General features: G+C 40.5%; 4 protein-coding genes and 1 long non-coding RNA gene across 6 annotated transcripts in view; 4 read left to right on the forward strand and 1 right to left on the reverse strand.

Annotated features, from left to right (window-relative positions):
- The first annotated feature begins 2,965 nt into the window (after positions 1 to 2,965).
- Positions 2,966 to 4,883, forward strand: foxd3 (forkhead box D3). Its single transcript, XM_046049879.1, has one exon. The coding sequence runs from the start codon at positions 3,331 to 3,333 to the stop codon at positions 4,519 to 4,521; it is 1,191 nt and encodes a 396-aa protein (XP_045905835.1). The 5' UTR covers positions 2,966 to 3,330; the 3' UTR covers positions 4,522 to 4,883.
- Positions 4,884 to 11,548: 6,665 nt separating this feature from the next.
- alg6 (ALG6 alpha-1,3-glucosyltransferase) lies at positions 11,549 to 29,931 on the forward strand. Its single transcript, XM_046050452.1, has 14 exons — positions 11,549 to 11,717; positions 12,022 to 12,106; positions 12,385 to 12,474; positions 12,720 to 12,808; positions 13,042 to 13,124; positions 13,665 to 13,729; positions 14,366 to 14,551; positions 15,945 to 16,080; positions 19,305 to 19,390; positions 20,891 to 20,975; positions 21,245 to 21,315; positions 22,523 to 22,591; positions 24,344 to 24,536; positions 28,824 to 29,931. Exons 1-14 carry the CDS (start codon positions 11,636 to 11,638, stop codon positions 29,019 to 29,021), a joined length of 1,518 nt encoding a protein of 505 aa, XP_045906408.1. The 5' UTR covers positions 11,549 to 11,635; the 3' UTR covers positions 29,022 to 29,931.
- Positions 29,932 to 38,769: 8,838 nt separating this feature from the next.
- Positions 38,770 to 40,466, reverse strand: LOC123971723. Its single transcript, XR_006825263.1, has 3 exons — positions 40,157 to 40,466; positions 39,292 to 39,328; positions 38,770 to 39,109 (listed from the first exon to the last, which is right to left on the reverse strand). It is a non-coding gene; the product is annotated as an uncharacterized LOC123971723 (long non-coding RNA).
- Positions 40,467 to 40,621: 155 nt separating this feature from the next.
- Positions 40,622 to 54,001, forward strand: efcab7 (EF-hand calcium binding domain 7). Of its 2 annotated transcripts, none has more exons than XM_046050728.1 (13): positions 40,622 to 41,104; positions 41,793 to 42,004; positions 42,257 to 42,343; positions 44,603 to 44,825; positions 47,084 to 47,202; positions 49,778 to 49,919; positions 50,449 to 50,558; positions 50,774 to 50,937; positions 51,361 to 51,494; positions 51,605 to 51,762; positions 52,072 to 52,281; positions 53,176 to 53,283; positions 53,507 to 54,001. In XM_046050728.1, exons 1-13 carry the CDS (start codon positions 40,975 to 40,977, stop codon positions 53,585 to 53,587), a joined length of 1,878 nt encoding a protein of 625 aa, XP_045906684.1. In that variant the 5' UTR covers positions 40,622 to 40,974; the 3' UTR covers positions 53,588 to 54,001. The 2 variants fall into 2 exon arrangements, with proteins under 2 accessions (XP_045906684.1, XP_045906685.1); XM_046050729.1 differs by having other exon boundaries at positions 40,627 to 41,104; positions 51,614 to 51,762.
- A 7,939-nt stretch (positions 54,002 to 61,940) lies between these two features.
- Positions 61,941 to 71,778, forward strand: part of pgm1 (phosphoglucomutase 1) — a 12,284-nt gene continuing 2,446 nt past the window's right edge. The window contains exons 1-8 of the mRNA XM_046050360.1: positions 61,941 to 62,266; positions 63,978 to 64,140; positions 64,342 to 64,485; positions 68,706 to 68,831; positions 69,196 to 69,386; positions 70,045 to 70,199; positions 70,322 to 70,437; positions 70,549 to 70,684. Of these exons, the coding sequence (XP_045906316.1) occupies positions 62,021 to 62,266; positions 63,978 to 64,140; positions 64,342 to 64,485; positions 68,706 to 68,831; positions 69,196 to 69,386; positions 70,045 to 70,199; positions 70,322 to 70,437; positions 70,549 to 70,684 (1,277 nt within the window). The 5' untranslated portion in view covers positions 61,941 to 62,020. The remainder of the gene's footprint in view (positions 62,267 to 63,977; positions 64,141 to 64,341; positions 64,486 to 68,705; positions 68,832 to 69,195; positions 69,387 to 70,044; positions 70,200 to 70,321; positions 70,438 to 70,548; positions 70,685 to 71,778) is intronic.

The following is a 71,778-nucleotide window of genomic DNA, read 5'->3' on the forward strand; positions in this document are numbered from 1 at the left end:
TGCGCACTCTCCCAAATTTTGAAAATAAATTATTATTGTATGGAAATTGTAAAGCAGGAAGCAAATAAGGTCACACATGAAATGATCTCACCACAATTTCTGCATTTTCCCCCAAATGAAATGAATTAACAATATTTAACATCTCCATCACCTCCATTCATTCGACATGCTGAAGTGTACTTGAGCAAACAACTGACACCCTGCCATCATTTCCGCAGGTGACCCTGACCTCTGACCCCTGTGAGGGTGGAGGAGAAAAGTCTCTCCCTCTCAGGAATCACCGGAGCATCACATTATTATGATCACAATTATTTGTTCGGTGACCTTGCTGGTAGTTTGCAGTTATCACATGTGGAGCCCGTTTCCCCTCCATCACCTGTGGTGCTGCTGTTGCTGCTGCATCTGCTGCTCCGCTGTCTCTTCTGTCTGTCCCCACCTAATGGTTTCATGCCGGAGCGAGTTGGCTTATTATACTAAAAGGTTTTGTCGCGCTAAGCCGTGCATGTGTGCTTAAAACGTACATTTCATTAACAAACTGCGGAGGTATAAAAGCGGATTTATGAGGCTTCAAAAGATCACAGGAAGGACGGGTTTGAAACCCCCTCTCGGTGCTGTTTCAGTCAGGTTATATCAGCAGTTACGCCGCCTTTCACACAACACTGCGACTCTGGGGGTTTTTTAAAAGGAGGCTGGCTGCACCTGTCTCTCCACACACACATACACACGGAGAGAGAGGGAGAGAGAGAGAGAGATTGGTTAAGAAAGCAGCTCTATGACCCTCTTATTCCTTTAAAAAAAATCCTTCAAAATAAGAAAAATGGTTCATAAAGCTCTTATTTTGCTGCTTTAATATTTCTTTCAGCATTTTTAAAAGGCACCAAAAAATGAGGCTTTGGCTACATCTCAGTTGAGAGCAAAGAACCATGTATTATAAAAAAGGTCACACATATCAAAACGAGTTAATGAACTTCTGTGGCTTTGAAGAAATGTAGGAAATGTGCAAATCAGCGGTGCAACGGAGACAAAAATCTTTGATCGGATAAATGTTCGATTTGAGCAAAACCCCTCAAACAAACAACCTTGAGCAAAAAGTCATTTTGCTGATTTATGTCCCGGAAAATCCAGAAACTGAAGAGAAACAGGCTTTCCTCAATACACATGCGCCCTGCGGATAAGCAGGATAAAAGTTAATGTAGACTTTGGTTTCATCTGCTAAGCAGTCCGTATTGACGGACCTCCAGATCACACAGTTCACCGAGAGATTAACACAAGGCGAGTCTAATAGGAAGCCATGTTTCCCTCCTTTGACCCATACGCGCATTATTAATGATAGTGTTTGATTAATCCGACTTGTATCCAAAGAGCAGAGGTGTCTGAGGTGGCGCATGAAGCAGCACCTCTGTGCACTGCTAAAGGCAATTAAAGGATTAGATTCAAACTCCAAAAACTTTAAGATCCAAAATAACACCGATGGAATTTTAAAGCAAAGTAAACTGCAAAATAAATTCATGAAAATGCGCTTTTTGTTAAGATACCATAGCCTACATTCAGTTCAAGTTGCTATTAATGGTAATTGATGTCATAAATAGTTGACACACGTAATTTATTGAAATGTAACAATAATAATATTAACAAATTTTAACAATAATAATCCTATATGATACTAATTACAATGGCTACATTTTAATTAAGAAAAAAGAACATGAAGCTGTGAAATAATTGTTAATTACACCGTATCTTTATTTCTAATTTATTAGGCCCCTATATTTTAATTTACCCAAATAAAGCCTTGTCACAAATAACTGACCGGTGTTGATTATAGATGTTTTCATTAACCTGCTGAAAGACTTCCGATAAAATCAATTGAACGTTTAAATCTCGTGTGGCACATCGGAATATATCTGAGTTTAAATTCCTATAGCCTGTTAATTTAATTTACTACACATTTCTTTAGTCGCTCTGAACGTTAGCTGAAATACGAATGTCTTGTTCTGTCACTAGTCTTGTCAAATGTTCCCACACTGCGGAGGAAACCCTCTGTGTTGGATCCGACATCCACTCCCTGAGCCCAGCCTACACCGCTCACCTCCATGCTTGTGAATAAATGCTCTCTTTGCATTCACCCGCTGTCCGCATTTCCTACTTTTTTCAAATGCAAAAACATGCAATGATTGGGGTCGTTAGCACCTCTTCCAAACTCTTAAGGAAATTCTTTATTCTCTTCATTCATTGTCGCCGGTGTTGCAGCCGCTGCTGCTCAAAATTCTTCCCACCATCGGCTAATCCTGCGGGAATAAATAGACTTCAATTCATGCTTCACATTCGCAGCTTGGATCTACACGGTGGGTTGTAGAGCGGAAATATCAAGGCATGCATTTCAGCATCAAATAAACAAGGTGAAAACGTTTAATCCGTACGACAAAGTGTCCAAGTAACATGCACGAAAACCGGTTTAAATTAAATAGTAGAAAAATCAATTATTGTAAAATTTCATAATTTAAAAAACAAACGTTAAAACATAAAATAACTTAAAGGAGGATTCCGTGAACTTAGCTGTCGCCGTTTTCATTCTGCAGCTTTCAACAGAGTTTGCATTAGCAAAGTTAAAGGTTTGGATTGTTTTTACGCAGCCACGTTAATGCGCATCAGATCTTTGAATCATGCAGGCCAATTTTCTCGCACCACCCACCCCCTCCTCCTCCTCCCTCTGCCACCGCTAAACGGTCTATGACGGACGAACACAGAAATCAGCGGAAAGCAGCATTGCTGATGTCCCATTGTTGACAAATCCATGAAACAACTCCAGTTTGCATGGTTTAACAGAGGGTGGAGGGAGGGAGGAGAGAAGAGGAGAGGGGGCGTCTGTCGTCACCAAACCACGTGTCCTGCACTGATAGTATATCTTATACTGGGAAAAGTAATCTATCAGACAGTCCTTTTAAAAGCTTGGCCTTTAAAAGCAGCATGTGTCACCTCGACTTGGTTCTCCAAATATCACTCCTATAGGAAATATACGCACAGAGAAGGGACGTCGGGGCAACATCTCCAAACAACTTCGAGGCGAGAATAGACGCTTTACATAGGCCTGCTCACTTACCGAGTGGAGAAATATTTGTAGAAGTTGAAGTTTCTCTTTGGCTTGACTGGCTTGCTGCCGGTTCAGTCGCGTCTAGATTTTTGGAGACACTCGATCTCTTGACAGAAGAAGTCCAGCAGACACGTCGTGACCGCGCTGGTCTCACCCACCCATCACACCCGGTTGCTCGGTTGTTTTGGCCCCGGTAGACTTTAAAAGAAAAGAAAAAAAAACTTGCGTAAGTAAGCCGTGAGATGACCCTGTCTGGAGGCAGCGAAAGAGCCAGCGACATGTCCGGCCAAACTGTGCTCACAGCAGAGGACGTGGATATCGACGTGGTGGGCGAGGGAGACGAGGAGGGCATGGAGAGGGTGGACAGCGACTGCGACAGCCCCGGGGGAGGCATTCTGCACGACCTGCGAGGAGAAACAGGCGACGAGGAGCTGGAAGATGAGATCGAGGTAGAAAAGGAGGAGATGGGGTCCGGCGGAGGGAGCCCGTGCTGCGAGAGCTCCGGGGAGGGAGACACGGGCACCGGAAAGGGAGAGGGTCAAGACCAGAGCGCATCGGCGGGCGGTGCCATCCAGAAGCCCAAAAACAGCCTGGTAAAGCCGCCTTACTCCTACATAGCACTCATCACAATGTCCATCCTCCAGAGCCCGCAGAAAAAGCTCACCCTCAGCGGGATCTGTGAGTTCATCAGCAACCGCTTCCCGTATTACCGGGAGAAGTTCCCGGCGTGGCAAAACTCCATTCGCCACAACTTGTCCCTCAACGACTGCTTCGTGAAAATCCCCCGGGAACCTGGCAATCCCGGCAAGGGCAACTACTGGACCCTGGATCCCGCTTCGGAAGACATGTTCGACAACGGCAGCTTCCTCAGGAGGAGGAAAAGGTTCAAGAGAGTTCAGCCGGACATGCTCAGGGACCAGACTGCTCTCATGATGCAAAGTTTCGGTGCGTACAGCCTTGGGGGCCCCTACGGGAGGCACTACGGGATCCACCCGGCTGCTTATACCCACCCGGCGGCTTTGCAGTACCCGTACATCCCCCCTGTAGGTCACATGCTGCCCCCGGGGGTCCCTCTCCTGCCCTCGGCAGAGCTGAACAGAAAAGCGTTCAACTCCCAGCTCAGTCCGAGCCTTCAGCTTCAGCTCAACAGCCTTAGCACGGCGTCCATGATCAAATCAGAGCCTTCAAACAGACCCTCTTTTAGTATAGAGAACATCATCGGGGTCTCCAGCGCCTCCTCGTCCTCACCTGCTCAGGCTTTCCTGCGGCCTCCGGTGACCGTTCAGTCAGCCCTGCTGAGCGCGCAGTCCCTGTCTCTGAGCCGGACGTCAGCCGCTATCGCTCCCATCCTCAGCGTACCGTCAAATATTCTTTCTGGACACGTTTTACCGTCGGCGACGGCGGCGGCAGTGTCCAAATGGTCTTCACAGTGACTTCAAACTAAGAGAAAATAAACTCTTATTTTTATATAGAGACATTATTACTGGGGGAAGTGTGAACAGCACAAATCAATAGACAACACTGGACTCTGTAGCCATGTAAAGACTGTTGAAACAGAGAAAAAAGGAGATATTTCTGTACAGGTAATATTTGTAAATATTTGTTAAAAAAAAAGAAAAAGAAAAAAAGAAAAGAATGATTTTACCTGTTTGACTTTTACCTGTCTTTTTTTCATTTGTTCCTGTTTGAGATCTGTGATAATTATTTTACATTTTCTTTTTGTATTGGAAGCTCAACTGGAGGGCCCTTATAATGAAAGAAGTCAAATATATGTAATTCTATGTAGCTATATTGTGTTGTAAACTGAATTTATTTGTAAATAAATCTAAGAAATAATTAAAATCATTATTAACATTCTGAAATTGTTTGATAACAGATTTAATGAAAAACATATTTTTGATGTATATACATATCCCCTAACACTATCCAAACATTCAAAAAAGAAAGAAAAGGAAAAGTTACTTTGATGTGTAAATATAAAATTGTCTTGAGAAAGTTTTTTCATCTTATAAATATAATATGCTTAAATTCTCTAAGTTATTTTCAGGCTTAATAATTATTAGAATCTTCCAGTCCACGATGTTAAAAGTCAGTATTTTGAAATCTACCTTTTAATATTAATTTTAATTTGGCGTAATACCATCATAATTATATTTACCGAGTAGGCTAACGTTTGTACAGAACAGTTAAACAATCAACCATATTAACCCTTTTCAGTGAATCTGTTTTTTATAAACTTGTAATTGCAACTTTATTGTGAGATCTTAGAGAAACGCTTTTGGAATAATCTTTAAATTAAATGAGAATTCCTGCCGAAGGTAAAAAAAAAATAAAATAAAAAATAAAGTAATAAGAGTTTAATTAAGAAAAATTACCTATTTATATGGACAATAGGCTAAATTTAAAGGACAGATGAAAAGTGGTATGGAAAAATACGTGTCATGGGCTATTTAGTGCAAATCCAAACTGGTTATTTGCGGATGTTTACAGTTTTCTTGGCTTTATATATATTTTAATGACATTATTTAAGATGAAAACATAAACCAGTGTAAAATACATTAACACTTAGGGATAAATAATAAAACAGTTGAACTGCTTTTAAGCTATAGGCCTAGGCCTATTTATAGTTATTTCCCTGATAATGATCCACAGTTTAGACACATTTGAATTTACCATTACATCGCTGCTCGTATCGTTTTACAGAATATTCTGCGACTTGGCTACTATAAAGGTAACAGTTTCGCAGTTGTATCTAGCTAATCACTTTTACACAAACAGCAAATGGCGATCGGGCTGGTGAGGGGTTATAGGCGCTATATTTATCTGATCCCCATGAGAAAGAGAAAGGAGCCCCTCTCTGTCAGACACCGAAGAAGGTGCTGATGATGCAAAAGCCATCGTCAATGTCACCAAGCCATTTTATTATTATTATTATTATTATTATTATTATTATTATTACCACCAATAATAGTAGCGTAGTACTAATATATAGCCTATATATTGTTGTATAAAATTCCTTTTAATGCCAAACTAACCCTGTTTGTCACATGAAAACACATCATTAGCTTTTTCTGATAATTCTTCTAATAGAAACACGTCAGCCTAAATTGTAGGCAATTGGTTCTTGATCACTTCCGTCTTTATGTTTTTCATCTTAATTCGACTATTGATTTATAAATGAATAAAGACAGATTTTTAATACTCACTCTCACGTTCAGCAACCACCAGAGGTCACTTTCAGTCAGACAAAATGTTGTCATATCTATGTCTTTTTCGGCAGTGTATTTGACACGCGCATTCTTATAAGGAAACATCAAAGCATTTAAACATCAAAAGTCAAACCTGCACTTGGTTGATTAGTTGTTAGTTATATTAGTCACATCATTTCATCTCTGATTTGTTTCCGTCATTGCATGGTGGAGATGCAGATGCAAGTTGCTTCCACAAAGCAAGGTAACTCACATGCTCACATGCATCTCTCACTGGATAAGAGTGCCTGCAGTAAAAGTACACATACAGTCTGCGTGTGATGTCTCTGTGTGTGGCGTTGCACCGGTGATGCTGCTCCTCGGAAGAGACGAGGTTCAAGCCGCTAGGGGGCATTAACCGACACCTCTGGCTCTCTATCAGAGATAATAAAAAAAAACATTTAGGAAGACATCACGACCTGAGATGTTGGAGGACAAACCGCTCGGAACTCCCAGTTAATCTTTTTTATATTCTGTCCAATAATTTAGGTTAAATAAATATTTAGAATATGTGCAATCTAACAGAATATGCAGGATTTAGCCTACTTTAAGGAGGAGGGCTGAAATAAATGACTATGGGTCAAATGTTTGATTTTTTATTGACAACAGTTTTTTTTAATAATGATGAGCGACATCAATATGATTATTTTTTTTATCTACATGCTTCAAAAATCATAATACTTCCACAGCATACTGCGTTGCTTATATAGCCTAGGTTATGTAGCCTACTGTTTTAGCGTCTAGCCTACTATTACTTATCTAAACCATTATTCATCTTTGAGTAGGGACAATGAAATTGCTGATGCTAATTAGGTTGTAAATTAAGGTTTTAGTAGCAGATGATAGGAAAGACAACGTTGGAAGCAGAGTCCACGTGACCGCAGTTGGACAAAAACTGTTTTTGTCCAACTGCGGTCACGTGAAAGCAGCATTGAAAATATTCTAAAATTAAAAAACATATGATAATATTTTCCTCCAAAAAGTGCACTCACTGCAGTTTGTTTCAATACATAAAGGCAACTTGCTCTATTTTGCTTTTAACGCGTTATCAATTGTTGTATCGAAAACATTCTCAATTTTTGGTGTTTCGTGTCATCATGTCGCCAACAATATACTTTGCTAATTTGACTAATACCCTCATTTGAAGAGCAAACAGTCGCACTCACGCGCGCCCACACACACCCACTCCATATGACCTATGCAGCTGCACGTGCTTGTGCACAGGTGGAGAGAAGCCTGGACTGTGGTTCCCACAGCTCAACCAGCCAGTCCATATTAGACTCATATCTCATACTAGTTCACTTTGTGTGTTTGATTGTTAACTTACTTTACCATCAAGAGAACTCATGAGCCAATAGAGCTTGAATAAATTAGCCAACATTGAATTACCAGTAAAATCAAGTTAATTTAAACTTTAACTCATTTTTAGATAAACAGGAAGTATTTTAACAAGATGTAACAAAAAGTAAGGCTTTTGTTCACACTGTGGGTGTCTTTTGGGTGTTTTACACACCTGTGAATACCATGTGTGCAAGTTAACATTAACCTTGTCACAGAAGGCTGCAGACACAATGTTTCAAAGGGGCTTCAGTGTTAAAGACACTATTTTGGGTATATGGCACAGTTCATCTGTCTTTCAAACACCATGTTGTCAATGATTCTTATCCTATCCTATCAGTCCAATTAGCTGGATTTTCTTATAGATTTCACATAAATTCAAATCTGGACTTAATATGACCAGGTTTGTTTAGAACAAGTTCCAGTGTTTGTGGGGGTTTTGTTTTTTTAAGATACCAAATTTGGGAGAGTTTTGTGTACCAAGAATATAAAGAGTCACACAAATTTAGCAGCAAACTAATTTGGTAAGGTGGTCTGATGGCAGAAGGAAAATAAGATTATTATTCAGTTATGAAGCCCACATTTCTCAGTTTTGATTTGAAGATTTTCAAAGTGAAAATTATTAATAACTAAGCAAGCATATCAAATTATCAAAAACAAATGCATAGACTGCTGAAAAGGTATGCGTTTCTTTCGGAAATTGTACCCAAAGTTGACATTTTGCAATAACTAATTCATCATGATGGATGCCATGCTTGGACAGTATTTCTGTACACCTTACCCAAGACAAAAAAAACCCCTGGTAAAATCCTGCTATTTGTAACAACACATTGCATTTGCTGTTATTAAATAAAGCTTAGTTCCTCAATGTGATTAATTTACTCACAAATTAAATGATCTGAACAAACACTTTGACCAAATTTATAGTAAACTACAAGAGCTCATTACAATAGACATTTCAAAGTGTTTTACCTGAAGGCCCTAATTGGATTATGTGTTTTAATTTGATTATATGTTCAACTTAAAATAATATCAAAGAATTCTGATTTACATGCTTGAATGTTCACATGTGTCTTCCTGTATGTAATAAGTATTGCTGCCTGAACACTGAAGTACACAGTACTCTTTTCTGGCTTTTTATGAAGTTTAGCGAACAATTTATGAGTCAAACCCACACACAAGCTTGGAGGTATCGAATAATCAATTTAACTTGTACAGCAACACCAATATTGTTGTTTGAAAAACTGTCCACATGGTAAATCATAAGCATGCAACCTTGCAGTAATACTGCCTTAGCCTTACCTGCAGTGTGGCTTGTCAGAGTGACTCCAGTACAGCTGACTTATCCACAGATACTGTAAATCTCATGAACCCATGTACATTTAGCTGACCAAAATCAATAGCACAACAAAGTACACTCAGTAGCTCTCCTGGATCTTTTGATCATGTCACAGGATTTGCATCAATAATTGGTGTTTGTCCAGTTGTCATGGAAAGATAGATATTCAAATCTGCATTTCAATATCTATTCAATATTCATTCAATGTCCTGCCCATACCGAACTGGCAAGAGGTTTTTGTCAAATGCTACTTCTAAAGTCAAAATGAATTTTCTAACTCATTTAGATTTTGGTTTTGTCTGTGTAGTTCCTTCTGTCCAATAGTATCAGTGTATTTTTTTTATCTGCAAGGGAATAAATTATTGCAATGTCACCATATGAAGATGGGTGCACTCGGTGGATGAATGCTTTTATGTAGTACCTATTCACTTGTCCCATTCTGGATTTCTGCGTAATAACATTTTTCAAGAGAAGGAGTTAATGTGTTACCCTAGACCTCTGACAATCAAAGAGGGCATGTTAAGTGTCACTGAAAGACTGGATCAGAATCGCATTCTGCTTTGTAATTTAGGCTTTTAAAGCCTCAGACAGTGCTGATATTCCTGTAAATGCATACTACAAATACTGCAGGATTTTTTCTAGACAACTAATCAATGATTTTGTAAATCTAAAGGAATAGCAGGACTTCTATGTCATCAGAAGTTGTAAATTAGTTGATTTGTAAATCACCTGCAGACTTTTAAAGTAATCATAAAATAAATCATGTTTTTTAACAAAAGAGTGAGTTCTGAATTATGGGCCTTTGTTTGTTCTTACCGTTAACTGTTGAACATGTGACAAAACCACCAAAAAGATCATCTGACTTGCTGTAGCAAACTTGACTGTACATGATAGACTACAATGGCATTGGCAAGCAAGGCCCATGCCACCATAATAACTAGGTCATCTTCCACCACAAGCTATAGCCTTCTCTTGGGCGGAGATCACAGACAGTAAATGTAGGTACAGCAGTTACTGAATATTTAAAAAGGCATAGAGATGAAGCAATAAATGACAAAGTAAAGCTGGCGTGGCCAGGCATTAATAACTAATAGGTACCAGTGAGTTATAGGCTGCTGCCGTTGTAATGAAAGTGTCATTGCAAATCAGCAGTTGTCCGTGGTTATTATTATTTATGCATAATTGATGCCAGAACCACAAGGAACATGTCTCACCCAGCAAATCCCAACACCTTGGGAACAAAGACGATGGTGTCAACAGAAGAAAAGGTCACAGAAGAGAACATGCCCCTGGGCTGAGATTTACACTGTGAGGGGAGGGCAAGGGGAGGCGTGCATTGTATAACCATACACACATCTGTATATGGAAGGTTACAATAAACTACACATGAAACAAATGATCCTCTAAAGTGCTCCATACATGTAGTGGATGTTGCTAAAACAGATCATGGTAAGTTGCAACAAAGTTTTAAAATAGATGACATACATGTAGTCAAAACAAGGTGAAAGTGCAATGTCTAATATGTTTATCTTGATAAACTTACATTAAGCATTATTTCAGTGATAGCAAAGGTTTCCTTTTCTGAACTCAGAGTACATTAAATGTAAGCTACTTTGCTTCTTTAATGACCAGAGTTATCTTTTCAATATGTAGCAGCTGTATTTTTCATTCATTCATTTTACAAAATACTTGAAGTGCCAGACAGTAATAATCATAACTGTAGTTAGTTCTATTTCCCAGAAAAAGAAAACATCTGGAATCCACAAAATCTTCCGTTATGCTGACAGTGAACATTTAGGCATCTTTAGGATTTCAAAGATATCTAATACCTTTATTTATATTTATAACCTATATAATTTTAGAGATGTCCCTAGAATATAGGTGTATTATGTGTTGCCTCTATAGCTACTGTAGGTATAGTGGTTTATTATTGTTTGACCTATATTTAAACTGACATGCAGAAATGGGTAAGCTACATGACCTTGATATGATGAATGAGGAATTTGAGTGTTAACAAAAGGAGGAATTTTACTCGTCATTTAACGATTTTGTTTCACCGCCCGTATAATATTGTTGGAAATGCTTAATTGCTCCTGGATAAAAGACACTTCTTAAATTCATACTTCTCTGAATTCAACATCCACTATAGGTTATTGAGATATTAGTGGACAAATAGACCTTTAATAATGCACAATATCCATTAATTTTCCATTATCTCGTCCCAACCGAGGCTGCATTCAAAGTAAATAGGAAATGTAACACTTTCAAATTGTAACTATTAACAAAAAAATGTTGAAGTCACAAGAGATGTAACCAGGTCAGAAAAAAAAATTGTCTTTCCGTCTTGGCTAAAGTTAAAACTCGTTTGATAAAAAAATATTCTAGCCTTAACTATGCTGTGATGGCTTGATGAAAGGAAGATCTTGTCTTTCTTTAGGTGCTCGCGAACGCCTCATGTCGCTCGGCGCCTATGTCAGCGTGCAGTGTCCAATGAGAATGCGCAACGAAGTCTTTATGGATGACGTATACAGGAAATGCAAACAGATGCCAATGAAATGTCTCAATGAACTGTTTTTTTAGCTTTTATTTGTCCTCCAAAAGCTAATTTTACCGGTCGAAGTTATGCAAACGTGGAGTCTCGTATCCATTTGTGTGTTGCTCGGCGTTGTTGTGAGATGGGGTGTTTCGTTAAATTCATATTCAGGTAGGAAGTGTGTGGAACTGTACGTTAACCTGCGGCAACATTCACAGAATCAAGCCTTCTGTGCAACACTAACGTTAATGCTATTTTTTAGTGTAGCGCATTTGATCTTCTATAAGCTATTGACAGAAAGGTGTTGTTCACATACAAGTTGCTGTTAGCGGTTAGCATAATCACTGGCTCGAGAAGCTGTCATCGCCAGTCTGTTCTTTCTATGTGTGTGTGTGTGATTCCTGTCATTCGTGATGTCGTGATGTGCAGTAGTTTCCACTTTAACCAGACTAACAGCTGCAATATTTTTCTCCAGGGGCGGGGAAACCTCCCATGTTTGGCGACTATGAAGCTCAAAGGCACTGGCAAGAGGTGACCTACAACCTCCCTCTGCAGGAGTGGTCAGTCTGAAGCTTTATCTATTTACTCAGTGGAGCAAGTTTAAGAAATACAAGCTCCTGACAGTGAATTAATGTTTTGAAGCCTCCTTGTAAAATAGGGAAATGTTGTAATGATCAGAATCAAAACATTAAAGTATATCTGATTCTGAGACCAGATTCTGTGAGTCACATAGCGACAATACCACAGAATAGGGGATAAAACCTGCTGCTGTCCCTTTTAATGAGATGACATTTCAACAGTTTCAGAATAAATACATGTAACATTTGTTCTCCTCCAGGTACTTTAACACCACTGAGAATGATTTGAACTACTGGGGTCTTGACTACCCTCCTCTGACTGCCTACCACAGCCTGATCTGTGCTTATGTGTAAGTATTGTTTATTATTATTATTTAGAGAATATACTGTACGTGACATCTCTGCTTTAGTGTATGAATATTTATTAAACAAAAGAGCAGGTCCATGGAGTTTTACTACTGTATTCTACAGTATATACCCTGTGCATAGGTATTACAAAAGCAAGTCCCCTTGCCTGTCATTTAAGGGTTTTTTTTATTTATAAAACAATACAAACAAACTTCTCTCTGATTCTGCCATCTATAATTTCCTGCAGAGCCAAGCTAATAAACCCTGAATGGGTGGAGCTCCAGACATCCAGAGGTTACGAAAGTCCAGCGCACAAGTTATTCATGAGAGCTACAGGTACAGTAACCATGAGAAAACAAAGTGAAAATCTTCTGTAAACCATATATACCGCAACCTTAATGTAATAAATAATTAATGTACTTACAGTACTAACTGTAATGATTGTGCAATGATGATATAGAAAGCATTTCACCTGTTTTGATGATACATTGATAGTTCAAATCATAAGCTGCACCATTTTAAAATATAAATTAGATGTAGAAATAATATGGTTCTTTGTTCTTTTTCAGTCCTGGTGGCAGATTTGTTGATATACATCCCTGCAGTGGTTTTATACTGTTTATACCTGACTGATGGATCCTCTAAAAAAAAGGTAACACGCTCTCCCAATATGTCACAACATCTAATAGTTTTTTCATCTAAAGACCCAAACGAGACACATTTCCCCTCTTAGTCTGTGAACCCAACCATATAAAAACTGATTACAACACTGGTCACCCAAATTGGGGGAATTATGAAGTCATTATTGCAATATAATATGATGCTATTACATTTTCCTTAAATTATCAAACAGTTACAGAACCAGCTATCGCAGCATGCATTGCCCTTTGTTGAGTGCATGGTGGCACATGCTTTTCGCACCATCTGACCCGAAGTATGAATCAGCAACTACAGGAAAGGAATGAGTCAATAAAAAAAAAAAAAAAAAACTGCTTTGTTTAAATCTTTTTTTTTTATTTATTTATTTTTTTACACCACAAAGTCTGCACAAGTTCATCAGGTGTCCAAAATTTTTGATGCATGACATAACCCATAACATTTGATAGATCATTGTATACTAATAATCGGTGGACTGGTTCCAAAGATGTATAAATCATAGACTGTATAAAATGCTCTTTTTTTTTTTCTCCAGGTTTCCACTCTGTTCTGCTTCCTTCTGTACCCTGGGCTAATCCTCATTGACTATGGGCATTTCCAGTATCCTTTGTACAGATGCATTTCTACTGTGGAGTCAGATTAATATTACTATTGTAATTTGTTTGATGACTTCCTGTGGAATACTGATTTTTAAAAGCCCAATCCTAATAGAGTAGTATGTCAAGGGAAAAGTATATTATGTAAATTTTTCTCAAAGCTTTTGTAGCACTTTGTTTGTAGTAGAGTTTAATTGATTGGAATTGTGATTTTGTAAGGATTTAAAATACTTGTAATACTTGTTACTTGTTTGTTATTTTAGTTGTATACCACTAAATGAGGGCTTTCACTTCAAGATATATGTGCACACCAGGTGCCTTTGTTCTTTATTAGAGGTTAAATGGAAACAAACACCAGCTGACTTGGGACACAGTTTATACAGCACCCTGCCATTCTGTCAAATAATAGAATGATTAAACAATGAATCAAAGAGTCGTTAAATGTATACCTCTTTGCACCAGTTTTCTAAGCTGTTGTCATTCAACGAGTTGAAGATGTGTAAAGTGAGTGTTTGAACTGACCCTGGATTAGCTGCTGTCTAAGGTATTTGTCCCATACCAGCAGACTTAGTTCTTTACCTCAAATTAGACTTATTACATCGAGACACTTTTAGCACAATATTGACCTCAACTGTATCAGGTACAATGGAGTGAGTCTGGGCTTTGCCCTGTGGGGGATTCTGGCTCTGGGTCTGGGCTGGGATGCGTTGGGCTCCATGGCCTTTTGTCTGGCTCTCAACTACAAACAGATGGAGCTGTACCATGCTCTGCCCTTCTTCTGCTACCTGCTGGGGAAGTGTGTCAAACTGGGCCTGATGGGGCGAGGGTGAGTCTAGTCATTTGTGTGTTATGTTTTGTTTGTTCTGCATTTCACATTTCTTTTCTTTACATTTTTGGGGAAATTTAGTTAAGGCATGCAGTTAAGCAAATGTGAATCCATACAAGACATAGAGTTCCTGGATTGTCTAAGTTTAGGCTTTTTTTTTTTTTTTCTCAGTAGTTGGTCAAGTTCGTAGTCCTGCTAATACTATTTGGAACGGCAGAAACTGGAAGTACTTTTATCTTTTTATTGTTATTCCTAGTTTTCACACATAATTATTTGTGATTGTTATCAGACAATCAGTAATTCTGTATGTGTTTTATTTACCTCAATACAAATATGCAGATGTATATGATAAAATCATAATTCTATTTTTTGGGAATTATCTAAGCTACTCCTCAATCTTTCCATGTATCCTTGTAACTGCAGAAGCACCTCCTGGGGTAATAGTACCCTGGTTAAGAATCACTGATCAGTATCAAAATTATTTAGCTTCAGTTCCTAGAGCTCCAAAAATAGTGAGCAACCAATAGTATAGAGTCAAAGTTCATGCCATAGCGCACTGACAATACAGTGTGACCAACAGAATGAATCATGTGAGTGATGCCAAGAAAAAACCCCAAAAAGAATGAGGGCAACAAAAGAGATTTATCATATTTCCTGCTTTTTTGATAGAAAGAAAAGTGAAAACTATTTAGTATCACAACTCATGTCTCTGTAAAGCAACCGCTGGCATAGTTCTGCAAAACAAAATCAAGAGGATTTATGTTTGCGTCCGTGAAGTCATGACTATTCAACTGTTTATTGTTTTATTGTTACATTGTTTTGTCACTCTGCATAGACATGTCAGCTGAGTGCTCAAAGCAGATATGTAATGTCAATCTGTAAGAGAGCAGTGTCCTCAGGAGATCCACAGAATGACTGAGGTAATCAGATTGGATGCTGTTACTAGCGTGTCCAGTGTCTGTTTATCTAGTAACAATGTACCAAGGGCATTTAGTAGCAAATGGAGTGCTGGATTAGAAGGGTCCGGGGGGGGGGTATGTCCAGATGACACTCTCGCCATGCCCAAACTCCTCAGCTATGCTGTGTGTGCAACTTAACCAGCAGCTTCACAGTTACAGCTGACAAGATAGGCTGACCTACGCTTTCAGCTGATGCATGGCTTTCACTGCATTCCTCAACACAAGGGCCAAACCCCAAATTTAGGACTTGCAGACATTACTAATTGTTGAGGAATAAAAGTAGTCAAAGTTAAACTACAAGCTAATTTCAACATTTGTATTGTTTTTTTTTAGAAATTACAATGATAAAATAATTTCCAAATTGTGTTAAGGATTGCTCATGTTTTCATTATTTATGGTATATCTTGTCTTTCTGTATTCCCCTTTCAATGTAGGCTTTTCCTGTTGGTGAGAATTGCTTCAACGGTGTTGGTAACTTTTGCTCTTTGCTGGCTGCCCTTCCTGTCTGACCGCAGTCAGGCCATGCAGGTGGTCAGGAGAATCTTTCCCGTGGCTCGAGGTCTATTTGAGGTACAGTAGAGTTTCTTGAATGAAATGTCAGCCTGCAAACCACATCTGAGAAGCTTGATGTTGCTTTTGAAACCCAGTCTTATCAAAAGAATACCATCTGTACTCTTGTCATGCACTTACACTTCCCAATCCCAATATGTGATTTAAAGACACAAGTGGAAGAAGAGAATATCCCCTGATGGATCACAAAGATCAGTACTGCTCAACATATAGGCCAGAACATGTTACACTAATATGGCCTGGAAATTTGATGACCCATACAGGTCACATGCACATTTCACATTGATAGTTTCCATGGAAGACTTACTTGCCCTTGAGGTGGTGCAGATGGTTAACCTTCTTACAATCCCTCCTGGTGGTCTACATAAGAATGTGTATCTCAGGCTCCTGATATGATCATATCACATAATATGGGATTCTTCAATCAGTCACTTTTTGATTAATTAGCTCATTTTAATGTCACTGTGTTGTGTAAGAATCAGTGTGAATTAAATGACCATGAAGTGGTATTTTTACTTTCCTTAATTCAATGTAATTCCTGTTGAAACAGGCTGTTGCCTGTTGCAAGACACAACACAGCAAAGGATCATTCTAAATTGTAATTTGGTTAAAGAGAGAAAGGCTGTTTGATATTATAAGATTTCCTGGTGATGGCTTTATTGGTTGGAATTTATGTTTGTGCTTACTTGTCTAGGATGAGTCAAGATTCACAATTTTCTTGGAAGTGATATTTTTTCTAAGAAGCTAAAGACCTCATTCACAGGCATTTTATTGATTTACTGCACAAGGCTGTGACCAGTACTTACTAATGAAAGTCATACACAACATTTGTGGTACTCCTCATGCCTTACACACTGGTCCATACTCCCAGCATGGTGAGTACCCTTCCACCCTCAAATGCTTAGCTGATGGGAAATGGATAACCTGCAGGATCAAAGAAAACAGTGGAATAAAATGGTGAAAGGTCAGGAGATCAGTTTCACCCTATCTCTGGGTGGTGTCGGAGTTCAGGATGTACAGTAGGAGGATATAGATAAATCAAACTAATTTATGGCCTGGGTGTTTTCAGCACTTCATAGCACAGCCATGTTCTAGCCATATGGACTGATGAGTGGGGCCAACATTACACATAAAGGTGTAACAGAACACATCCGACAACTGTTGCCTGCTAGAGACTTCATCTTTAGAAAGCATATCAGTGTGTTAGACTGTTGCATAGCGCGCGCACACACACACACATGCTTGTATGATTTGGTCAGTCATTGCCTGTGAGAGAAAAGGAGCCACAGTAATATGATATTAATTAAGAAGGAAAGTGATAGTGAACAGTGAGAGAGTACTTTAGTTGGCAGTGTTGAATGCTGTCATGCTAGAAGCATAGGTAAAATAACTGTCTGTGTTTTTGTGCTTGTGTGTGCGAGTGACAGCTCAGAGGCAAAGGTTTGCAGCTCTCATTTCTGAAACCCTCTTGTCCCAGTCCCCAAGGAGGCACCCACCACAAGGTGTCATGGATGTGAGAAGTAATTGAAAATTCTACCAGGGAGCAGATGGAAGCATGCGCTGTGGCAGTATTTGTTCAACGAAATGATGCAAACATAATACACAGGGTGTGAGAGACACTATACTACCCCCCTGTGACGACAGCATGAGAGGCTGCCGGGGCGAGCCATCCTGAACTTAATGTGAAATTGTGCACGTAAGCAGAAGCTTTGGACAAGGGGACAGGGGTGAGAAGGGGTAGTGGGGAAGAAGGGCTAGTGACTGGTGGTCGTGGCAGCTTCTGGGCGGGACCAGTTGTAAGTTTACCCACTGAGCTGCATTCTGGTGTCTCACATTGCTGCCTACACACAAAAATGGTACCAAATGCTTCTCCCTGTGAAATTCCATGCTAGCTTATAGGTGAAGGAGCCGCACAGCTCTCGCCCCCTTACATTTGCCGATGAGACCCCCCCCCCTTCATTCATATGTTGCCTTCAGGCGACGTCCAGGAACATTCTCATAGCGGTTATTTGGAGCGTAGAGGGAGAGAGGGAAGGATCTGAGACAACACAACACTGGATGGCCCAGTGCTGCTGACTAGGCTGCCATTAAGAGCCACACAGCTGTGCTGTGAGCAGCTGTAGCACAGAGGAGAGAGAGGAGGCCAGAAATAGTTTTTCTAGACAGGGCCACACACTGAAACCATTCACAGTGGAATCATAAAGCAAATCTAGGCACGCTGTCTCTTTGTCGTGTGATATCATGGTACACAGTGGCAGCTTGGGCCCCAGTATCATCTGATCCCTGCACAAGTGCTTAATCACTTAAATCAACTGAATCTCACAGCAGCGCCCTCCTCCTCTCTTATAAGCTGCAAGTACTTTTAGGCTGGTATTAAGGTTGTAACATATCTTCCATATCATTCACAAACCTTGGAGATCAGATATTTAAAAAAGTATTTTATTTACAAAAACTATAAAAATGATACAGTCTAACATGAGAGAAAAAGTTATGGTGTGTTAAAATAAGCTGAAATGAGTAGACAAACAGAAAATTTATTGCCCACTGTTTTAATAATTAATAAATAATTTCAGTCAAGCAAAAATGCCAAAGATGCTCCACCTTCCCAAATGTGAGGAGTTGCTGCTTTTCTTCGTTTTATATCACTGTAAATTGAATCTCTAGGTTTTGGATCGGTGGTTAGACAAAATAAATGATTTGAAGATGCCACTTTGGGCTCAGGGAAATTGTGATTTTTCACTATTTCTGACATTTATAAGCAATTCAATTAATTAACAAAATAATTGACAGATTAATTGCTCATGAAAATTATTGTTAGATGCAACCCCAGTTTTCAGTAAAATAGTTTTTGAAAAACCTAAAAAGTTAAATAAAGAATTGTTTAACAATTTGACATTGTCTATTTTCAGCAGTGCTCTGTGGTTGGTCTGTATCTGCTGGTTATGCAGAAACTACTCACTTTGACACTTAACCTTGTTTACAAATAAGTCCCATGCATTTCTGAAAGGGGAGTAAATTTATGATGGAGGGTTACGGAATTTTTATTGCTCTTTCAGTGAGGAAATTACTTCTATCAATGCCACTTATTTGCTTTCTCTTCAAAATGGAATTCTGATTAATTTTTTTACACAGGCATGAACATATGTTTTGAATCTGAAAAAAGTTTATGTTTTCATCTTACAAAATTTCTCATTTAACCAAGTGGTGTGTATGTGTGTGGGCAGGATAAAGTGGCCAACACATGGTGCAGCTTGAACATCCTGATAAAGATCAGATCCATTCTGTCCAGTGACTCCCAGATCTACCTCAGGTAATCCCCTCTATCTAACTAACAAGCTCCTGCTTTATTCTCCTCTATCTTTCATTGTTTCCTTCTCTCTTTTGCTGTATTGTTCTGCCTTTCTTTCTTTAAGCCCACCCTCCTGTCTCTTGTTTTGACCATTGTCATTTCCTGGGAAAGAGCTTGCCCAAGGGAATGAACCGTGATCCAGCAGAGGGAAAATAAGATCATCCCATAAGGAAACATTTTGTGAGGAACTTGAAGAACATGAAATTGCAGCGGTCTTTACAAATGTGGTGACAAGAAGTTAAATTACCCAAGGAGTTATTAAAATGTGTCAAATACAGAGATGGATGCAGAGTAAATAAACTTTAAACTTAAAATTATGTGCTTGATGATGTGATATGATAACGTGTGCCAGAGACAAATGAACCATGCAATCACAGGAGATGACGTAGTAAACACTTAGCACTGGACCTGTGATATTTAAGCATCCTGGGAAGTATCAGATAAGTTATTTTGATCAAAAGCAGAGAATCTGTCTAAACAATGTGAGGAAAAGGTTGATGTTACAGTTGTTTCATAGTGGAGCCTGCTGAAATAACCCAGCACTCTAAATTTAGGAGTCGTATGTTCGCTGCATGGACACGTTTCTGCCAGACGGCTAAGTCCGGGGATCAAGTTGGACTTCTTTGACTGTAGTGCATTTGAAACAAATGAAAATCACTCTCGTCTTTTTGGCACAGGGCGTGGATTGCTAAATGCTCTGGTGTGGGTGTACTGTGTACATAGGACGAATCAGCTGTGAAAAGTGATCCATGTCCTTCCGGACCGCAAAACCCTGCCCTGCACACACATAACTCACGCGCTTTCATACACAATAAATACCCACTTACTGGTCCTTTTATTACTGTTATTTATCTACCAATATCATTTTCTCTATCTGTCTGTGTCGAAGTACAAACATATTGTTGCCCTCATGCCTTGAACTAACACAACCTCTCAGCACATTCACATTGACACATAGTCACTCTCTTCCGGTGCCTCCAGCCCTAACAGGTGACAATTGAAGGGTTCAACTAATGCCTGCTAACCCTAAGAAGGTGGATCCACTGTGGATCCACATATTGATTGTTTGCGTTTGACATCAAAATTATAGGATTGTCTAGTACCAATGACTGAAAACAAATCTTACTTAGCTGTTTGTGTGTGTTTTGTCATTCTGGCAAAATAGTAGACTGCCTTTCAGGTATGTGGTCGCTATCAGTTTTCACTTGAAGCCATGTCAACACAACAGAAAGATATATGTGTAACCCTGGAATTATTAGCAATAAAATGGAATTATTCATTTTGACTCCAAATGGATTGTTTACTCTACAAGTCTTCTGCTGTATTGTAATCTTTTGCTGTATTGTAATGTTTTGCTGCAGTTACTTTGTCTCTGACTCTGACATTTTCAGACTTTTTGTGCATGTTTTTGACAGTGTTGGTGTGAGATAATCTTAATACTCAGTTGTATTGTTTTTTCAGTTTTGCCTGCACTCTCCTGGCAGCCCTACCTTCCTCTGTCAGACTTCTGACAAAGCCCACCTTCTGGCAGTTTAAACTGGCCTTGGTGAGTGGCATCTGAAACAATAGCATGTAGGGACCCTCTCTTACAGAGAGATGAGACCTGTTTTTTAACCGATCGCTTGCAGGCTCAAATACCAGTAATTTGATCATTTTAATTAGTTTGAGAGCTTTCTGCATTTCACTGTCTTATCTAAAATAGTATTAAATAATTACAGTGTGAGCATTATTGATGCCTTCACTGTCTTTATTAAAAGGTATGGTAAATATTATTGTTATTCATAGTTATACTAATCATGTCAATGTCTATTTTAGGCTAATTCATCTCTGGCATTTTTCCTCTTCTCCTATCAAGTCCACGAGAAGTCCATCCTCTTGGCTGCCTTGTAAGTACAGAGGTAATAACAGTAACTTCTTGAGGTTTTGTCCCACTGGGTGATTTGTCAACATGCGACAGCAGCGATGGTAATTTTTCTATCTTGTAGTGATATCTCAAATATTCATGAGTATAGATTTAATTTCTGCTCACAGAGGAGCCATTTGTCTGTTCCCCACCTCAAATCTCAGTTTATGTCCTGCAGATTGTTAATGAGTTGAATGCATGTGCACTCTGTAAAAGTGACATCATCCTCATGCTGTACTCCCAGAGCTGCGGAGGAACAATCTATTTAAGAACAGACTTGCTAACAGAGGGGTTACTCACCTCTGTCATCACACTCTGTGCCACACAGACACAAAAGCTGTCCTACCAGCTTCCATTGTCATAATAATGTGCTGTGTTGTGTGTCATATTTGACAGAGAAAATGCAGTACTTGCATGTGTGAGCATAAAGACATGCATGCGTGTGTGATTCATTAGCTTTCACCTCCATATGTAAAAAGAAGTGGCGGCTATAGGTAGAGAGTGAAGTATGGCATAGATTTGACAGCAAGGGATTTGGTTCCTAGATCTAGGCTCATCTATTAATCTAGATTAGGGTAGATTGTTGCTTTATTAGCTATTGAGTTATATCTCCCACCTGTCCCCCTGAATGAATCAGTAATGAATGTCCAGGGATTAGGAAAGAATGGCAGGCAGCAGCTCAGGGCATTGTTTGCGCAGGATCAATTATTGGGCTGTAACAGGATCGCCAAAGAGCACTGGTTGTAATTATGGGCTGAGGGACCGGTGGAAAGTGCCCCCCCTCAGAGCACAGTGTACAGCTAGCACTGGCAAGCAATGATGCAGGCAACCAGGTTCAATTAACAACAGGCCTTCACAACACAGTCACACACATGTGCCATGAAGTAATACTTTTTAACCACACTTATTTAAGATTTTACAGTACCATACATGTCAGCGCAGTTACAGTAAAATTCCTTTGCTGATAAACACATACTGATGAAATAATGTGGTACAACATACACTTGACTGCCTTGTGAAGGACTGTCAATAACTGATTGGGTCAGTTGCAGTTATTATACACGCATGATATCAGGTCACAGCTGGTTGTGACCTAACATGGGCTCATTTCCCGTCTTGCTGTAAAATAATTAATGGTTCTTGTTGTAGTGTGTTTAGCAGTAAGTATGTCCAACTATGATCTTTTCTAGGCCTGTCTGCCTCCTGCTGAATGACCTCCCCTTGATGGTTATTTGGTTCCTGCAGGCCTCTACATTCAGGTAAGACTAAGTGGGAGAAACCCCATTGTCAGATTCAAACTGTGAACCAGTAACTAAACAAAGGTGGTAGGGGGTCTTAATAATTGTTTATATCAGATGTGCTATAGCTTTTTAGTGCATTGTTAAAAAAATTTTTATTGTTTAGGATCCATGCTCATGAAAACATTTTGTGCTGTTGCCATGCAGGGAAGAAATGCTAGGGGTGGTGATGGCGCAATGGATAAGACACATGCCTTTGGTGTGAGAGACCCGGGTTCAATTTCCCATTGTGACCTGTCCACCATTGTGTCCCTGAGCAAGACACTTAACCCCTAGTTGCTCCAGAAGCGTGCGACCTCTGACATGTATAGCAATTGTAAATCGCTTTGGATAAAAGCGTCAGCTAAATGAATAAATGTAAATGGATATTCACAGGTGATGTAATGTCAAGTAATAATCTATATGGCAAAACACTGTTAAAAAAAATAGTCTGGCTCTATCACAATTATTGCTTTATAATTGACTGCTGAGTCACTTTACTGGTTTTTACTGGAGTATTTTCTACATGTGCTAATGTTACATTACATTTGATCATTTACCCATATTCCATACCTGCCACTTGTGGCCAAAGTGACCATTGTTCAGCAAAAGTTACATAGTCTTGCATTAAGGAAAATGTGGACCTGTGGGATGTCCTGGTGGCTAAGTTGACACATGGTACAGGGTTCTGAATGAAATCTGGCATTTCATTGTCATGTCGCCTCTTTCTTTCTCCTAATGACATAAAAATGCCTCACCATTGTTAACTATGAAATGAGAAATGCCATAGTAATAATCCTAAAAAGCTAAACGGATCTGTGATATGGGTTGAGCTGAGGACCATGAATGGAAAGACAAGTAGTGCTGCAAATGCTCTGTCTCACTTTCACCAGCTGTTGTTAAATTCTTCCGGCAGCACTAATTGTTGTGCGTGTGGTTTAGTATAAGGATATCTGGGGATTACATGGCATAGTCTGCATGCCTGCTGTCTAAGTGTGCGTTGTGTTGGGACAGGAGGTCATTCTGTGGTTGCTTCTATGTACAGTCTAACTTGGACTTTCACATTATCTGCATCCTCTACAGACTTTGGCATTTAGAGAAATACATCTTTTGTTAGCATAATTGGCTGAATGGAGGCTCAACCATAGCAATTTTAAGAGGACAGAATGCAGCGAGTGTGTTTAAATTGACAAAGTATGTATTTCCAAATTGTTAAACATTTATCTGCTGAATGGAGCTTTTTTGTTGGAGTAAAAAGCAGAATGAGTGGTTTGTTGTGAGTGGATAGGTTTTTACAAGCAGGGTGATGTGCGATTTACTATGAGTCAACTGTTGTTCTTGTTCTTACTCCTCTGCTAAACTAAGATAAGCTTGGCATGGATGTCAGAGCCATCTCTCCCCAGGGGACAGACTGCTTGTGCAGGCCTGCTGGATAAAAGCTATGTGGTTTGCCCTTTTCTCAGCAAACATGATACTGAACTTAATAACAAACTGATGGACGTATATAAAAATCCCATCATCATCTTGCTATGTATATTTCGGTATTCTGTTGTACAAGTGTGTATCAAAGCTCCAGCTGCACATTGCATGTAAAAACTTGACATAACTTCTGCAATAGCTATATCTGTATGTTGTTCTGTTTGGGGTTATTGTGCATTGCTCCAGACAATGACAACAGCAAAAATGCCTAAACTGTAAATGCACCATTGTTTTTGTCCATGTCCCTTTGTGCAGCATGCTGCCTTTGTTTTTGAAGGACGGTCTACTGGTGCCCTACGTTGTGACCTCACTGGCCTTCCTCTACTTCAGCATCTATCTTCTGCCTGCACTGGAGCACTGTTCAGAGGAAGAACTGAGACTGGGAGCCTACCACAGGCTGTTTTTCTGCCTACCTAAACTGGACCTGGCCTGCCTTGTGAGATGGAAGGTCAGTGTGGTGCAAGCCCTGGTGCAATGACTAACAGTACAATAACCAGCAGTAATATGCAGATTTGCAGGTCAAAAGACATATATGCTTCTGTCTTACACTCAAGCTATATTTGGTTGTTTAGTAAATCAAGACGTTAAAAAACAGCATAGAACTGTTTCAGTAGCATTTTAATTCATACATTTAAACATGTTTAATTGTGTTGAAACAATTGTTAAATGTACCTACATATTGTTTATTGTTCCCCATGAGGACAATAAACAAAGAAACATATGTACAAAACTTTAACTTCAAAATTTTTATGCAAATTTACCCTGGCTTTGATCCATAGACTTTTTTTTGACGTGCAAATCTTAACTCAGTATTTGCTGAGTATGTGTGGATTCAACAAAAAAAAAATATCTGCATATAGAGACACATGTTGGACAACTGATAACCATGTCTGACTGATCAAAAAGTGCAATTTCACCAAGACTTGCGTGTCCCCAACCATGCTGCATGTGAAAGATGAAGTGAACACAATGTTGTCTTTTCGTGGGATAAGGAGTACATTAACTAAGTTCAAATGTGATTTCATGTTTTAAATCAGTTGGATGTTGTAGGTCAAACTGAAGAGGTTTGTAATCCCAGAGATTTGTATGGAAGGTGGTAACTTCTGTCATTGCAGTTGCAGCTCTAATTGGTTGCTAATAAAATAAAGGTTGTGCAGATTACTTAATATACATTAACATAAGTAGGGAAGGCAGTATTGCATGTCTTCATCTTTGTTTTCATCAACACAAACAGAGTACAGCGCATATATGATGAAGTAATTTAAAGCCAGTACAATATCATCTTCATTATAGCATCTTTCAAATTATTAAAATGCCATGATGAGTTTTTGTTTGTAGAGACACGGGATAATCCCAGTAAAAATTTCCGTGGTTTGTGTTGCTTTCAGCGCAAGGTCATTTGTGGCCAGAGTTCCTCTCTACTTTTTTGATACTACGAGTTGTAAGAATCCCAAATGTTCTGATCTTACACACAGGGGCTTTAAGGTTAAGTCCTTTAGCTTCTGATGTGGCCCATGTTCAATGAACAGTAAACAAAGTACTGCTAGTGGTTTTACTGTTTATTAGTAATTCATGTCTGCTCTTGCACACTGGAGAGGGGTGGGGATGTAAAGCCGATGCATTTGTAATTTTAAGGGTGCTGATTTCAGGATCCCAGGTGGCCTGTACTTTGAAAGTGGCACTAGACCTAAATTGCAACTGTGTGGGAAGATATACCCAACTGTATAAATAAAGATCATGTGCTGCTGTAAGCTGTGTAAGCTGTCCGGGGATGAAAGCTGCTGCCAGCCAAAGAATTATTTATCACTTATTTAAGTTTCCACAGCATCTGAAGTGGCTGCACTGCCAGACCCTTAGTGACAGGGGCACTGGTAGGGTGTCAGAGATTAAGAGAAGGTGTCTTTTTATAGAGCGTGTCATTAACACAGGTTTGTCTAGATATATTTATTTACACAAGCAGCATAAATAGCGAGCCCCAATGATGGCGATAAGGTTTCATGGGTTTGCGGTGGCGGGGAGGGTGTGGGCATGAGGTGTTTCCTCCATCTTACTCTGTGACTTATCTCTGGGTCATAAAGCCCAAATAGACACACGAATGATCTCGCTCGCACCATCAGTTCTGTTTGCAACTTAATTCAAATTGCCTGTTCTGCCGTGTGATCCTGTAAGCCTCTATCTTTTCTTTATAGCACCTCTCAAATGACCAATTTGATATAAGTCATCCAGTGATAAATATGCAATGTGATTTGAGAGCTCTTTCAAATTAAATCATTCATTGGTTTGATGTTATAGTTACACTTTTAAGGGATTAAGGGAAAAGCTAATAGTTTGTTCATAGCCTGAGGTGCCCAGGTTTATCATTGTTTTATGAGGAACAGTCTCTGGTACGGAATAGCAATTCAATCGCCAAAGAGTTGTCCACATTATAGGGCTATTTCAGCAATTTACAGAGGCTGAGATATCCTGCATTTTGATCCTTAGAATAAGTCAAACTGGATCTGGAAAAGGCTGGATCATGTGCTTTAAATAATGCAACTTTACAATATCTTTCATTCCCTGCATATGAATGCCCACAGCTCAATTTGTCAGGCAGAATTTCTGTTTCCTGTCTCCAAGCCGATGATGAAAATAATATATGTGGGGTATTTTTTTCCAACTACAGAAAGCTCCTTCCCAAGCCATAGAAGATGTCCTACAGCTTTTACAGGCTGAGTAGTACTCGTCATGAGGAGTATACTAATCTTGATGTGTAATATCGAGTGCCCCGTTAACAACCCTCGTCGGTCTCCTTCTTTTTGAGAGCTTTGTCCTCATCTGGGATGATGAGAGCTTATCAGTCATGGTCTATCACACAGGACACTTACGTCATTTGAAGTAGAACAATCTGATGACATCCCAGTTACAATTCATTCCTCTTACCAAAAAAATAAAAAATTATGTACCATTACGGAAACAACATCACTCCTGCTTTATTTTGACAATTCTTTGATATTTTGAAGGTCCTTGATCTTTGAAATAGTAATTTGACAAAATAATCTGACCTCAAGATCCACTTATTTGCGTTTAGAGAGTTTGCTCAGTTGTTGATTTTTTTTTTTTTTTATACGACCACCTGTTATCAAGTGACTGAGGTTCCATACTGTGGTTGCAAATTACAGCTGTGCCATCCCCATGATAACTGAGCAAACTTCATTTCTGATGACAATAAGATGTAGTTAAAAGCTCAAAAAAAGCCAGTAAGTCGACCTTGAGTTAAGAGCTTTTTGTCAGGCTAATATAAGAAGTTTCATCTCTCCTTTTATGTAGCTTTAAAGTAGCACCTGACCACAGCTTGGGTTTGTTAAGTCTTTTAGCATTTTATTAAGAACTCAACATATAGTGTGATGATGGGGACGCACCGAATGTTCGGCCACCAAAATTAATCGGCCGAAATTAGCACAAAAAGCACTTTCGGTATTCGGCCTAATACGTCAAAAGACCGAATAAATTTTACGAAACAATTATGTTGACATGTCGGCAGTGTGAACACATTTTTAAGTGTCTGAGAAAGATGCAAAAATTGCCGTTTGCAGACACTGTTATGCTGAATTGTCTCTTAGCACATCCATTACATCTGTGGCTGACTAGAAAAGGCAACAAACAGTCTGACCCACTTTGAGTGTTTCTGTCACTCGTTTCTGAGAAGGCGATTAAGATAGCCGCAGCTAAATTTGGAGTGCACACATATTTAAGTCTTTATGGTAAATCCACTGAAACGGACCAGTGCGAGCTGACCGGAAGGTTACTGACTTTATCCTGTCATTTTCTCTCTTTACAAAGACAAGTGTTGCAGTATGAGAGTCCTACCTGAAGAGAGGCTATGAAGTCTTCATGTTATGCGATACGAGAGCCACATTCAACATTATTTATCAAATTGGGTCGGACTTGAGGAATTTAAGTAGGTAGGTAGATTTTATTGTCACAATACAACAAGTTGTAGAGTGCAATTGAGTTTTGTAACTCCCTTCTGCTACATAGCAGACAGTAAACATTAATAAAGATTCAATTATGAAAAATGGTAACAGAAATAAACTATAATCACTGGAGCAGTGCTGAGGATGAAGTAGAGTCTGATGGCTGGGGGGAAAAACTGCTCTGCAGTCTGGTGGTGTGGCAGCAGAAACTTCTATCTCTTCCCAGAAGGCTGTGGCTGGGGTGGGTACTGTCCTTTTAGTATCCTTTGGGCTCTGCATAGGGACCTCACCTCACCGATATCACTGATGCTCGGGAGATGGATACCAACGATCTTCTGGGCAGTTTTAATCACCGGCTGCAGAGCCCTCCAGTCCTGGGTCTCTGCAGCACAAGGATACACATGTGACAACGTCCCGTTTTCAAAATAAGGTGTCTAAACAATATGGAAATAAATTCAGTTGGATTATATTCACAGAAAGTATAAAATATATGTGTACATTAAAAGTAAATGGACACATGTAATTTCCTTTACCAGACATCTTGGACTTGGACCCACCCTCCAAGTCCTGTGGGAAACACTGAGTAAAAAGCACATTTTGACTATTAAATTTATGCAATGGTTAAAAAAAAAGGCAAAATAAATGAAAAAAATGTGAATGTACTTGTTCAGTGTTCGGTAATTTTTTGTATTATATTCGGCTTCGGCCATCCCTAGTGTATGATCTAGTGTGCCTCTTTCATTTGCATCAATTGATAACCACTCCTTCTGTCTATGTTACAGTTCTACATCAGCATTGCAGTCATGGCTGGTCTGAGCATTGTGAGTGTAGCTCTGGTTCCTCCACCACATCTACCTGACTTGTTTCCTGTGTTGGTGTCTACTACTGCTTTCCTGCACTTCTGGGGAACATTTATATATTTCAACATTGTCCAGTTCAGCGAGCCACCCACCAGAAAGAGCCAGAAGAAGAACAACTGAATGGTGCCAAATGTGGTGATGTACACGGCAGGAGATTTCTAAATAATTTAGCTCCAGGAAAGCCACTGTTATACCATGGGACTCTTAATGTGCATGAAGGCTTTCACTCATGCCATCATGTCCCCAGTGCAGATAGCACAAATGGTATAGCTGCAATGATTAGTTGATCAAATGAAAATGGCAAATTTTCAAGCAATGCCACACATTTGATGGTTCCAGCTTCTCTAATAGGATAATTTTCTGCTTGTCGTCTTCTTGCATTACACGTTTTAGGTTGTTGCCCAGACAAAACGAGAGATTTGATGATAATACCTTGGTCTCTCCGAAATTGTAATAAGCTTAATTCTTATACTACAAAATGGCAATGTAGAGGAGATGTGACATCAAGAGAAAGGGCAATGATGTTTCTCCAGTTTGGACCAAATAAATTCATGAAATCAGTCCTCTCCTTTTTCAAAATCACTTTTTAGTTTAGTCTTTACTTGTACTTTATCCTTTATACTTTTTGCTTTGACCAATGATACTTCACTCTTCAAACTACACTATTGCTGGCTAATCTCAAAAGTACAAATAGGCAAGCAGGGTGCAGCCTACACACTTGACCTTAGATAGCTCTGTGCCTGTATGCTCAAGATGCATGAGGTGCCCACAATAATAGGAACCTCTGTTTCAGAGGTGTTGATTTGATTTTAACTGGTAACTTTTAAAGACATAGTTGGTGGTGATTCTAGACGTATGATATTGTAAGGTGTTCCTGTTAATTTGTCCACCTTCATTACCTCTTCTGGCAGTTGTGATTAAAACAACTACCTGATGGGACTGGATGTCAGCAGACAGCTGTCATTATCTATTCATGTGAACTTTTTTTTTTTTTTTTTTTTTTTACGATTTTCTACTGTATATTTTTTACCCATCACTGAAGTTATTTTGTACAAATTCACTTTTTGTGAAAATAAATACAATTTCTCAATGACCTAAAGTGAACATCAGTTTTATTGCCACTTTGTTAAATGATTAGATTTTGAGCAGCTTCATATAAACTGTCACCACCAACAGTCTGGCAGAGACAGACAATAATTGGACAGAAATTATATCTTTCCAAAGGTGTTACTCAACACCATTAAATATTCATTACAAGTCCTAGATACTACAACGGTCCTGCACAAGACCTGTTCATTTAAAACAAAACCAGTGACAGCACAGGCCTTAAAAAGAGATGATGGAAGGTGACATATCTGAACATAATGCTATAAAGTTGAAATACCACAGAAAAAGGTACAAGCAATTTCTTTCTCCAATCTCTGAGCTAGTTAATGACGGGCATAAAAAAATCCATTACAACTATAAATGTTATCAGGTCAGTGAGGGTTGCCAGTGCATCTGAGGCTCCAGGCTGGTAGCCAATAATGGGCCACAGGGACAAATAGGAGCTCAAGATCTGAGTTAACGGTTACTACAATGAAACATGAACACAAGGGGCCAATTAGAGGTGGTGTGAAAGGTGGTGGTTTGCCCTTTTATTACACATGTTTATATAAAGTCATGCCAATTTTGTTAGAAAGATGTGAGGGAAAATGGGAATGAAAATTCTGAAATGGGAAGATTAATTAATATTAGTAAATTATTAGTATAGCAGTGCTAAAAAATATTAGTTAAATCGATTACAAGAAAATTGCATTTCTATGACAATTGTGCAACTCGTTTAATAACTAAAAGTCATTTATCAAGCAAAAATCTCAATTCTTTGGTTCAAGCTATTTAAATGTGAGGATCTTTCACTATTTTTTGTTTTATAGACAAAGAATAACTGATTAATTGTAAAACTAATTTAAAAAAGTTGATAATGAAAATATCAAGGATTAGCTACAGTTTAAAAAAAAACAAACCTTTATATAAAGCAGACAAACAAAGGTTGTGTCTACCTTGCTCTGTTGTAACTATTTTGAGACACATTAAGTTTGCAATTGGAAACTTATATTAATGTCACATTCCATGATTTCACTCTGATAAAGGATCGAGTTCATGTGCTTCTGGCCTTTAAATAAAGTTATATAATTACACACCAGAGAGCAAACACATTTCATTTTCAAGCCACAGTGAAAATATGGTTCCTGTCGCCACCTAGTCTGACTAGTTATCCAGGATGCATATCGGCAGTTTCTGTGGTTCTAAACCATGCACTAGAGATAGGCACAGCAAGTAAGTAGATACTGTACCCTCATAGCTAAAACTTTGTGTGAATGGGAGGTGAAGAAAATCTCCCAAGGGCACCCCAGATTACTAATAGGCTACACATTGTTCACTCTTCTCACTTGGAGTAATAGCTTTAGATCCCAACCTATAGTTAAAACCACTGGTATAGGAGAATATTTGTGATATAACAGGAGTGGGAAAGGGGCATTAAAAGCCCCACAGATCCTTAAATCAATCTCCAAAGTGGCTTGTATCAAAACATTAGTTTTGTTTATGGGCTTGCTGGCTTTGTCCTTCACGTGGCCTCTAAGGGTGATAAAGTGAGAGTTACACGATCCACCTAAGGCAGAAATAGGAAATGTTGCTGTGAACACCAGCTGTTGCTTATAGGTCGACTCGGGCAGTAAGAGGCCTCGGCCTTCCCAGGCACTGCCAAATACAGAGACTACTGTGTTGTGTAAGACAGTCCCCCCCCCCCTTTTACTTTTCAAAGGTGTTAAACTGCACAGGTGCGAAGGATTGCATAGTTTTAGCCATAAAGGGGATGAGGGTTGCCATCTGAAAGAACATTATTTGCACAGCGTTGCAGCATTGTAGTTAATGTAGAATCAACATTTGTCAGCTGCCAGGCAGAGACTACGGCAGGTACGACATGTCAGAGGATTCGCTCCCACCGTTTCAGACACTTCTCTCGCAAATGAATGACAGCTTCCAACACATCTCAGCCTTACATCTGACAGCACAGACTCCACATTCATCTCCTGCCTTATCTCCGCGGGATCATACGCGCAGGAGGTGAAGAGCAATTCCATTAGCTGTCAACAGCCGAGATGCCTCGCTAACAAAAACCTGGGGAATATGGGAGAGGAAAACATGATTGTAACCCCACTGGCACCCAGTGATATTAAACACACCACACTCGCTGTCAAAATTGAATATGCACAAAAGAAGAGAGTTAACAGGAGGCATATTTTCCATAAACAAAGGTTTTCTGTTAACCCAATGGATTTCTGCCAGTCTTAAAACTACAATTTGTAATTCATTGCAAATTTAAAAAAAGTGGATTATTTTACCTCAGCCCATAATGGACTTGTAGGAGCTACCCATCTTCATAATTCCTAAAAAGAGAAATGATGAAAACACTAAGTCAAGGGTTTATTTTAAAAACAAATTCCTACTATTTAATAATCTGAACGATACTCAAAGCAACAGAGACAAAAAGTCTTAATGAGCATGCAACTGGAAGAGAAGTCACTAAATGTAAAGTCAACTACAATTTTAAATTCCAATTCGTTGATAATTCTATTTAGTGTTTCCATTCAACCCTCCACTGTATTTGCTTGGTATGTTAATATTTCAAAGGAACATGGAAATATATTTTTTGCACCCTAAGATGAAATGCAATGACATTCACTAAATCAGAAATCCCGCCTGAAAGGATTGCATACTCTGCAAACCACGTTGTCGATCGAAAGGCACCAGCTTCTCTTGGACCAAAACAGCCTAATATACAACTCCCCCCTTTAATTGCAACCGTGTGTTCAGTCAGAAAGCATAAAACTCCCGGTGGGTAGGTGGCATCTGTCCGTGAGGCCTGCTAGGATTGATGTGCTACAGTCTGGGAGCTGCCTGGGCCGGCAGCCCACGACCTGCGACACAGCCCCATCACTTTTATGACATCTTAAGGAATCTTCTTTTTAATACAGCCCATTACTGCTGACATACAAATCTTCCCCAATGTGGCCCCATCTATGGCCTGATCAATTTTTACACTGCTGAGCTGTCCCCTTTCCCCTCATTTTGTCATCTCAAAATTCATATTATATAGGATTTTCTTATGGGAAAAACTGCAATAAAAATATGTTACCACCCTGAAGATGTGCACATGTCAGTACTTGGCTGTTACCAAAAAGCTTCGGAGAAAATAAAATTTGTTTCTGTAGTAAGCAGAACTGTTTAAATGTTATTTATTTTTATGTTCCTAAGAAAATATATTGTGAAGTGCAGCATTGATTTAGAACATAACCATGTCTCGATACGGGTTGGAGGGGCTGAATTTATGAATCCTTTGCACAACTCCTTTAATTGAATTTTCCAAATCTCTCACCACACACAAATAATCAATACCTACTGCTGAGGGAAACTTGCCTCAGAATTATTAGGGCCTTTCTTTTTCAATTTTGTAGTCATCAGCACATACAGACGCAGCAGGTATTTGTAATGCTGCGACTATACCCACTGGATTTATGCTCGCCTCAAGCCTGATTGCTCACCAAGAGTGACTTCTTTAGAATGCTTACTGAAACTTTTGTTAACCTTAAAGGGCGGCCATAAGCGCTTCTTAACACTGCACTCTCACTCTGAAGAAAGAAGTAGTTTTAACACAATATAAGGTGGAAAAGGGGATGACCAGGCAGGGAGAATGGGGAGAGGAAAAGAAAGTGGCAGGGTAGAAGACTAAGGAGGAGAAGCGGCATTGGAGGATTGGCCTTTGAGGTTCAAAAGTTCTCGTGGAAGTGCTGGACACTAGGCACCTAAGAGAGGGGAGAGCCTTTGGTACAGAGTCTGGACATGCAGAAAGGGCTCTATCTGATGTGTATGGGCTGCCATGGAAGATTTGTTTTACCATACTTTTAAGTGCAAACAATATACAAGGCACCAAAGGTAAAGTGTTTAAAGTGAGACTATGTGATGAAAGATGAAATAACACATTGTTCACCTTACAATTGAAAAGTCAAATATGTAAGCATTAGAACACACCTCACTTGGACTGGTTTGACCAGTAGCTACTGTTAACAACCTTTAGACAGATTTCTGTGTAACAGACAACATTGAATCAGTTTGCAGACTTTATGACTCTTCTCTACTTATGCTACTGTTACATGTATGTTTTACCATCTACCATTATACTATTATGAATAGTCTGTATAGTTTGCCAGTCATGTGCTACTGTTGTCTGCGCATTTGCCTCCCCAATCCACACGTCCGAGGAAAAGGACAAACATGTGCTCCAAACCAGTGCATGAGTATTTCACCAGCGATATTAGTATGCTCACATCCTGATTTAAATGTGAGTGGTCTCTACATATTACTGTGACCTCAACCAATGCCATACAGTATCAGCAAGGTTCATGACTCAGTCTTGCTCAGGTAATGGAGTACTTTGCCTGGTCACTTGAAATCATGTTGCAGTCCCTCTGATGTGTCAGGGAAATTAGACAAATCTATATTCCGTATACATAGGGCTTCAATGTAGTATATCAATACGCCCATAAAAAGGTAATGATACTTTTTCAAGTAGATATAAACACATACTGCAGCTATTCTGTCAGGTGTAACAAACCCTTTTTCATTATACTTTTCTTCTTCCAACTTTCATACATAATAGTGTACATAAGTTTGTGATTTCAGCTGACGATGTCAAGATAAGGGAACGACCAGCACACTATAGTCCTACTGTACAATCTCATGAAGCACTCAGCCTTTACCAAAGAGTTTCTTATAATCCCTCCCAGCACATGGACCCACAGCCTAAATGCCATAACAGTGAATCTAAACAAACATTTTACACTAGAACAGAATCATGCTTCAAGATACCATCGACATCATCTGTCTGGATTTCATGCTCCCAGTAGATATAGGCTAGAACTCTTCAGCAGCTTTGAATAACAGTTTGTTTACTTAAAATGTGTGTCTCGATGCAATAGAGGGCCAATTCTCTCCCACAGCTATCTGCCCTGACGTTGTGAAGTCTGTTGTTGTAAGGAGGCTTATGCAAAACTGATAAATTTCACGGATCCACCATGTGACAAAAATGTGACATTCCTGTGGTGTGGATCCACAATGAATCATGTATGTTCAGCTCCCTTACTGGAACTAATTAAAATAATTTCTAACAACCTTATCGGAAAACAAGCTCGCCTCTTGACAATACCCTCTATTAATTGTACACAAGTCACCATTGTATGATTGGATCACAAGAATTGCTCTGCTGCAGGCAGAATATGTGCCTAAAATAATCAAATTAATTCTCTCCCAAGGAAATCTACTCACTGACTTGTTTGTGTAACTATAACAAAATGTTGTTTTTCTCCAAAGGTCGCAGAGCACACGATTATCTGAACTGAAACAAGCATCCATTGATGCTGTTAATGTAACACAGCAAAGAAAATGAAGGAAGAAGCAAATCAAATAGTGATGTATTAGCGGATGTGGATGTCCTTGTGTATGAAACAGCCTCGTGACTACATTTGTTTTCCTACTCATCTTCAAATCAGCCAAACAATTGTGACAAAAACGTTTTCTTACAGCCGTTTAAAGACCTAGAGATAAGGACACAGTCACAGTCTGAATGGAGTCATTTAATAAAGGATGCCATTGAAAAACAAGGTGAACAAAACCTTGATAAAGATACCAGCCTTATATCCTGCACATAATTTAAGGTGGATATCCACTATAAAAATTCCCAAACTATTGAACATTCAAGTTGTCCAACAGACCAACACACCTTGATAGGGATACCAGCTTTATATCCTGCACATAATTTAATGTGGATATCCACTATAAAAAATCCCAAACTATTGAACATTCAAGTTGTCCAACAGAACAACACAAATGTGCCCTTTGAGCAAATAGGTGTTGAATTTCTACACTTATCTTCAAACACTTTAATCTTCAGTAAATCTTGTGATATTTTTGAGCTCCCAGCTCTACTTAGCACGTGGTAATGAAGCCTCTCAGTGATCAATGTGATAAAATTCCAGTAATGTGATGTAGGTGTGTTTATCTTGATGGCATAAAAGCATAATAGCACACAAATGTTGTTTACTCTTAACAGGTTTATTACATTTATTACCAGATACATTACATTGACTGTAATGATTGGAGTCGTTATTTTCTTGACTCTACTCTGGATGCTGAACAGACACAAATGCAATCACAATTATTTTAAGAGTGGGAACAAATTATGAGCTTAACCCAAAATTTGTGCTTTCTCTTTTGATGCCATACGTAACTGCACATAAATCATAGCTTGTTTCAGGTATTTTACACCCAATCCATGTTGGGTTGCAGAAAAATGCAGCAAATACTTGTTATTAAACCTCAGTTTTTCTGACTTACAACAGTCATATTCAACAGCGTTTTGTTGATTTGCATTCTTACTCAGCTCTCTGTGTCTCTTTAGCTCCATGTTCAGGTCAGTAGGAGATCCAGTTAGTAAATGTCCTTGTTCACTGCTGCCCTCTGCTGACTAATTAAAATACAAGATGAAGGAGATAAAAGGAAAACCACAGAAAATCTAGCAATACACAGGAATGTATATTGGAAACTCACTGTATTGAAAATGAATGAACAAAGTAAAAAAGAAAACCCACCTGTATCCCGAAAGGAAATGCTATGTCAGAAGTGAATATTCAGTTGTCTATGTAATAAAAAACATCATCTTTCAATATCAAGATATGATTGAGACAGAGATATTTCCGCCTATTGTAAAGACTTAAGACCAAAGAAAAAGCCTTTCTCGTGAGTATTTCCTCTAGCTATTTCCTGGGCTTGACAAATGCATCCACTGATTGTTCTAGTTTCAGTCGCAAAAAGGCCTACAATGGCACAATGACACATTCAGAAGTCCTCGTATTTTAATTCTGACAGTGCGCTCTATTGAATAAATTATTGGCAGTAATATTCCATCCTAAAAGAGTTATCTTAAAAGACTAAACATAACTACTAATATTGACTAGATATATACGTTTTTGCTAATAGTTAGTAGGGATGAATCAAGGTAACTGGTGTAGCTTTAATGAGCCTAAAGAGACTGAAAACCACATGGAAATGCAGATTATTCAAAAGAATGGTATGTCTGAGATTCAACCCAAGACTGTCTATCCCAAATATGTCATACTTATCTCTAACTAAAGGACTGATTATCTCAAATACCCTATTGTAAACAGTTCTTTATTGAATCTCTTGTTTATCTCCATTTTCGTTGTGCTTTATTGTACTTTTGTATTTAATTGACTTGAAAGTGTAACTGTTTTTAGTCTGGCCATTTGGGGTTCCACTTTTCCCCACCAAAAATTATTACATTTATTTTGAAACTCACAATAAATTAAAACACTGCTGTGCCCCAAATGACCTGAATATGACATAACCAAGTGAGTGTTATGAATGTACTGTAAACCGAACTCATGTAACTTATTAGTGACAGCACTATAAAATTAAAAACTAATGCTTATCTTGATGGATGGGCCAGACACCAAATGTCTGCCTTGACTAAGGAAATGGTTCTTGTGTTAAGTGACTCTTATACAACTATTTTTAGTGCTATGTAAATCACTGATAATTTGGCCAGTGATGGATCCCCGTCATTCCGTGTCTCCTGTCATTAAATTCTGATATGTCATTATGACCATCAGGAAAGTGTGGCAATTGAAATATAGCAACTCATAAAAGGGAGTTCTCTGTAACCCTTTAACTCTGTGTTCTACTTTGGCTCTCTATTGACAGATTGCAGTGGAAAAAAAACATTTGTAGTCTACAAGATTGATGAAAAAATTGTCAAAAATGTGGGAAAAGCAAAAGCAACTCAAGTACAAACTTTCCCCAACTCTGTCTGTGGGACTTCATGTTCATGTGTAGTGACTTTGGAGTAGAGTACACTGGCATATATGCAAGTGAATGTTGCTTTGTGGACTGACAAGGAGACAGTATTATTTACCACACAAGGATAACAATACACGCACTATGAGTTCAATTAAAAGTCATAGTCCAAATAGTCCTAAAGAATGTCCTTTTCAGGAAGGACAACAACAGCTCTATAATCTCAAACAGACATGAGTCATTTCCAAGGATGGACAGAGAATGGAGCTTGTGGACTGAGGTAATTCTTCAGCTGGGAGTACAAATTTGCAGTCATCCTAATAGTGGAAGTTCATGGGAGGAAAACTATAGGACAATTACATCTATATATCCTAAGTCAGTCCCATCCATCCATCGTCAACCGCTTATCCTGTGTACAGGGGCTGGAGCCTATTCCAGCTGACATTGGGCGAAAGGCGGGGTACACCCTGGACAGGTCGCCAGTCCATCGCAGGGCCACACATAGACAGACAACCACTCACACTCACATTCACACCTAAGGACAATTTAGAGACACCAATTAACCTAACCTGCATGTCTTTGGATGGTGGGAGGAAGCCGGAGCACCTGGAGAGAACCCACGCGGACACGGGGAGACCATGCAAACTCCACACAGAAAGACCGGGGCAACTGGGGTTTGAACCCACAACCCACAACAGTGCTAACCACTGCACCACCGCGCCGCCCTCCTAAGTCAGTAGTCTTTTAAAATAGTAATTTATGCAGAAAAGGTCATTGACAACAAACACTTGCATGCCTGCCTCACAAAGTCACACAGAAACCGTTTCTAGCTGTCGGTCTTCATTCGCCGCCCAGATTATAAACTCCCTGTCCAAAGGAAGGAACAACTGATTTTGTAGTCAAAATCTCATTTCTTTAACTTTTAGACAACAGCAGCCCCAGACTTGTCATGGAGAGAACAAAGCACACTGAACCACATTTGAACCACTTGTAGCATGCTTGAGCATGAGTTCATTTTAAACAATCTGAACAGACTGAATGGACATTTTGGACACAAGGCATAGCTCTGACAATGACTGGTATGTGCCATTTTTGTCAAAATCAAGGACAATTTTGCACCAACATTAACGTGGCCTGAATGCATTTGTCCTGCTTCTATCTGTAGCTCATGCTTCTGGGGGGTTGGGACATATTTTCTTATGCAAATAACATTTGTCAATACACCTGCTTCAGAACCTGCAGTCACGGTCAAACATGTGGTTTCTTGCATCTACTGGTATTTTGGAAGCTGGACGCTGACAGAGAAGACAAAATTTGATAGAAACATGCTATGACAAGTAACATTTTAAACACAGACAGCCTAAAGGATACACTATAAACTTTAAAAACATTCCTTTACACTAAAATAAGAAAGCAGTATGTTAGCTACTGGTAATCCATACACAGTAAACGGTATAAAGACCATTTATTTACTTACATGATGGGCATTGTCCATGTGCAGAGCTCTTCTCGCACTGTTAAAAAATAACAATTGTCAATGATTTGCTTTATTTAATAAGATGTTATCGCAACTAAGTCATTCTTGGTTATTTGAATCTTCAGTGTACATTAAAAGTATTCCAGTGGCAATACAATTAACCTATAAAACGATGTAATGTATTATTTATATTTAACACCATGCAGTAAAATTCCCTTTAACTAGCCCCATTTTGTGCCACTTATTATCACGATAATACATGAGACAGGTTAATTAACTCTTGCACTGCATTTCCCTCTTTCATTTTAAGGCTTGTATGACATCAATTGTAGCAAAGTAACATTAACTTACAGTAGTTTTATGGAAAAACTGCAGTGACACCACAATAAGTTAAAAAAAACACAAGGCAACAACAAAATCGAATTAGTAAAAACCACAGTATTCAGTCCCTAACTTACTAAAGTAGAACGTTATTTAAGTGAGACACAAATATATACCAGAGACGTTATATAGTCCTGTGGCTTAGTCATTACTAAAATGAAGCGTACATTAACTTAAATAATACTTTTCAGAAACTTAACGTTACACCAGAAATATACAGAACTCTTTCTTTTTGGCAAATCTGTGGGTTCCCTGTCAAAGACTTACAGCCCAGTATGTAATAACCACCACTGACTACGTTACGTACAGTAGGCTATTGTTTACATTGTATGATGAAAACAGCCAGTTTAGGGGGTATTTCCTAATTCCATTGTCCTACTTGCGCTAATGCAAATGTATGTTGACCCATGTGAGCTGATGCTACCTAAACGATGTTAGCGCTATGCTGTGTTATTATGAAAACGTGCAATGACATTTCGCGCACCAAAGAGTCGGCTTGTTCCATTTTCCAACTTGTACAATGAAAATTGAAGTGTAAACCCGGAAATAGAGAAGTTTGCCTTCAAAATAAAATGTCCGCGTTTTTTAACGGTCATTTTAAGGATAGCTAAACTTAAAAAATAAACAAATAGTCTAGCCTAAATATTGAACATAATTCATTATTGTTGTATTACTGTTGTACTTCATTGCAGAGCCGATGCTGCCTAAACGATGTTAGCCCTATGCGGTACAATACAATACAACAATACTCATTTTAAGGCTGTTTTAGCAGATTTTTGTTTGTCACAAAATGTTTAAAAACCATAAATACTGGCGCCTTTGCTACACCCAAACAGTTCGTGTAAAACACAATCTGCCCCATATATAGTTCCGGATGTCCCCTTGTTGCAAAAACGACTCGATCAACAATAGTCTGAATTTTTTTTTTTTAAACTTGCTTATTTACATTATAAACATTGTGTTTATGTTATCACACTGAATATTCAAAAACGGAATTACATTAGTTTTTAACAACAACGGGAAAGGTTAACGTTTGTTTCTTCAGCGTCGTTTTTGGGGGAACACCGATGAGTTTTTGTTTACCTAGCAACAGACAGCGGATAGCAACGCTGTTTGACAAGTGTCATCGCTAACGCGCTTTTGATTAAATACAATGCATCTTACAGGCTTTCAGATGATTTTAACGGTGTGATGAAAAAGTTAAAATAACAGAGCTTTAACATTATTTGGCTGCCTACTGGTTTATCAGCTGGAGACTGCTAACTTAGCTAACGGTAACCACGGCGATCTCTTCTTCCAAAGATGTCTTTTCAAGACTCTCCTCGCCCGTCTGATGAAGAGGAGGCTTTCTACGTGCAGTGCAGAGCCGCATATCTAGCTGTGTTCAGATCGAGTTTGACAAATATCTCTTCGAAACAGCAGTTAATTCGTGGTAAGCTAACCTAAAAATATTAATTAGCATAAATAACGTTAGCTTGCTCTGTAGACAACTGTTTGTAACAAATCTCCGATGCCACTATTTGAGCTAGCCCCTGCTTCTCCTTTGACACTAGCAGTCATGAGGATATTACTGAAAAAAGCCCTGCAACTGGATGACTGTTTATTACTGTTCCATTTAAAAAGAAATGGCTACAGGCTTAGGGTCACTAATCCAGAACCAAAAAGGACAAGCTGATGACATCAAGTATTGATTTAGCGTGACAGTTATCTGTGTTTGTAAGTTAAATATTGACTTACATGTCCAAAAAGTATTTGGAAGGGGACAATGTCAGTTTTTTTAGGGTGAATAATCACGTTTAAACCTAACTGATCTGAATCAGTCATTATAAACCCATGCTGTGCAACTAAACATTTATCAAACCCATGAAGCATCTAGTTGCTAAAAATACCAAATACACACACAGACATTTCTGTCTGTCAGAATAAAAACATGTATTGAGTATGAGTATTATCATATGATTTTATTCTGACCTCTAAAGCCATGTACAAGACATTTAAAAAGGTATGTCAGAAAATCTATCAGAACCGAAAAAACAAGTAGTCCTTGCACTACATCTGTTGGTTGTCATCAGCCTTTGCTACTTGTTGATTCACCGTTATTTCCCATTTCAACTATGCAGCTCTCCAGCTTGCTGGTAGAAATCCATCCCAAGCAACTCTCAATAAATACTGGCCCCCAAGAACATCCAAACTGAACTTTGATGACTTCTGTGAGATTCTTAAGAGTGAGAAGAAAATCGAGGAAACTGAGCTGATGAGAGCCTTCAAAAAGATGGACGTGAATGGTGATGGCTATATCTCACATAGTGAACTGGAGAAGGCTCTTACCACTGTGAGTCACCTGAAACATTTTGGATTAGACAGCTCTGCAACAAAGTGTCTACTTATTGTTTTAGATTAATGTTTAGGTTTTGACTACAATTGTTACTTTTGAGTGAACTGATGTACAATTAGCCAACTGAGCTACCTCAGCAACTGTTTACAGATGTAGACTGGCTAAACATAAAATTATTCAAATCATTTAATCGTTTAAAAATCGGTTTTGGTGTTTTTTCTACTAAAGAAAATATTTTCAATCTTTCAGAGAGGAGAGAAAATGACAGCTGAAGAGGTGAATGCTATTTTCTCATTAGCTGACATCAACAAAGATGGCAAACTGGACTATGCAGAAGTAAGTTAAGACAAGTATGAAGTGACTTGTATTCTTACAGATCTTGTTACCACTTTACTGTATATACCACACTTGTTATCTTCTGTGTCTAAGCCTGTGTATTTTAAATGCATTTGTCCCATCTTTGTGTATCAGTTATTACAACATTTCATATGATTGATCAGCTTAAAGAGGTGGTATTATGCTCATTTTCAGGTTCAAAATCTTATTCAGGGGTTGTACCAGAACAGGTTTATATGTTTTAATTTTCAAAATACACCATATGTTTCTCATACTGCACATTGCTGCAGCTCCTCTTTTCACCCTGTGTGTTGTACGCTCCGCTCTTGAGCTACAGAGTGATGCCTCTTACTTGTACAAAATCTGTGTTGGGAGTTGCACGTGCGCAGTTCCCAGGTAAGGACTACTAGCCAAACAGAAGCAGAGAAGGGCGGGTCGTAAGAAACAAGGTAGTGTGATCCAGATCAAAGCCGCTTCAGACTGCGACAGTAACCTAGCAGATGGTATAAGTTACTCACAAGTCCACAACCACATCTTACCATAAACCACAACGAAGATCACCATATTTCAACTCAATTTTACATAAAAATTGGCCAAAGAATTTGAACGTTTGCTCAGTAGCTTTCACATCAGGTGTAACATTAGCATTATAGCTATAATTTTAGCTGTGTTAGCCAATGTTTACAACAACTCTGCACTTGAACAGTCTGTGAAGTTACATTGCCGTGTTTATTTTAAATATAATTCACAACCAATAAAGCATACTTACAGGTTGTGATTGTGAATTTCCAGGCCCAAACAGAGTCGGAGTTGCATCGTCTTTTAGGACTAAACGTTGAACTGTTGCCGGTGTTCTGACGATCTGTGCTGCCTTGCCGAAAAATGCTACCACAGCGCAAATCGATAGACTCGACTCTACTCGGCTCTGCTCCGTTTTCCATTGCAGACAGTACCCAGAGATAGTACGTAGCTTGTCGTCATAGCGACGGCACACACAACTGCCGCGATGTAATGTTCAATGCGACACACACACCAGCGATCCACACAGCTTTATTTTTTTTTAAGTTAAAATGTTTCAACATTACTCAGAATGTAAAGACAGATAAGCGGTATGAAAACCTTCCAGCTGTGTTTTCCTCTGCAGTTTTTGCTGCAGCGGTCGGTGTGACGGTGGGAGCAGAGGGCTCTATGAGCGGGCGGCTGGCCGACCTCACATGCTCCTCCCGCGTGTTGGCACAGGCTTCCCCCGCAGCCACTTGCGGAGCTCCTCTGAAAATATTCAAGCACATTTTTGTTCCGCCATCACTTCTCGTAAAACTGTCAATATTCGAAATCTACACAGCTGATTTCTCACTTCAAAACTTCTCAGAAGTGGATTTAGTGATGAAATTCCATATGAAAACTGTAAAATATAAAACTTTCTGTTGCTGGTCTCTGGTGCAGCAGTGATGATGCTGCGAATAGTGTATAGTCTCTCTGACCAGTCAGCAGTCTGTCGTGTTTTCACGTTAAATTTTAGTATCCCTCAGCTCGCTTGGAAACTCGATGGAGGTGAGGTGATACGAAAAAAAGTACCTGGAAGCAGGTACAGGTGCAACATTTCTACAATGGAAAACCAAACAAAGGCGAGTCGAGCCAAAGGGCCTCCGCTCAGACTAGCTTGGTTTGAGGGTGTGCCTGTCCCCGCTAGCCGCTTGGCAAGCTTTATGACGCGGTTTCATTGTGACGTCACAAGTAAAGGAAGTGAAGGGCTGGACTACAAACGAGCTGTTTTCAAGTGGTCCAGAGTAGAGCTTTCTGTGGGAGATGGGAACCCCCTTTGGGCTGGACTTTGGGCTTTTTCACTTTGCAAACCTGCTACATGCACAAAAGAGATATATAACTCAATAAAGGAGAGGCGAAAAGCCAAAAAGCATAATACCACCTGTTTAAGATAATCAATGCACCAGTGTAACCTTAGAACAAAGGCTACTATCCCGAGCAGTCAGGAGAAAAACCTTTGGAAACAGTAAAATGATACCAACAATGGCCAAAAATACCTATTCTTATGTCTCATTCTTTCAAAACATTTCTCTTTAAAGTTGAATTGAAGTTGAATTCACATAATAAACAGAAGAATCAGCAATGCAAATTGGCACAGAGGACTTTATTTAGTGTCATATGCTTACCTTCATCCAAGATATGAGCATTTTTGACCCTCTCTCTTGCCTCAGAACATCCTCATGTATCATCCCCTTATTACTGGTATCCTATTGTCAGTTCTGCAGATTGCTTGTGTCTACAGTAGAGCAATGTCAGATGGCTGTTTTGGAGAGGCTTGAGGCAAATGCCAAGCTGAAGAGACAGAACTTTGGCAGTCAGTCATACAGCCCTCCGAAGAGCTCAGTGTCATCAGCATCAGCAGCAACAGCACAAGTGGCAGTGACTCTCCCTCAGCCTCCAGAAACTCCCTGGGCAGAATCAGACACGGCACTCAAGAAAGGTACAACATGTGACTTCCCAGAATAATCTAACATGAAAGTGAAGGCCACAGATTTTTACCAGTCAGTATAATAAGAATGAATATGGAATATGTTTACCCTTTTTTATTTCAATATTTTCTCCCTCAAAAGTACTCTTCTCATCCATAACACTTACACACAAAACATAATGTCCTGATTTTTAATATCAATGTCCCAAATATGAAGAAACAAACATTAAAAAGAGGGACAGGACTACAAGTAAGATCAGGAACAATAAATCAAAGATTAATAACGTCAGTGACCTCTCATACTTACTCTTTAGTATATTCCAGAACTTGACATTCATTAGTCAAGTACAGTTTTATTCATATATCTCAAATCACAATTTGTCTCAAGGGGCTTCACAATCTGTACTGCATATAACACCCTCTTAGACCAATTACTCTACTCAGTAAACAGATATTGAGGAAATATATAGAGAATACTTTATTTTTGCATGGAAATGCTATGAGTCCAGAACATATTGGCAATTTGTGTGGCAAAATCTACAGGTCTAAAGTAACAGCCAATGGAGACTGCACATCAAGTATACTTCAGATTCCAATTTATAGTTGCACACCCATACACACTGCTTGCCCCAATACGCCTCACCGATTAGTTTTGATGAATAAATAATAGCTCTGTTATTGATCGATTTTTCACTCCCTCTGTGACAAATCACCTCATTAAGACAGGCCATACATCATAATAGCCACACAATTAGGGCAGCTTGTTTGGAGGGAGGAGACTATAGAGTGTTGTGATTTGGGTAATAATTTCTGTCATTAAGAGATTGACAAAAGCTCCATCTACACTGATGAATAATGCTGCCTTTCAGATATGGCTTTGGAGTTAGAGCTCTTGCTAAAAAGTATGTTCATAGCTTAAACAAACCAGGACTGGCATCAAGTCCAGCTTCACCCTTCTGCAACCATAGGTATTGAACCAAGTTTTTTTCTGTAAAAGACAGCACCTTCAGTCAGGGCGAAGGTGGATGTAAAAATCCACTCTTTGCACTTCAAACCCAACATTTCGAAAAAAGAGCAGAACAGAGATTCTGGATGAGCGAGCCAGGGACAGGCCCACAGTGGGAAGATAGATGGGGTTGATTTAAGTGGTCAGTACATGTTCATGTTATTGATTTGGAGGATTCCACCGCTTCTCACTGGGGAGATGATGAGGGATTAGACGGTGGTCGAGAGGAGGGCCCAGTCGACCACCACTGCAAAAACAAATGAGCTCCCACATAGTTGTCTGGATTATCACATTATTGTGCCTCTCCCACGTATCGATTTACACCTGCTACACGAGAGGCGACGTGATCGCACATGTTCAGTGGGTTATTCTTGGAGCTCACAGTTTTGTTTGCTCATTTGGTCCTACATTTGTCAGTATAAACCAGTACTACCCTGAGAAATATGTTAGAACTGTATGGGACATGGGTTGGCTAATTGTTTACAAATAACTGATGAGATACAGATTAATGATGCATCAGGTGTATTGTGTCTAACATGTTTTGGCAAACAGTAGATGAACTGTCATAGCTTTTCTCTGATAATTGGTCAATTTAGTTAAAATGCAGTTTTCCAGCACCAGCAATCCACTTGTACTGGATCAACATCGGCTATAGACTCACATTGAAGGTTTTGTTAGGCCATGTTTCAGTGCATCTTTGTCCACATTCACACAACAGCTACAATTGGTCCTCTAGATTAAAATACTGCCAATATAGAATAGATACATGACAGTGGGTCTATTTATTTTTCTGCTACGGTAATTTGCTTGTAAGCCTATCACATTGAATCTTTATTTCCCAGGTTTGGAAACAATCAGACCCCTCATTAGTGAATTGATATTTTCTGGCTTCAATTAGTGTTCAAGGAAAAAATTTGTGCGTGATAATGGATCCGAGAGCCTGCTGTTATGCCATGTGTGATTTAAAATGCCTCCATAATTAATTAAAAGGGAGTTGAGCTTGAGATCACACTTTCTCAGAACCCCAATGCAAAGTAGCCATCTTCACGTGAACTTGGGAATGGACTTCTGAGAAGACAAATTACAGTGTCAATTATTTTGCGCACCTCATCTCTCTTTAGAAAGTGTGTTTACTGTTTGGAGAGGGGAGGGCTGTACTTAATCTGTCAGTCAGTCAATTGAGCTTTCTGTTCTGTTGCAGCAGTGTTATGACTTGATTTATTTATAATAATTTTGGATGTATTTTTTTGTGTTTGTGTCTTAGACAGCCGATCTTCCTCCCGTCCTTCTTCCGCTCGCAGCAGACGATCATCCCTGTCGAACCAAATCACTATGACAAGCAGCACAAAGACCAGCAAAATACAAGAGCCTTCAGCCTTACAGGTAACCCCCCCCTTTATAGTCATAAAGAATTTAGAGCTGATGATTATCCTAATCTTGTCAACTATTTGCAATTAAAAAAAGTCAAAAACATAGTGAAAAATGCCCATCACAAGTTCTTAGAGCCCAAGTTTTCCAGTCAACACTCACAAAACCGAAACATATCCAATTTACAATGATGTAAATCAGATTAAAAAAGCAAATCTTCATATTTGAAAAGCTGGATGCAGAAAACATTTTGTATTTTTGCTTGATTAAACAACTATAATGATTGTTTGTTCATAAAAATTGTTGGGGATAAGATTTAATTTCATTAGTCAATCAACTAATCAAATAATTGATAATGTTTTTCTAAATTATATTTTTTTAAGAATAATTAAGTAGGTGTATTGATATGGACACTAATTGTATGACTTTTTAAATAATGTTTAAAAAACACTTTCTTAAAGTAAACGGATTAATAACATAAGCAGAGTTGTCACTTTTTTTTTATCCAAGTCTGCTCCCTGTCTGCTATTGTTTCTTAAATGGCATTTGATGGAAGTAAATTGAATTTAGCACAGTAATTAATAGTAATAATTCATCCACTGCATGATTTGCAGTACATGCTTATTATCTTCTATAAGCAACATGTAATGTTATGAAACTTAAAGATTAATGGTTTGTACCATCACTGACTAAACCTGGGAGACTTGTGTGTGGGCTCCAGTGAGAGACTCCATGATAACAAGGACCTTGCAGCCTGCTTTACCAGTGTCACTGTTACCGAGTGCTTTTGATGGGCAAATTTAGCCCAGGGTGGATAGACATACACTTTATTGATCCTAGCTCTTTGTTTTCACTCGTTTTGGCTTAACCTCAGCTGGTTTGCTTTACAGCAAGAAAATTAAATAAATAAAAATAACAGCCCCTGCTCCATCTCTCTGGTCCAAGCGTTGTGTTGAGATTGGAAAGGGCCAGACATCATTGAGGTTAAAGAATGTGTGTCCAGAGATTACCTCTGAGGGAAGTTCTGCCCCGTGTATATTAGCTGCTATATTGCCACAGGCTGATAATTGCGAAGTGGTAGTCGGAGGGTAGGCTGTGTTTTTGTAGCGGTGTGAATGCGCGCATGTGTGCTTGTGTGTGTGCGCCTGGGATACAAACGTGTCGTAAATACAAACAAAACCAGTAAGGACAATTCTTTACTTTTTAGGATTTGTCTTTATGTATAGGTTATTATTATAAGAATGATAAGATAAGGTAATGGGCATGGTTTAGGTGTGTGTGTGTGTGTGTGTGTGTGTGTGTGTGTGTGTGTGTGTGTGTGTGTGTGTGTGTGTGTGTGTGTGTGTGTGTGTGAGAGAGATTGTGTTCGTGGCTGGTTTGGTGTCCTGCGACCCTGTAAATCATGTGGCCGGAGCAGGTGACAGCGCCTGTATTAGTCTGCAGGCTGACCCTCTCTCTATGGGGGCATTAATTCTGATGTATTTAAGCAGTGGATGTGTGCCCATGGCAATTTCCCTCATTTAATATTGTCTGGACAAACCACAGAAGTGTTATGGTTTGATCTTTTATGCCTCTCACAGCCCAAGATAAATACTTTGAGAAAATGGCTTTTCTCTAAAGGAGTGACATGCTCCGTCTTTATGGTCCTTTCTTTGTTTAACTTGGTGATTTATTTGTCCACTAAAAGGATATATAGCCTATTCCAGACTTGCACAGCCCTCAGTGTCCTCTTACTGTGTGTCCACACCAACTGTGTTTTCATTTAATGTGTCTCCAATGAGTGGAAGGAAAACTTCCTTGTTTTGATGTTCCTGTTCAATTTCAAATTATTACCTCATTTCAGTTGTGCTGCCAGAAAAAGGAACAACATTTCAAAATGAGAGAAATATTAGGATTCATAAATATTGCCAAAGTAGGCTCTTGATAGTTTTGAATGACCACTGGCCCAAGATTGAAAAGGCTGTATTTATCAAAGTTAAATGGACTCCAATTTGCCATATCAGGTCCTAGAGGGAGATTTACTTCAACCTTCAGCAGAAACACAGTGTGACACTTCTGCCCTCCTCTGGATCAGCACGAGTATAACAAGTGTTTACATGCTGCTCAGCTGACTAAACTGTGTAATAATGAATATGCCCCCTGAAGGTTGGAATGGTAATTATCACAACAGCAGTTTCTGTTAATCAAGTGAGCAACCTTACTGTTGTGATTGACTGCTTAATTCTCTTTTTATGTAAAAAATATACTTCCCCTGTCACAAGATCAACCCCCCTTTTAATAGGACCTGCAAATTAGTTTTGATTTCTGTTGAATGAGTAAGTGCATTTTGTTGTCAAGAAGCAAAAGAGTTTGTTGGGATTGTGCCAGGACCTAAACAGAGACCACACACAAAATATATTAGAATACACAAAACATGATATACTGTATATATGATACTTCAAAGAGCTTGAAATAGCATACAGCTGGGTCTAAGTCTGATAATGCTTATGAATCCTTATTCTTCTGTTTTATTAGTCACACTACATCGGTTTGTATGAATGTGGTGGGACATTATTATTCTGTTAAGCAGAAATGTTATCAATCTTTCCAGGAGTGGCATCACAGTAATGTGAAGGGCTGTTTCTTCTTGGAGGATGATGGCAGTATCAGCTCTCTGCAGTACCAACTCCACGTCCCCCAGAGAGCCAACGTCTATGTAACCATCCAGCCACTCAGCCTCAGCCATAGACCTGGTACTGGCACTCTTTTATATTACACATAACAATCATCGAAATGGTAAACAAAAAAGTGAAAACCCTATTGACCATGGGGGCGTTATATTTTTGCTTGCTCCCCTGATTAGGAAGGGCAGAATTTAGGTTCAGTAACAGGACAGCACCTCTGGAGCTTGTAGGAATACGGAGCCCGGTCCCTCAGGATTCATTACTTGGAAGAGGATACACTTCAGTTCATAAAATTGGAGCATGCAATAGCAGATAGAGGACTGATGTAGGTGGTGGAAAATCACTCCTATATAGAGTTTGTGCTTTAGCAAAGACAAAGACAAAAAATTCCAAATAGTTTGTAAAGTTTCTTTGGTCTCTTCATATTTTTATACAGCCAGTCAGAAATACTAAGCTTATGTTTGATTCTTTTTTTGTATTATACATTATATCAAAGATTTCATATGGTAGTTTTGTATTAAATATGTTTGTTTCTGTTTTGGGCAACATGTTTTATAATAATCTATACAAAAGCCTGGCATCTTGTGTTATTTTTCAGACAAGCCCTCTTCGTGGATGACAGTGGACACAGCTCTTTTTGTCATGTCAGCTGGGGAAACCAAAGAGGACTCATCTTTAGTGTGTTTCACCGAGTCAAAAGACAAAGAAGTATGTTTGTGTGTCTTGACACTTGTACACGTACTACAACATTTGTTCATGTCCAGTCTTAATTTAAACATTCCAATAATGCTTAATTTAAAAGTTTGTGTGTTGAAATATTTATCCATGAATGCCGGATGAAAAAAGTTTGTAGGTTTGTCAGCCAAAGGGAATAGCCAATATCTGAGATGCTCACATACTTTGATATTCCGTTGTTCCTACAGAAGTATGTCTGGAAAGGAGAATTGAGTGCTGGAACTTACTACCTGCTTCCCTTCACAAGTGGCTGCAAATTAAAGAAAAAGAGCAAAAAGAGCCCTTCTAATAAATCTGTAGAGCTTGTCTACTGGACTGACACTGAAGAACTAGACCTCACCAGGGAGCTCAGGTGTGTGTGTGTGTGTGTGTGTGTGTGTGTGTGTGTGTGTGTGTGTGTGTGTGTGTGTGTGTGTGCGTGCGTGCGTGTGTGTGTGCGTGTGTGTGTTTGTTTTCCTGCTTCATTCCACCATCAGCAGTATACAAAAACACCACATAGGAAATTTTGATTCCTTAAATGTCACCAGCTTTGGCTTATGACCGAAAATTAGTATTAATGTCATCAGGGTGTCAGCATTTAAAAAGACGTTTAGTTTAGTCTTTGACTAGAAAGAAGCCCTGTGTGTGGCCTGGTTTGCTGGCTCCAAGCAGTTGAATGGATAAATGAATGTATGGATACATGAGTGGAAATTTTGACAGATGAATGAATTGAGGCTGTCTGGTCTAATGTAAGTCCTGTATGACATTTCTCTGTGTTGCTCCCTTTGTGCCACAGGGAGGTGCTGTCTGACATCTTTGAGGTGATAGACATAGATGGAAATGGTTTGCTCAGTCTGGAGGAGTACAATTTCTTTGAGCTTAGGACCAGTGGAGAGAAATGTGATAAGGATGCCTGGGCTGTCTGCAAAGGTAATCAATCTCATTATGGCACTGATACACAGCATGGCCGGTGTTACGTTCATGTACAGTGTATGTAAAATATATAGTAATATACACTATGGCTCTCATTATTTTTGTTGGGCGTGCAGAGAACTTTGACATGAGAAAGAACCAGCTGACACGGCAGGGCTTCTTGGAGCTGAACCTGATGGAGGCCACAGAGAAACATGGTGACCCTGCAGACCTGTGGGTCACCCTGGAAGCCATGGGCTACAACCGAATGCTGGAGCTAGTAGAGGTAAGTTTACACATCTGCTCTTAGCTAAAACAATCACATGTAAGTAGTATTTTAATCAGTTTTATATGTCATGATGTTATAGTCCTAACATTATGTAATTGAGGGCTTACATTTGACACTTACCACTTTGACAATAAGCCATTCTACACAACCAGTTACTGAAGAGATTCCTGAATTCCTGTTACCACTTGATTTCCATGACCAGAGTGCAAATGTGTGATACTAGCAAAAGCACTCAATATCTCATTTCTACTATCTAATCCCACTAAATAATTTAATCTAACTAATCTCTACCTCCTACTCTGTCAGGCTTGTCCATTCCAGATAGATGTACACAGTGAAGGCACTCAGCCGTCCATCCAGCCGCTCAGTATGGACTCAGGGCCCAAGCTTCTGAGCCAGGCCCTGCAGAAGTCCATCACAGCCAGGACAGGGGCCAAAGCACTGAGGGGACAAGACAACATCTTCATTTACACCTACCGAGGAGAACACAGGATCTCGTCCCTCATAGCCAACAAGGTAGACAATAAACTTTTGTGTAGGAGTGATTATCAGAAGATGCAGGTAGAGTTTAATTCTGAAATTGGGATATCCAAAATGTGACCCAAGGACAAACATTGTCATAGATGTGAAGCTGCCTACACAGTTTAGCAGTATTGTAAAGAGGCAAGTGAATGTTACTGGTTCAATGTGGTTGTCAAATTGCCATGCATCCTAATGGCCACTGGGGAGATGATAGTCCAACTTTGAATGACTGACTGAGTGAAGAATTCATGAGGGGCTTTTCATAAAAAAAACTGACAGAAATAAGTATCATTATTTACCAAATGTTAAGCAATATTACTCAAAGCACAGATCATTTGTGGATTGTATAGAGAGTTAATCTATATACAGTATATGGTAATGATAACATTTGCCAGTTAGACACTGTCTACAATGGATGAGAGACCATTCACCCTGTTTGTAATTGAAATGCAGCCATCGTATTGATTCTCATAGCAACAGGAGCTACTCAGAAAGAATGACCTGGTGATACAAAGGGACTTCTGAACCAGGGGAAATTGTTAAATTTGTGTGCAGTTTACCTATTCCTCATGAGAGCTGCCTTACAATTCAACTACAATAACAATTGCAGCTTTGAGGGTTCCTGAGTGGTGTGTAGTACTGTTTTGTGAACACATCCAATACCCACATAGCCTACAGTTTTGTCCAAACATAGCAACAGTTCGGTACATGGAGTAGTATTTTTTTCTTATATTAGCATATGGTTAGCTGTTAGTTTTATGTTGAAGTGCAGACTTTACATTTTTTACGAGTAAAAACAAAATTTGGCTGTTGTTCTAGATTTTTAGATCTTTGATTCTAAGTAAAGAAAGCTGATTAATGAAGTAATCAGTACCCTTTGTGTTGCAGACCAGCCAGAAAGTGACTGTTCATGTGAACAATGATCAGAGCAGGAACTGCTGCAGCAGCAGAGGCATGAATGTGTTTGCTGTTGAGGTGCCAGCCAGGACTAAGATGGTACGAAGTCTTCCTGGGAATGCTGTCAGGGTTATTATGACAAGAAAAAAAATCCTAAACCTGACTTTGAAAATTTTCCATTCTACTGCATTCAAATGTACAATTAAACTGTTCACTCTGAATAAGAAAATTATTTTTTATAATTGATATGATTGTACAATGGTATGAAATGACTACATGGTGTTTTGGATACTAATACAAAGATGTATGTCCTCACTTTTAGGTGTGTCAACACATCCTCCCCATCAATGAGAGACAGGATTGGACCTACAACTGTGTGGAGACCATACTACCTTGCACATAAAGCTGTACTGCTATCAAGAATTCAGTGCTTGCCTATGCTATTGATACAGAAAAGTGACAAAATCTATTCATAAACGAGTGGTTTAACATAGGATAGAAATAGAAATTGTTCCATATCCACCAGCAATATGAAAAATGTCTGTTCTGTTACCGGTCTGACCAAAAAGACGATTCATGAGAAATTTCTGGTCCAGCAAAAATAGTTGGAAAAATTAGATACAATAGATGTAACAAATAACAAGAACAGTGCCACCAGTGGTCAGGATTATTGTCCTTTAAATTATTTTAAAAATGGAGTGTCATTTGCCATATTAATATACATTAAGTTTCTGGTATTTTAATTATTAGAGGACTTTTTTACCTTTTTGTGTTACAATATACAGACATGTAATAATAAAGGCCAAAGTAAACCTGTTGAGATTTTATTTTCTTGTATTTCTATATATTTTACTTAGATTTTTTAATATTATTTTATCACTTTCCTCATGTAGATGTTTATATTATTATTATAGTACTTCTATCACAGATTTCTCTTAACTGGTTATATTTGGTTTATACAACCCTTCATTATGCCCCACATCAACATCTTGTTTCAATGTTACTTTAATTCCCTGTGATCAGGCATGGTCACAGTGTTTGAATTACCTTCTCTGGAAAGTCACCACAGTAGATTTGTATCCATTGGATCATGGGTAACCTGTGTGTTTTTTACAGTTCTTCAAAACAACAACAAACAAACTCTTTTACAGAAACAGAAACAGTGGTTGATTGAAAATCTTCTTGGTATCATTTGCGCCAATGTTGACTGAGTATCAAAAGTGAACTTTACTTGGACATTTAGGTGTCATATAACAGTTAACAGTTGTTTCAATAGTATTTCTTTACTGCCCAGCTGAACATGTGAGGAAGAACCCAAAGCTTGTCCTATATGTAGTTAGGAATTGCTTCACATTGAAATATAGCTATTTAAATGCTGTTGAAACAATAGTTATATATAACCTGGACGTCTTAAGAAACCTTCCTTTTTTTTAACAAAATTTGGCCAGGTTTAAACCAAGACATTAGTTGCTACAGAGGCATGCAACCTCTGTTAGCAATTTTAAGTTGCTTTGGATAAAAGCGTCGGCTAAATTAGTAAATGCAATGTATGACATCTTTCTACCTGTTAATCACCAAATAAATCCTTACTTGGTATTATTTTACATTTAAATACAGGAATGTACCTTAGTTCTTGTGTTTACGGTCTATTTCAGCTTGAAATCTATGTTAATGTGTAGCTATTCATATGGTCAGTTTGGGTTGGCAATGAAATGCATTCCTTTGCATTGCGCTCAGGTCAAAACTTTATTTGCCCTTGGCCTTTCCAGAACCTTTTGAGAACACTCTTGACCTCCTATTTATATCTCTCAAGCCATTATTTGACCTTTGACTTTCACTGCTGAAACAGTAGAGCCAGCTAACTAAATGTCACATGGCATGTGAGATGTATTTAATGTCCTGAGCCTCTGTCTGCCTCTCCTTTCCCAACACAGATGTTTAGTAATACTTGCAACCCTGCTCAGGGTAGTCGGGCTTCAGGGATTGTGATCCAATTTGAATATCTACTTAGCGAGACCGTCCTTTTGCATTTAAAATCATTGTGAATGTATTTTAAGAAAGATTTAACTTTGTTTCTTTTTTATGCTGTAATTGTGTTTTACTAGGACTTAGGACTTTTAATCCAGGAGGACTTCAGTTACATTTTATTCAAAATTCAGAGATTGAAATAAATGTCCAATAAAATAAATTTGCCATTGTCAAAAAATGGCAATAGGGAATCAACCACCTGTTAATAAAATGGTTTAACTAGTGCTTTAAATTGATAGAACTGAAAGTTGACTGCATGGTCTTGGTATGTACTTAGCATTTGTTCTGCATATAAGGCTATTGAGAGATACAATTATATGTATATACATACTGAAGAACAACCTCCACACACATACACACATCCGAATGTCACAATGGCAGGTCTGATGTTAAACTTTGCTCTGCTTATGTTGATCAAACACACTGATGCAACAGGCAAACAGTGGTCTGAATTGGACTATTTCACAATATTCTCCCTGCGAAATTCGCCCTTTCACTCAGATAGAGTGTTGTATTGAGATATCTTTCTCAAATATTTGTAATGGCAACTAGTGCGCAGTTTTGGACAACAACCATTGCAGTCAGTGTGCATGTGACTTTACCTTATAGGGTAATTTTAATATTTTTAAAACTGGGCCCTATATTCACATATTTTGAGGTCCAAATGAATAGGTACAAAAAGTTTTGAAATCGGTGCAGTAGATGGCTTCAGCTGGCAGCCGCAAATTGTCTGCAGTGGCTGCGACGTATTCCTTTGAGCCAGTTGCACCTGCCAAAAATATCACCTCTTGATGTAGGCTACAGAGTGGTCTAGGATAGGCCAGGGCTAGCTGGTTAGCATGCTAACTTCAGTGTATTGTAGGGTGACCAGGTGAGAACAGGGGAAATTCGGGACAAGGGAGTTAGGGGTGGACGTGGCCTCCATTCATAACATTCAATGTCAACAAACAGTAAAACAGGTCATAGTCAAAACTCAGTACTAAAATGAATTATTTTTGTTCATGAACTATTTGTCATTAGGAAAGAACACAATCACTGTGATGTATTTAACTGTGTAAATAATGATCTGTTACATACATACATACTGTACATACATCTTTATCCTCTTATCCGGGGTCAGGTCGCGGGGTCTGTTACATACAATTTATTGAATTTTATTCATTTCATCAGTGCTGTGCCTATCACATCTGTCTGTGAAATGCGCGTCAGATCTCTCCTTCTCCGTGGCTGCCTGCAGTTACACCCTCTGTCCTCTCGACTAAATTCCACTGTCGAAAACATGAAGGGAAAAAGAGCATGCACACGTGTTACTTTGTGGTACATAACAACTATGTTGACACAATGTTCAGATACCCTGCAGTACCTGTTGCAGCCAATGGAGTGCCGGAACAGTGCCCATCTGTGCGCAACACTAAAATAATGTTTCACAGTGATCAGCATTTAATGTTTTATTAGGCTAACTTATCAAAACTCAGGTTTAGTCTAATTTTGGGGACAAACACATCAGGAGTCAGGACAACTGCTCGTAATCCGGGACTGTCACCCTAGTTTATTCCAGTAAAAGGTGAGCCAAGTTAGACTTTTTATCCCAGACAACCATGCGTTTTTTGGGGGGGTTTGGTCACAGTTTTGCCTTGACTGACTGGCCTGATAAGGGGATCATTTTCTCCAATCCTTAGATTATGAATCCTGTGCTCTACCAAAGTCCTTATAGGCAATAATGCCACTCACCAGCCATCTTGGCAACGCCTCCGGGCAGCTAACGTTATTTCGGACTAACAAGACCAGGCTCCTATCTGAATGAATGAGGAGAGAGCCAGAAGTGCACTTTTACTGGTCACTGGGACATAAAAACGGGGGTTACGTACTGTAACCCGGATTCTATGAGTATAGGCGCAGCCCTCTAAGGCTATCGCTATTGGGTTTACCCCTTCCGCGCCTGCGCGGCACTGAGAATTTTAGTCTACGCCCACCCACAGTGTGGGCCTCTCCTACGTCCGCACCTTGTATATATACAACGGTGAGACCCAGCCTTTTGTTCCCAAATGCCTTTTCTTCAGCACTGAGAACCAAGGTCCAGTGAGGCCTACAACTTAGAGGGCTGCGCCTATACTCACAGAATCCGGGTTACAGTACATAACCCCCGTTCTATTTCGTATAGGCTTCGCCCTCTAAGGCTATCGCTATTGGGTTAGAGGCGAAGCAGGATGAGTCAACGCCTCACTTGCCCATACGGTACCACCAAGCACAACTCACCTGCCCAGAGCCATAATGAGCCACCCTGTCGCCAGCTGACCGCGGCATTGGTGTCGGTGCGCGCGCGAGCACCGATGGTGCGGCATGGGAGGCCAAGGGCCGACCCATGCGTAAGTCGGAAACTGGGTGGAGGGCCCCGCAGCTGTACAGACGCAGGCGGGGTCACAACAGCAACCACATCACATCACAGCCACGTAAGCAGCGGCCGCCCCCCCACACCGTCCCGTGGGAGAGGGCGCACCGCACACTCACAAGGAGGATCACTCAGCCAAAACACTGAGTGAGTCAGAGAGAGACGGGAGACATCCCGCAGGTAGAAATGGACGAAAGAGCATGGGGATGACCAGGAGGCCGCCGTGCAGATGTTGTCCACTGTCATCCCACCGTGCAGCGCCACTGAGGAGGAGACGCCTCTCGTGAAGTGCACTCTGATGCTATCCGGGGGAGATTCACCGGCAGACACGTAAGCCTGGGAAATGGCATTGCACAGCCAGTGAGACAGGCGCTGCGCCGACAGGGGAAGTCCCTTGGACCGCTCCCTGTAGTGCACAAACAGACACTGCAAACAGCGCCAGGCGGCCGTGCGCACCACAAAGCAGGAAAGCGCTCGCACCGGGCAGAGGAGGTGGGACGTGGCGTCCTCCGCCAACCCATGGGGGGGAGGAAAAAGCCAGAGAGGGTGATGACCAGTGAACGAATGGAGCTCGTAATGCTTTTAGGCATGAACGTTGGGTTAGGGCGCAGGATAGCCAAGCTGCCGTCGCCCTGAATCCTGAGGCACGACGGAGCCACAGAGAGGGCAGCCACATCGCTGACCCTCTTGGCCAATGTCAGAGCCAGGAGCAAGGCGACCTTAGCCGAAAGGAATCTCGGGTCCGCCGTCTCCAAAGGCTCAAACGGGGCTTGAGTAAACGCGCGTAAAACCAGCGCCAAATCCCACTGTGGGGCAACAGGCCGCGTCCCCGGCCTGCGCACCCCTCTAAGGAAGCGCTTCACCAGGGGGTGGGAGAGCACAGTCCTGTCCCTGAAGCCCTCGTGACAGGACAAAATGGCAGCAGTGTAGGTTTTAACCGTACTGAATGCCAGCTCCCTGTCCATGGGCGGCTGGAGGAACGAAAGCACCGCCGGCAGTGGACAGGCGACCGGATCCGTCCCCTGGTCCAGACCCAGCGCTGGAAAGCCGACCACTTAGAGGAGTAGGAGGACTGAGTGGAGGTGCCTCTGAACTCTTCAATGGTGCGAACCACCTCACGGGAGAGATCTAAGCCCTCCAGGCTTCGCCTCTCGGCGGCCAGAGCCAGAGAGGCTGGTCGAGGAGCAGGTAACTCCTGATCATACCCCCCGCCTGAGAGAGAGCGTCCCCCCTCCAGCGAAGTTTCCACGGATGCCCTGCCAGCAGCCGCTGGAGACAGGGAAACAAGGACGCGCTGGTGCGCCCCGGGGCCACCAGAATCACCGCCAAGGATGAAAACTGCAGGTGATCAGCCGCACCGACGGGAAGGCATGCAGCAGCCGGGGAGGCCAAAGGGGGTGAGCGAAGGCGTCCACTCCCAGCGGGGGGCCGTCCCGCGGGCTCAGTGAAAACCAAAGGCCGCACTGAGCGTTCTCCTTGTTGGCAAACAGATCCACCTCTGCCCTGCCGAACCGGAGCCAGATCTGGGCCACCAGATCGGCATGGAGACGCCACTGGTCTGGGCGAGGGCCGCCCCTCTGTTCAGCACACCAGGGATGTATTCTGCACGTGCTGGTCCCTTAGCAGAGGGAAGAAGTGTAGGATCACCATTCACACCTTGAGAAGCTCCAGTGCGTTTAGGTGGAGAGGCCTGCGGCTCTGCCACAGACCGCCCACCACCTGAGAGAGGCAGGTTCCGCCCCAGCCCATCAGGGAGGCGTCTGTGAAGACCAAGATGTGGGACGTGACCCTGCCCAGGGGGACCCCGACCAAGAGAGAGAGAGGGGGTCCCGCCAGTAGGCCAGATCCGGGGCCACAGACAGGGGAACAGAGACGCGGTGCCGTCTCTGTCTCACCAGGTCGACACGCAGGCGGATGAACCACCGCTGCAGCCTCCTCATGTGGAGAAGGCCCAGGGGAACCACCACATGAGGCCCAGGAGCCTAATGACCGACAGAGCTGCCACCGCCGCCCGTGGGACAACATGGTGGAGCAGCTCCATCAGAGCATCCACCCGCTCCTGAGAGAGCCGCGCTCTCCGGAGAGAGGAGTCCAGTTCCACGCCAAGATAGATGAGTCTCTGGGAGGGGAGAGGAGCACTCTTCTTCCAGTTCACCGTGAAGCCCAGGTAAGACAGGTGTGCGACTAGCTGGGTCGTCTGCACCACTGCTTCGTCCCGGGACGGCGCCAGCAGCAGCAGGTCTTCCAGGTAAAATAGGACCCTGATGCCAGACCGCCGCAGCGGCTCCAGGGCCGGCGTTCGGGGGGGTGCCCAGCCACGGCCCCCTCAAAGGGCGGGGATGCCAGACGTCGGTGGGCCTGGCAGGCAGCAACCTCCGTGTTCCACCGAACAGGAGAGCTTAGCACCTGGCAGGGAAGGGAGGGTCACGGGCGCCAGCACACTCCGCCATGCAGGAGGGAGCACCTCCCTGCATGGCAAGCATGTGCGAGTCAATCTGTGCGAGCCAGTACTAGCCGCAGCTAATGTGGAGCAAGGTGGGCCGTTGTATACAAGGTACAGACGTAGGAGAGGCCCACGCTGTGGATGGGCATAGACTAAAATTCTCAGTGCAGGCGCGCGGAAGGGGTAAACCCAACAGCAATAGCCTTAGAGGGCGAAGCCTATACGAAATAGAACTACATGACTAGAATCAGCAATAAAATCTTTTTGACAAAAGACTGACAACTATGCCTCAAATTAAGGTTTAAAAAGCATTTTCCACGACCGGTTATACATCCAGTAGGCCCTTCACGCAGTGTTGGGCTGTAGCGTTGCTACAAGTAGTGCCGTTACTAGTTTAACTACATTTCTCAGTAGCTTGGTGGTAGCGTCGCTATTTTCTGAATCAAATAGCTTTTCAGTAAGTGACACCACCGCCACACGCGGACCTGTATGTGCAGCCGGCAGAAGCGCTTCCGTGTGACGGTGACATCACATACCGATCTTTGGGCTGATGTCTGCGACTTTGCTGCAGGGGAATAAAGACACGCTTACTGAGTTTACTTTCTATTGTGATAGTTATTGTAACACCTCTTGTGAGAAGGATCAGGGTCCAGCCTGGACACCTCTGCCTCTAGTGAGGAGGAAACTTTGATATGTAGTGGCAGAAACCTGTTTCCATGAGATGAGATAAGAGATTTCTGTCTCTCTCTCTTTCTCGCCTATTGCCATGAATGTTTAGGTTGCAATGTTGCCAGAGAACAAGTTCACATAAAATATATAATTAACTAATAATGTAATAATTAAGTTACATCTCTTCTGGAGAAGCAGGCAATAAGCATTGTTCCCACACACAAAGCTCAAAGGGGATTTTACAGCCATTATTTCGTCATTCCAAAAAGGGGTGGGGGCCTCCCTCCCATTCTGGATTTGAGTGTACTGAACAAATACCTGAAAAAAGCGTTCTGATAAAGGACGCAATTCCCCATACTAATGTGTTGCACCGACTGTCCCTCCCTCAGGGAACATTGGTTATATTCATAACCTCCATATATATATGACCTAATTATAAAATATAAAAAAATTAAAAGTAGCTTTGATGTAACTAAGCTACTTTTGCCACGTTGCTGTAGCTTAGCTTGCTACATTTCACTGGGGGGTAGTTTCAGTGTAGTGAAACTTCATTTAATGGGTAGTAGCTTGCCCAACACTGCCCTCACGTCAGTGGAACCACAAGATTGGCAGAAATATGTTTCCCACCTGAGCTATTAAAAGAAGACAATTGGCTTTCTAGCGGAAGAGGCGGGACAACAGCCGTCTTTGGCGTTATGGGCTTTCCCTATACAGCTGTATTGAGGATTCTTAAAGTGGCATGTCTCCTCTATATAATGTCTTTGACTCTACCAACTGAGCTAATCAGTGACACTGACAAGTTTTTTAAAATTATTCTAAAGAAACTCACCTGCCTACCATGTATGTACAAAATTCGTTATCTCGAGATCACGAGAAAATGATCCTGTTATCACTGGAAAACAACAGATAATTATCCCCTTTCAAGGAAAACAGAGTAAAAAAATATTTGAATGGGTGGGCTACCAGCCTACAGGGGCATGACCTTAGTATTTCTAAAGTCATGGCTACGGCTCTGTGCACCATTTGGTTATAATACTGCAAATTTGTTAATTTCTAATTGAATTATTTATTTATAATACACAAGTAGCCTATGGATTAAAAATACCTGAAATGACAACTATCTCCCAAACCTTCACGTTGTTGAGTGTTTAGAAATCCTACATGGTTTCTACTTGCCCTTTAAACTGAGAAGGCGGTCCTATGAGGAGGGAGCTGTCCGGTGTGTACGTGTGGCTGCTCTGCCACTGTAGTCACCTCCTCATCGGGCCAGACTGCGGACCACACGGGTGCTCACTGGGGGGTCAAAAATGGTGAAAATAACGACAGTGAAGACCAAGCCGTACACGGACCAGAAGCCCGGGACGAGCGGTCTGAGGAAGAGGGTGACTGTGTTTCAACAGAACCAGCACTATGCGGAAAACTTCATCCAGAGCATTATCTCTGTCATCGAGCCTGCCGAACGCCAGGCTGCCACCGTGGTGGTGGGAGGAGATGGGAGGTTTTTCATGAAAGACGCTATTCAGTTGATCGTTCAGATTGCTGCTGCCAACGGGGTAAGTGATCAGTATGAGAAGGAAATGTTTTCCACCTTTGCTGCTACCCCTGTGGGTGTGCAGCGTTAGCTAACTGGCTAGGTTAGCTAAGAAAACTGTCCTACAGACTCCTGAATAGAGTGTCAGCTAGCAAATAAAGGTCAAGCCAGCTGTCAGGTTTTGTCAAACTTTAGTCTTAAGTAACGTTACAGTTTTTATATACCCACGGTTTATATTTTGTGTCTACTAGCTACAGGTCGAGTGATTGTAGTTAGTATTGCTAACACTAACGATAAGTCATTATTAATAACATGTCAGGTTACACTAACTGTCACCGTGGACCCTTCAGGTTATATTAAAAAGACAGGTGTCATCAACACCCGTGTGCGTTTTCATGCAGTGTCTCCGATGCCAGCTTGACCGCGGTGATCTTTGGGATGAAGTGCATGAAACTATTTACCTTTGACATTTAACGCTGCATGCTGACACTAAACGGCAACTTCTTTGCTTTAGCGCCAGTGATTTCAACCTCCTTTGCGGATTTCTAAAGAAAAGACTTGTGTTTAGTCATTCACACTTGTATAGATGAGTAAATAGAAGGTTGAGCGTTGTAAAAGGAAGTATTATAGCCTAACGTTGTGTTGTTTCATAATCAGCTGTGGTGAGATGCCTTTGGCTGCCTTACCCCTGATGCTACTGCTACGACTTTATCGGGCAAGCGGGGGGCGTGACGTGCAACGTGCAGCCACTCACGTTGCCCTGCAAATATGTCTGCATCGAGGGGAAACTATGCAGGAAATAATAAATAGTACGTTTGCGTTTTATTTGACATTTAAATCGTATCATAAGCCCTTATCCCAACGGTAGTACACACAGTTGCAAGCATAAGGTAACGTTAGTCTCGTCATATTTGGACAGGACATGATGGTTGCTGTCTAGACTTAATCTATGACCTTCTTTCGCATGACATGGCTGCTCTGTCTCTTGTGCAGCCACTGATAATTGCAGGGTTCCTCAGTGATGCCAGTTTGTTGGAGTCGCACAAAGGTGTCTGATATCTTTTGCAGTTTCTCCACAAGTGGTTGATGTTCGATAATGAAAAATGGACATTGCCAAAGGTGCACAGGCAGGGGCACTTCTATTCATATGTTTACACAAAGCAAACCGTTGCATGTTTAAATATGAATTCCTGGACTGAGATAGTGTCATTTATTTAAAAAAAATTGTCATATACAAGATACACTTACTCTACTACTATGTAACCTTTCTTGACATTTCTACTTTATACCTTAACTGTTACTTACGACACTTACTGTTACTTTATGTCATTGGTAGCAATGACATAATTATTGTAGGTAAACATGAGATTGTGTCAGTATCTCAATCATAGCTTACACGCTGATTTAGAGACTGTCACAGACTGCAACAGAGGTAACACTGATATGATATGCTTTGTGCTGTCATTAATGATAAGCCATAACTAATGACAAGGAATGGCACCATGATTTACTTGACACAATCACATCAAGAAATGGGATGAGGGAAAGAAGAAAGAAAGAACACCAAGCAGAATGTGTAGAGCCTAAATCAAAATCAGTAAACCTTCACGCACAGTCCCCAAACATTTAGCCAGCATTTTCCTGTGCTTAAATTTGCTCTCTTTACCTGTTCGTGTATGCGTGACTAGGCACATTAATCTGTGGGTCCCTGTGTATTATTATGCCTCCTGCAGATTGGCCATCTGGTGATTGGTCAGAATGGCATTATGTCCACCCCAGCAGTCTCCTGTGTGATCCGCAAGATAAAGGCAGTGGGTGGCATTATCCTCACAGCCAGCCACAACCCTGGAGGCCCCAATGGAGACTTTGGAATTAAGTACAACATCTCCAGTGGAGGTGAGCAGAGACTGCATTATGCAGTCTAGTATGTTTAATATGTCACACGAGTATACAGACCCAAGGGACCTCTGCCTACTATGTTTTGAGGAAAAATATGCATTGAGTTATTTCAAGGAAGCTGTTCTGTTTTTTGGTCACATCATCGTCTATAGTATATCTGTCAGTACATGTCTAACTAGCCTTTTACTTTGACCCCAGGACCTGCTCCAGAAGGCATCACAAACAAAATATTTGAGATCAGCAAAGGCCTGCAGGAGTATCACATCTGCCCAGAGCTGAAAGTGGATCTGTCCAAAATCAGCAAACAGACCTTTGAAGTGGACACTTTCAAGCCCTTCACAGGTATAATGGCATAAAGATCAGAGTCATGATGTCACCTGAAAGAGAAATAATTTATGACCGTTCATTCATTTCTTTGCTGTCTGGGTTGTTGTTAACAGACTTAAAGGGGCTATATGTAGTTTTTCAATGAAATCACTTAATTAATAAATCAAATTTTTACTGCCTTTTTGTCAATGGGCTGTAGCCTCACTTAGAGATGAAGCACACGGCGGTTTTCTCTGTTGCTTGGAACAGGCACTATTCTGCCTTTAATGTGAAGGTTACGGGTCGGGATGTAGCCCTGTGCGTGCTCCTGAGCCTCTCTCCGACTACAGCAACAGCATGGCAGCTAACGACATGCAGTCCACGAACATCAAAAAATTACATTAGCTCGGACCTGCTGCTGTTTGCTTCATAATGTTCAATTTAGATTTATTGTTGTGTTCCCGATACTCAGGTACACAACTTCTACACAACAAACGGGACCCACATAACATACAATACTGCAACAAAATGGCGCAGGACAACACACAGAGGAAGACCCATCCACTACAGTAACGTTACTTACTGCGGTCTAACTGTTATAAAATGTGGCAAAAATCTTATTTATAAAAATTTAATTTATAATCGTCTAATCACTAACTGTTTGGTTATCATTCAATACATTTAGCTGTGTTGAGAATGCTGAGCCTCCGGTGAAAGACAATAATAGTTAGAATAGAAGAAAGACGAGCTAATACCGAGGTATCACGTCAGCTAAATGCAGTAAATGTAATGTTATCATGTAACGATGGATTAGTTCAACCTCAAGCTGATAAAAATATTACTGTAACTGTGTGTATACTGGTGCGGGTACACAATAATCAGGCTGTAATAAGGGATGCGTTAACTCACGTTCTTTACTTAGCCACCACAAGAAGTACAGCAACTCGGTCAGACGACAATTCCAGTATTCGTTGGCCAGCCATAAAGTAACATTACAACAGCATTTGCATACTTTAACCACAAGGTGGCAAAATAGACCCCTCTGTTACACTCCTCCCCTGTCAGATTTGTAGCAATAATTCTCAAATGTAGTTAGGCTGTGACCCAAAACTAAATCTACTGAGTGAAAATGTCTTTAACAAAATGAACTTTAACTTCCTAACAAATTCGTTTAGCAGTCTATCAACAGTCTATCATTACATCAACAAAGAACTTATCATACTGCACTTTAGAGATTAGATTAGAAGTCTGTTGGGGTACATGCGTTTCACTGGCGGGCTTTTGCTTGTTGTAGGTGATACACCTACACAGCCTGTTCAGTTGGTTCGGTGACAGCAATGGGTGATTTTTGGCTCACTGGCGTGCTGGGCTTAGCAGTGGAACCACTCAATCCATGTTTACTGATGGCACATTTTCTGCCACTGGAGGGAACAACTTGTATTTCCCAACAGTTTCTCGCCATGGCAACATGTGATGGACATGAACTGTTTCCTGTCTCTGTCCCTCCTGAATGAGGTAAATGACATCTCCCAGTCTCTTGAGGACTGTTGCCTGAATCCATTTTTCCATTTCTTCCCTGAAATTTCGAGGATGGACATTCTCTCCTTCCAGAAAACTGCGAAGAGGCAGACTCCCCACGATTGTGGTGGTGTTTCTGTGCCGCTTGCTGGTCTTCAACATGTCTGGCAAGTTCCGGTTTAAGCAATCTGAAGGAAGTGCTCTGAAGAAAGTAACATTTAGAAAGTTTCACTCTGACGCCATGTTTCTCCAGACATGTGAGCACCTCGTCCAGCCTTCTCAAGTGCTCCTCCACCAAAGAAGCAGTGATGAGAATGTCATCCAAAAAACATACAGATCCATGATCCATTCCCTGCAGGATCTGGTCCATCACATACTGAAAAATTGCAGGAGCACTGGAAACCCCATAGCTGAGGCTTACTTGTACAGGCCTTTTTTGTGTGTTAATGGTCAAATATTTCTCGGACTCTTCGTCTAGCTGCAGTTGTTGGTATGCATGAGAGAGGTCAAGTTTCCTGAATTATGTTCCTCCTGCAAAAGTAGCAAACAAATCCTCAGTGTTAGGTATGGGCTAAGTCTCCTCTTCGATACACTGATTCACACTGACCTTGTAATCACCACATATCCTGATTGTTTTATCCGCTTTGGGCACGGTGACTATGGGAGCTGCCCAAACACTTTTCTCAATCTTTGAAAGCATTTTCACCCTTTCCAACCTATCCAGCTCCTTCTCCACAGATTCCTTGAGTGCATAAGGGACTGGGCGAGGTTTGGAGAATATTGGTGCAGTGTCAGGTTTTGTGTGGATTTTTGCTTTGAATTCTTTAATGCAGCATTGGTCCTCAGAGAACACTACCTGGTGGTGCTGAATCACCTCTTGGAGGTCTGGATTCCACCATACCTGCGTTGCCACTTGATGTACTGTGAAAATCTGTTTCCAGTTCAACTGCAACTTCTTAAGCCACTTTCGGCCCATCAGAGCAGGTCAGTTTCCCTTAACAATGACCAGTGGTAGAGTGACTTGCTGTGTCTCATACTGTACTGGTATCATAATGTACCGTCGACCAGCAGTTGTTTGGCCTGAGGATGATTTCAACTTTAATCCGAAAGCTTGTTTTAAAGGGAACCGGGCGAGGTTTGCCTTGTAAAATGTGTCAGACACCACTGACCCAGTATCCATCAGCATAGTTGTGGGCTTGTCATCCAGTGCCAGACTCACTGTGTATCCTTTTTCCCAGCCTAAGGTAGAGTATACATACGCAAGCTCCATGAAGACTGCAATGTCACAGGCCTGCGAAAAAGTCAGATTATTTTCCGCCAACAACCTGCGCTGTGCAGCATCAGATTGCAGTCAACTGACAAATCAATCTCTCAGGGCATCATCCAAATATTGTCCAAAATTGCAGGTGGATGACAACTGCCTCAAAGCCACAACATAATCTGAAACAGATTCCCGTTCTTTCTGGTTACATTTCTGAAAACGAAAGCGTTCAGCAATCACCACGGATGCTGGCTTAAAATGCGTGGTCAGCACTCTGGTCAGTTCAGCATATTGCATAATACTCTACATTGTCGGAGATACTAGATTCTTCAACAGCTTTAAGTGTCCGCTCCAATCAAGGAAACACTCATACCTTCTTGTCATCCTCGACATCATTTGCCAACATCCACTGCTCCAGACGCTCCAGATATGAATCTAAATCCTCCTTAGACTCGTATACATCCACGCAACCCACTTGCATGGCCGTGTTAGCTTGTTCGATGCTAACTTGTATAGGCACGTGCCTGGTTCCTTCACAAAAACACGCCTTTTTTTTCGTACGACCAGTGTACCGTCCCCATTTCAAATCCTTTCACGCAGTGGAATTCTTAATATCCTCGTTGCCATTGTGAAATACTGGTACGGGTACTCAATAATCAGGCCATGAGGGATGCATTAACCCACAATAAACATGGTGTTTCCGGATTTGTTGTGGGATCTCTGTATGAAAGTGGTTGTGTTTCAGATTATGCTCGCCCAAGAGTTCAAGCCTATAGTTTAAACACACAAAATCCCACTGTATATTATTTGACCAGAACAGAAGTATTACTTATTTATCAAACGGATAAGAAGTTCTTCTTCCATGTAGGCCTACATTTACTAATTTGGCAGACACTATTATGTGGAAAAAGTCACCTGAAAAAGATTGTTCTTTCTACAATTCGAACCCGGACCTCCTGAATGTGGGACGGCTATACTGCCGATGTACTACTGTATAGCTGTGTTCCGCGGAGAGTAATCCACTGTTACTAAGCGTCTCTTGTTGTCAACTTCCGTTGTGGCCTTTTGTGTTGTGGCTTTTTGTATTTGTGTTGTGGCGTTTGTGTTTCCGTTGTGGTTTTTGTATTTGTGTCGTGGCTTTTGTATTCGTGTTGTGGTTTTTGAATTTGTGTTGTGGCTTTTGTAATCGTGTTGTGGCTTTTGTGTTCGTGTTGTGGCGTTTGTATTCGTGTTGTGGCTTTTGTATTAGGCCTGAAACCTACGAGCCACCGTACATACTAGCACACGCCTGGTTGCAATCTTAAAACTGCACCACTAGTGGCTGCTGAAAACTCCATATTGCCCCTTTAAACATGATTTTGTCATCTGAAATAATGAATGCAGTTGGTGACTTGTGTGACCACTGTGTAATGAAAGTCTTTATCTTGACATCTACTGCTCTTAACTGTGGTCTGTTTTTCCTGTTTATTTGTCTCAGTGGAGATTGTGGACTCAGTGGAGGATTATGCTGAGATGCTAAGGGGCATCTTTGACTTTGCTGCACTGAAGGAGCTTCTCTCTGGAGCCAATCACATTAAAGTCCGCCTAGATGCTATGCATGGAGGTAGGAAACTGCACAGCACAACTGAAGAATTTTGTGACTGGCAAAATAGATTGTGAAGACCTGCTTAAAGAAGGCTCTGGACCTAAAATTCAGATGGTGGAATCTTGCTCCCTAAATTAAAATAAATTAGATAGTTTCATGAGACACCTTTACACAGTGAGCACCTTTATACGGTATGTGGCTCTGTGCCAAATACCATATATTTAAAGCAATAATTATTATACAAATTAGGTCTTTTATCACATTTAAATGAGTAGCATAGTAGTTTATTCTTTAGTGCTAAGCAATATTCTAGAGGAGTACACTCCCTGCACACCTATGGTAAAGTGTTTTGGTTAATTTTAAAGACTCTCTCTCCTTCCAGTGGTTGGTCCTTATGTGAAGAAGATAGTCTGTGAAGAGCTCGGTTCTCCTGCCAACTCAGCAGTCAATTGTATCCCCCAGGAGGACTTTGGGGGCCACCACCCTGACCCCAACTTGACCTACGCTGCCGACCTAGTCAACGCCATGAAAGGAGGAGACTATGACGTTGGAGCTGCCTTTGATGGTGATGGTGTAAGTCATTTTTTTTTTCTGGGAAAATGATTTTACAGCTGTTTGATTAGACATATTATATATTGGGGAGAGGTGAGAGCAGAGTTGTGACGTTCTTGAACTGTATTTGAATCCATGACGTTAGCTCACATATATAAACTTAATAAACTCCAGTCTATTAAGTTTTTAATTTTAATAGAGAGTCAGAGTCCGTAACCAAAATAATGGGCCTGGGTCCTGGGGTGAGACTGAATTGAACTCATTTTGACTTTGGCACAGCATTTAATGAGGACAGTGAATGTTTTTAGTTAGCTGTTTTTCTCTAGCTTCCCCCCTGACACTTTTCTAATGTTTCGTGAAAGGAACAGACCAAAGTTTAATAACTAACAGCATTGGTGATAAAATATGCTGAAATCATTAAGCCATATTTTTCAGTTTTTCCTTCTGGTAACTTCAAAACTCATAATGAGACGTAAGAAATATTTGTACCAAAATGGTTTTAGTTTTTGAGTTACCAATTGATGGAGTCAGGTGTAAAACATGTTCAAAAGGAACCCACAAGAAAACCTCATTAGAGCTGTTACTAAAGTTTCCTGTTGCCAATTAACCAGTTACAACTAATTCTTCACAAATCCTGTCTGCTATTTGTGACTGTTGACCCTTGTATTCCTATCTACAGGACCGTAACATGGTGCTGGGTAAACACGGCTTTTTCGTGAACCCCTCAGACTCGGTGGCTGTCATCGCTGCCAACATTACCAGCATCCCGTACTTCAAGAAGACTGGTGTCAAAGGACTGGCCCGCAGTATGCCCACCAGTGGAGCCCTGGACAAGTAAAAACCACACAACATAACAGCTAATCTAAAGTTTTCCTTCTTGGGTAAAAGTGCTGAAATCCCATAAATTACAGATCAATTTTTTCTTATGCGTTTTATTGTGTGCCAATCTGTTCCAGTGTGGCTAAAGCTCTGCAGATGCAGCTGTACGAGACTCCAACTGGCTGGAAATTCTTTGGGAACCTGATGGATGCTGGCAAACTTTCACTGTGCGGAGAGGAGAGCTTCGGCACAGGTGAGTGAATGTCATCATATTTATGTAGGCAGAAGTCCAGTAAATGAAAGCGGTGCCACCCCATTCACTCAAACACTTATCCCCTCCTTCCTGCCTCTGCTAACCAACCAGGCTCAGATCATATCCGTGAGAAGGACGGCTTGTGGGCGGTGCTTGCATGGTTGTCAATCTTAGCCACCAGGAAACAGAGCGTGGAGGAGATCATGAAGGATCACTGGCAGAAGTTTGGCAGGAACTTTTTCACCAGGTCAGGAATGATCTCTGTAGAATGGTTTATGAAATGTAAGTTTGAGAGGAGTATTTTATGTTGCCAGTGGTAAGAATGTTTTCATTGTTGGTGCCAGGACTTTGTTTGGTTATGTATATACTGCTCATATGATACTTTGGCACATTCTAGTGGTAAATAAGAGAACTGCAGTACATCAAAGCCTAGGGACAGTCAATTCAAATAGTGTTTTTTTATTTAGAAGTTACAGGTTTTCCTGTGATTATCTTAACCAAATCAAAATTTTATATCAAATTGTTTCCAATTTTGCAAATACACACACACTGTTGATGTATCTTCATGACATGTGCCTACAGGTGAGCTCACCCTAGGCTTATGTTAAGAGATAGTTACAAAAATACAGAGGAATTTCCACAGTTCCAAGACAATAATCCATTATTTATGTAGGGTAAATGCAATAGCAACACAGCCTACTCCAAATATTTTACAAATACCAGCCTGTACAAGAGGAGTAGCGAAACATCAGTGTCTGCCCTCAGTCCCTTCTCTTTCAGCGCTCTCCTGAGGAAAAGCTACACCAATGGCTATCAGTGTATGTCCTTGCCATAAATTGTTTTCTGATTTTGACTATAGTCCTTCCTCTGAACGCAGAATTTCTTTTTTATCTGGAGCATCAGAAACTTTTCTTGCACACTTCAGGTTTTTCCGCCATAGGCTCTGACTTCGTGGTTTCTGTAGTCTGCTCTATCACTACAGTTGCTCCAGAGCCACTTAGAGAGAGAGTTGCGTAACAATCCTCAAAAATGAAAATCTCTCCAGTGGAATGTTTTTTACAGCAGTGGTGGGACCTGGAGTTCTCTACATGGCTCTGGGTTGGCAAACAATTCATTGCTTGTTGACGTAAACACATCATTTCCGGTGTGTGGGAAGGTCACCATAGACACCAGATTTAAAAACTCTGGCATAGTGCGACTACAGAGAGATTTACCTGGTGGTGATAGGCTTTATTAGTATTGTGTGAACTCGTTTGGCAAGGGCTTGAATTTAACGGATGTTACATTTATATATAAGTCACGCACTCCTGCTTTAAAGCAATTATCTTACGACCAAAAATC

The sequence above is a fragment of the Micropterus dolomieu genome, linkage group LG05 (genome assembly GCF_021292245.1).
Source record: "Micropterus dolomieu isolate WLL.071019.BEF.003 ecotype Adirondacks linkage group LG05, ASM2129224v1, whole genome shotgun sequence".
Lineage (NCBI taxonomy): Eukaryota > Metazoa > Chordata > Actinopteri > Centrarchiformes > Centrarchidae > Micropterus > Micropterus dolomieu.

Bases quoted from the DNA above. Each gene is read 5' to 3' on its own strand.
- alg6 (XM_046050452.1), top strand. From the start codon at position 11,636: ATGCAAACGTGGAGTCTCGTATCCATTTGTGTGTTGCTCGGCGTTGTT. The intron at 12,475-12,719 runs GTAAGTATTGTT...AATTTCCTGCAG, and splicing joins AGCCTGATCTGTGCTTATGT to AGCCAAGCTAATAAACCCTG. The intron at 13,730-14,365 runs GTATCCTTTGTA...CAACTGTATCAG, and splicing joins ATTGACTATGGGCATTTCCA to GTACAATGGAGTGAGTCTGG.
- foxd3 (XM_046049879.1), top strand. From the start codon at position 3,331: ATGACCCTGTCTGGAGGCAGCGAAAGAGCCAGCGACATGTCCGGCCAA.
- efcab7 (XM_046050728.1), top strand. From the start codon at position 40,975: ATGTCTTTTCAAGACTCTCCTCGCCCGTCTGATGAAGAGGAGGCTTTC. The intron at 47,203-49,777 runs GTAACCCCCCCC...CAATCTTTCCAG, and splicing joins AAGAGCCTTCAGCCTTACAG to GAGTGGCATCACAGTAATGT. The intron at 52,282-53,175 runs GTAGACAATAAA...TTTGTGTTGCAG, and splicing joins CGTCCCTCATAGCCAACAAG to ACCAGCCAGAAAGTGACTGT.